The 62,421-nt window shown below is 43.0% G+C and overlaps 1 protein-coding gene across 1 annotated transcript; it reads left to right on the forward strand.

Moving 5' to 3' along the window:
* Window positions 1-18,895: 18,895 nt before the first annotated feature.
* LOC124595882 (dehydrogenase/reductase SDR family member 11-like) lies at window positions 18,896-57,637 on the forward strand. The gene is made up of 6 exons (XM_047134789.1): window positions 18,896-19,062; window positions 38,130-38,292; window positions 44,495-44,624; window positions 50,063-50,192; window positions 54,588-54,734; window positions 57,394-57,637. Exons 1-6 carry the CDS (start codon window positions 18,925-18,927, stop codon window positions 57,430-57,432), a joined length of 747 nt encoding a protein of 248 aa, XP_046990745.1. The 5' UTR covers window positions 18,896-18,924; the 3' UTR covers window positions 57,433-57,637.
* Window positions 57,638-62,421: the final 4,784 nt, after the last annotated feature.

The following is a 62,421-nucleotide window of genomic DNA, read 5'->3' on the forward strand; positions in this document are numbered from 1 at the left end:
TGCCACCCAACGTGCTCTAGAAGGTGTAAGTCAACGACCCTGGCCAGCAAGATCTCCGGATCTGTCCCCCATTGAGCATGTTTGGGACTGGATGAAGCGTCGTCTCACGCGGTCTGCACGTCCAGCACGAACGCTGGTCCAACTGAGGCGCCAGGTGGAAATGGCATGGCAAGCCGTTCCACAGGACTACATCCAGCATCTCTACGATCGTCTCCATGGGAGAATAGCAGCCTGCATTGCTACGAAAGGTGGATATACACTGTACTAGTGCCAACATTGTGCATTCTCTGTTGCCTGTGTCTATGTGCCTGTGGTTCTGTCAGTGTGATCATGTGATGTATCTGACCCCAGGAATGTGTCAATAAAGTTTCCCCTTCCTGGGACAATGAATTCACGGTGTTCTTATTTCAATTTCCAGGAGTGTACATGGGAGCCGAACTGGAGGCAACTGTTTTGTCCTTCATCGGTGTTTCAACTCCGCACGCGGGTCGACGTATAAGATTTCTTTTCTTACACGAATTACAAGGCTGTAAAATGTAAAAAACGGGGCAATTATTTTGGTTTTGATATTTAACGTAGACGATATTTTGATGAGATGATGATGTTGGCTTGCTGTGATGTAAAAGTGGTAATGACGTCAAATTAAAAAAAAAAGAAAGAGTGAGACAGAGAGAGAGAACGAACTTATCATGGATACAAATAGATTTTACAGTCATGAGGCTACGAAAAATATCACGAAACGATAATACTGAATGGGGGAAAAAGGGGGGGAGGGGAAAGGTCATTGGAACAAGGGAGATGCGATGAGATACGTTAGGATATAGTAGTGCAAAGTGTTGTAGGTCACGTGTATGTCAGGACGGATTTCACAACTGGAGATTGGAAATAGGTTCAAACTGTGGCTAGAGTTGATGCAAAAGGCGTAAAGATGTAGGGAAGTCGGAACATGCGTGTAGTGGTACCGCAGAGTACATTGACTCTAGGTAACAGTGTAGGTCATGGGGTGCTGAGATTTTCTAGGTAACGTACTGAGTTCGAAGGTGCTCTACAAAAAGGAGGCGTGGAAATAGGATTAACTGGTAAACGATGCGAGCTGGGGGAGGCAGAGAGAGTATGAGAGGCAGAACGCATGTTTCCAGAAGATTCCAAGGTTTTTTTAAAATTTTGGAGGAATGGATATCCAGATGTCATTTGCGTATGTTTGGGTGAAACGGATAAGGGATTAATAACTGACGATGATGGTAGAATGATGTAGACAATTTTCTATCAAAAATTAGTCGTAATAGGATTGTTGAAGATGGAGGAATGGAAATAAGACAGACGATGTCTTCGAGTGATGTCGCCAAAGATGGAGGCTTGAGTTTTCTACGGGTTTATGTAGAGTTTCCACTTGTCACACTTCTGAAGCAGGAGTTCCACATGGCGTTGGTTGGAGGCATTTGAAAGTTTGACAGTGCGATAGCAATTGCTTCACCCATACCCTGCACTCCGATTTAAAATTAACCGAATTAAAGTGTGTGCACTATACTGAGGCACACGGTTTGTAAATCACTTGGTTGCTTGACTCCTTTCTTCTGAACTGACAGAAACTGCAAGACTTCAGGCTGCCAGTTCTTTGTATCTGACCGCTGCCACTAATAATACCAATAATAATACGGTGTAGGTCGTGTAATAGTGTAGTAGCCATTACGTACTTGTGTTCTGCTGTCAATTAGTTCGTTTATTTTACGTACATAGACTAAAGCGACAAGGGAAAGTTTGCACCCAGGTTGGGAGTCGGACGAGGGTCTACTGCTTACTATGGAGGTGCGTTAGGCACTAAGCCAGCTTGGCACAGCGGTTCACAGACTGCATGGATTACACTAGCACTCCTCCCTCATCGATCCAAATTCTCACTGCCGCTCCAGACTACTTTAAATTCCCCTTACACACGAACTGAATTGCCGAGGCTCTCCGTGTTCTGTAATAGCACCTCAGCATCTCACGTAAATGGGGGACACAGCCAGAAGCCTAGGTGCAGTACTTATACAAATGAAATGACACAATCTCAGAGACTTTAATGGTCTCATACAGGCATGATAACTACATAGATTGAAGCTGCGAGTGAAAATTTGTGCCAAGGCCAGGAAACGAACCCAGGTCTCCTGCTTACAGGTAGATGCGCTAGCGGTACCGTTGTGCCCAGGTGGCTTAGTGGCTTAGCGGCTAGCGCACCTGCTTCTTGTTGTTGTTGTGGTCTTCAGTCCTGAGACTGGTTTGATGCAGCTCTCCACGCTACTCTATCCTGTGCAAGCTCCTTCATCTCCCAGTACCTACTGCAGCCTACATCCTTCTGAATCTGCTTAGTGTATCCATCTCTTGGTCTCCCTCTACTATTTTTACCCCCCACGCTGCCCTCCAATGCTAAATTTGTGATCCCTTGATGCCTCAAAACATGTCCTACCAACCGATTCCTTCTTCTAGTCAAGTTGTGCCACAAACTTCTCTTCTCCCCAATCCTATTCAATACCTCCTCATTAGTTATGTGATCTACCCACCTAATCTTCAACATTCTTCTGTAGCACCACATTTCGAAAACTTCTATTCTCTTCTTGTCCAAACTATTTATCGTCCATGTTTCATTTCCATACATGGCTACACTCCATACAAACACTTTCAGAAACGACTTCCTGGCACTTAAATCTCTATTCGATGTTAACAAATTTCTCTTCTTCAAAAACGCTTTCCTTGCCATTGCCAGTCTCCATTTTATATCCTCTCTAGTTCGACCATCATCAGTTATTTTGCTCCCCAAAAAGCAAAACTCCTTTACTACTTTAAGTGTCTCATTTCCTAATCCAATTCCCTCAGCATCACCCGACTTAATTTGACTACATTCCATTATCCTCGTTTTGCTTTTGTTGATGTTCATCTTATATCCTCCTTTCAAGACACTGTCCATTCCGTTCAACTGCTCTTGCAAGTCCTTTGCCGTCTGTGACAGAATTACAATGTCATCGGCGGACCTCAAAGTTTTTATTTCTTCTCCCTGGATTTTAATACCTACTCCAAATTTTTCTTTTGTTTCCTTTACCGCTTGCTCAATATACAGATTGAATATCATCGGGGAGAGACTACAACCCTGTCTTACTCCCTTCCCAACCACTGCTTCCCTTTCATGTCCCTCGACTCTTATAACTGCCATGAGGTTTCTGTACAAATTGTAAATAGCCTTTCGCTCCCTGTATTTTACCCCTGCCACCTTTAGAATTTGAAAGAGAGTATTCCAGTCAACATTGTCAAAAGCTTTCTCTAAGTCTACAAATGCTAGAAACGTAGGTTTGCCTTTCCTTAATCTTTCTTCTAAGATAAGTCGTAAGGTCAGTATTGCCTCACGTGTTCCAACATTTCTACGGAATCCAAACTGATCTTCCCCGAGGTCGGCTTCTACAAGTTTTTCCATTCGTCTGTAAGGAATTTGCGTTAGTATTTTGCAGCTGTGACTTATTAAACTGATAGTTCGGTAATTTTCACATTTGTCAACACCTGCATTCTTTGGGATTGGAATTACTATATTCTTCTTGAAGTCTGAGGGTATTTCGCCTGTCTCATACATCTTGCTCACCAGATGGTAGAGTTTTGTCAGGACTGGCTCTCCCAAGGCCGTCAATAGTTCTAATGGAATGTTGTCTACTCCCGGGGCCTTGTTTCGACTCAGGTCTTTCAGTGCTCTGTCAAACTCTTCACGCAGTATCGTATCTCCCATTTCATCTTCATCTACATCCTCTTCCATTTAGCCCGCATCTCGTGGTCGTGCGGTAGCGTTCTCGCTTCCCACGCCCGGGTTCCCGGGTTCGATTCCCGGCGGGGTCAGGGATTTTCTCTGCCTTGTGATGGCTGGGTGTTGTGTGATGTCCTTAGGTTAGTTAGGTTTAAGTAGTTCTAAGTTCTAGGGGACTGATGACCATAGATGTTAAGTCCCATAGTGCTCAGAGCCATTTGAACCATTTGAACCTCTTCCATTTCCATAATATTGTCCTCAAGTACATCGCCCTTGTATAGACCCTCTATATACTCCTTCCACCTTTCTGCTTTCCCTTAGTAAGCAGGACCCCTGGGTTCGATTCCTGGGCTTGGTACAAATTTTCACTTGCCGTTTGAGTCTGTATACATAAAGTTATATCTGTATGACACAAGTAAAGTCTCTGAAATTGCATGCTTCCGTTTGTAGTTCGTTTTTTTTCTTGCGAAATGAATAATGAGACAATTTCTGGTCTACTGCGAGGAACACGGTGATCTTCTCTATCGGTAGTGCCATGTGGCCGTCCGAAGTCTAGTCGTCTACATTCCTGCGGCAACCGTTGCCAGCAATCACGTACAGTGGCTACGTTCCTGGCAGGCCTTTCTGCAGTATCGCGGAAGGAATATAAAGTTTGTCGTAGCCCAATTGCATGACCACGTTCAAACTCAGTGAGGTGTTGTTAACGACGTCTTTGTCGCCTTGGAGGTATTCTCGACTAACATCAACAATACCGAGCGAGGTGGCGCTGTGGTTAGCACACTGGACTCGCATTCGGGAGGACGACGGTTCAGTCCCGTCGCTAGCCATCCTGATTTAGGTTTTCCGTGATTTCCCTAAATCGTTCCAGGCAAATGCCGGTATGGTTCCTTTGAAAGGGCACGGCCGATTTCCTTCCCTAACCCGAGCTTGTGCTCCGTCTCTAATGACCTCGTTGTCGACGGGACGTTAAACACTAACCTCCTCCTCCCTAACATCAACACACCGCGTTCAATCTCAAAGGAAAGTAACGATCACGATCGTTTCAGCGTGTATTTAAAGCGAACATGATTTGCATCATGATGATTTGCATCATCATAGGAACTAGCGCCACTCGTATGTGACTGACGCGAAATTTGAATATACATCGTCTTTGAGATGTAGAAACACGACAACTCCATCTTGGTATTGCGATTTTTTTTCGCGGCAGTGTAAATACATTGTCCGTAGAATGGTAGGAACAAAAAAATCTCTCAGTAATGTGAGGAGTCAACGGCATATCACACTTGCTGACAAATCGAACAGTGCTGCTCCGTAGGATTCCCGCAGTGATTCGAACCACTACTGGCCGTGTGCGTGACTTGACTCGATGTCAGGCATCAGCTGCCGTTACGCAAGCGGGATCTGCCGAGTCACGCCGAGTTGCCCTTACGCTGTGTGTGATGTGGCTCTGACACACGCCTGCTTCCTGTCATGATAAGCAAACTTATCACCACGTAAATATTTCTGTCTTGCTTCAGAAAGCTGCAACAAGTATTTTTGCGCGTTCTTAATCTTTCTTCTTTGTTTCTTCCGAAAAACCCATCCATTAGCCACAGGATAAACGAAAACTACTTCTCATCGTGATGTGGTGAATATTTCTCTTCCGCTTGCTGATACACGAAAATATTGCGTCATCGTTGTGAAATATTACGTTAGGTTACGAAGTTTTTCTTGATTGATATTTGAAGGATCAGAATCGCAAGCTCTTCGATGAAGCGAACCGTTATTAGACTTTTAATTGAATAAAAAGAATGAGATTTTTCTGTGATTCTAAGTGAAGTAGTTGCCTCAACTATCACTCAGTGCTGAATTACGAAAAGATGCGAGTTATTTTAGGTTTATTTTACGTAAATCACTTTCTGCGACTATTATCCGTGGTCGAGATCTGATATCAGGCAATATCTCCGGCCAAGTTTGACACCTTTCTATTGAAATAAAACATTTACACCCATTTTTTTTTAAACTTACGAGTTATAAATAATACCTAGCACGCAAACAAAGCCTATGTATTTTAGAGTTAATTACCAAACCGATAGATACTTAGTCAATGAGACGGCTCGGTCTGATTTTATCTCTCACCCCTTTTTACTATGTTTTAACCTTGTGTTGGCAAATGCACGTTGCTTCAATTTGGCTAAGAACAGCCGACCAGTTGCAAAGGATAAAGTAATCTTTACCTAGGTTTCAATAGATATAAATCTATCTTCTTCAGAAGACGGCCTGGGGACAATGAACATCGTAATATATATTAAGGTATGAAACTTGAGTCAAGAATAAAGTTTAACATATGTTAGGAAAATATTGTATTACAAGATGTGAGAAAGATTCTTGGTACTTACAGTATTATAACATGAAGTGATATGTCCTTATCGTTTAGGCAAACATCCGCATAGTTGCATTAATCATATAAAATATAGCCCTGAAAACAGGGTTTGTCAAACAAATAAAATAGGTACATAGAAGTTGCAGAGCGCCTAAGCGACTGAGTAAAATCGGCCAGCGTAGTAGCACAGCGGCCACGGCAGGTGGCGCTCATGTCGCGAACTATGTGCCGATAGGCGTACTGAAGTAACATTTGAAACATCAATATTAAATGCGTTCTTAAATAGAGTGATAATAAATAAATTGGCAAGCATTTAACATTCCCGTTATGACATTGTGGGAGGTATAGGAACAATAACGTAGATACATACATCAAAAAGACAGGTGGCGCTTCCGCCGTGAGTTACATGCAGTGGTCTATATAGCCAAATATAAAGTTATATTACCATATTAGTGAAGCCCATAGAACGTATATAAGTCAAAACATCAAGAACAATCAGTAATGGCTTTTAAGAAAATTACGAGACCTGGTCTACAATCCAGTTACTACGTAATATAGAATAAGAGAAAATTACATGAGGGCCGCTGTAGTAGCAGCCGTACATCGTGAAAAGAACACATTATATAAACGGTAGTAAACTGGAAGATTTGAAAGTGCATTATAGCTTCCTGAGGAAATAGACTACTGAGGTTACTAGCATTAATGTTATATATTACACAGTACGGGTTTAAAGCCTTCGAAAAATTGTTTACAGGCAAGGTTCAACTGATCATTCAGAATATTGCCGTCTTTGAGCTCTAGATGTTTAAAAATAAATAGCTCTTCCCACAGATCTAGTCTCCGTCCTTTGACCTGTCTATGTAGGATAACCGTGTCTTCTAACTGTTTAGGCGTATGGCCGGTTATCAAGAGGTGTTCAGCAAAGGTAGAGTTGCGAATATTCGTTCCTTTTTTACCCAACAGATGTTCTTTATATCGTGTTTTCACAGCTCTGCCGGTTTGACCAATATAATAAGAGGGGCAGTTATTACAGGTTAGCTTGTAAATACCTGAATTAGAAAACCAGTCCCTGGCAATCTCTACTGACTGTACAAGATTTCTTTTTAAACTGTTATCTGTAGAAAAGGAGACGTTACAGTTATATTTTTTATTTAGAAGACGTTTAATCCTATACGATAAGTTACCCAGGAAAGGGATGGAAATAAATTTTTTAGTTTCTGTGGTATCCGTGGGGAGAATATTTCTCAAAGTCGAACATTTTTGGGAGATTTTCTTATTGAGCAGGTAATCGATCATATTCTGGTTATACCCATTATTAACCGCAATCGCTTTGATGACATTCAATTCCTTTTTTTGATCCGCAGGTGATAAAGGAGTGGTTACCATTCGGTGGATGGCGGAATGAAAAAATGCCAATTTATGAGCTTTTGGATGGGTTGAGTCAGCAGGAATGACATTATCAGAATATGTTTCCTTGCGGAAGATATTAAAATGGAAGGAATTATCTTCTATAGAAATTGTTAAATCGAGAAAATTAAGTTCACGTTTATCATTTTGAAGTTCTTTTGTGAAGGAAATTTTTTCATGTAAACCGTTGAAAGTGTTAAAGAGATGCTCTAACTCATGATCAGTGCCATCAAAAGCAATGAAAATGTCATCAACATACCGTGCATAATAGCGGATTTTGTGGCGTAATTCTGAACTTGAATTGAAGAACGTTGTTTCCAGGGCGTTAATGAAAACCTCTGCTAGAATACCGGCGAGGGGGCTACCCATTGCTAGACCATCTGGTTGTACATACATTTTCCCGTTAAATGTGAAGTAATTGTATTTTAAAACGACCTTAAGCAAACCAATGAGTTCGGCAATCTGAGTTTCACTTAATTTTTTATGTTTAAGAAGATTCTCTTTTACAAGGTCTATGGTTTCATCAACCGGAACATTTGTGTAAAGGCTGACGATGTCAAAGGACACCAGTCTAGTGTCAGGTGTACAACTTATAGATTGAATATTGTTAATTAATTCCTTGCTGTTTTTTACAGAAAAATTATTTTCAAAAGTGAAAGCATCTTTAATTTTAAAATGGAGGCGCCTAGCAAGTGTGTGATGTGGACTGCCTATACCATTCACTATAGGGCGGATCGGGTGATTTTGTTTATGCAGTTTAAACTGACTTCTGAGCACTGGTGGTTTAGGGTTCATATTTATAAGCCCTTTCTTTTGGAACTTATTGAACAAGCTGACGGAATTCGTTAAAGTACGCCGGATTTCATTTTGCAGTTCAGTAGTAGGATCTACAGTAACCTCAGTGATGTCGTTTTCCTCAAAAAACTTTACAGTCTTCTCTATATATTCATTTTTATAAGCCACGACCACGGTGTTCCCTTTGTCACTCTTAGTGATTAATGCGTCGTGCTCTCTAAGTTTATGATTAATGCTTTTTATTATACTATATTCGCCCGATTGCTTATTAGGCGATAATTTAATTTCTTTTTCTATTATGTTGTTACATTCGTAGGCACATTTGACTTGCTCCGTTTTCTCTAATTTCAGAGATTCTAAACCGATTTTTAGATCTACAATGAGATTACAAATAACTGGATATTTATCGAGTTTAGCAGGCAAGTTATATTTAAGGCCTTTACACAACAAGTCATTTTCGGCCTGCGTAAAAGAAATATTGGTTTTATTTAGTACTCTGTCGTAAAATAGGTGCTTAACACTATTGTCTGCTGTATTATCACTTTTACTTGTGGTCCTATTACTAAACTTTAAAAGCTTTCTTTCATGTCTGGCCTTGATTATTTCTTTACGATTAGAGAGCCATTCATTAATACTATTCCACAGGTGGTCAATTTGAAAATTACAAAGATCTTTAAAGGCTTTAGTTAAAAATAGGTGTATACAGTAGGCTTCACTATTAAGGACATCTTTTTTCTTGTACAAATTTACTGTGCTCTCGGAAATGACTAAATGCACTAGCTTCTTTTTAATAGAAGGCACTCTGTTACACTGTTTAAAATTTACGTACGCCTTCACATAATCAGGGATAATGTCTTTCTCTAGGCACTGGTGATTAAAGTCAATAGCCATACCTGCTTTCACAATTTTTAATTTGATGTCCATATACCTGGATGCAGCTTTTGATACCTCGGCAGGCACGAATTTCAGTACTTTAAACATAGCTGCGCTACAGCAACGGTTCCACGTAAATCAGACTAAGAACAGCCGACCAGTTGCAAAGGATAAAGTAATCTTTACCTAGGTTTCAATAGATATAAATCTATCTTCTTCAGAAGACGGCCTGGGGACAATGAACATCGTAATATATATTAAGGTATGAAACTTGAGTCAAGAATAAAGTTTAACATATGTTAGGAAAATATTGTATTACAAGATGTGAGAAAGATTCTTGGTACTTACAGTATTATAACATGAAGTATTACCGAATGGTAACCACTCCTTTATCACCTGCGGATCAAAAAAAGGAATTGAATGTCATCAAAGCGATTGCGGTTAATAATGGGTATAACCAGAATATGATCGATTACCTGCTCAATAAGAAAATCTCCCAAAAATGTTCGACTTTGAGAAATATTCTCCCCACGGATACCACAGAAACTAAAAAATTTATTTCCATCCCTTTCCTGGGTAACTTATCGTATAGGATTAAACGTCTTCTAAATAAAAAATATAACTGTAACGTCTCCTTTTCTACAGATAACAGTTTAAAAAGAAATCTTGTACAGTCAGTAGAGATTGCCAGGGACTGGTTTTCTAATTCAGGTATTTACAAGCTAACCTGTAATAACTGCCCCTCTTATTATATTGGTCAAACCGGCAGAGCTGTGAAAACACGATATAAAGAACATCTGTTGGGTAAAAAAGGAACGAATATTCGCAACTCTACCTTTGCTGAACACCTCTTGATAACCGGCCATACGCCTAAACAGTTAGAAGACACGGTTATCCTACATAGACAGGTCAAAGGACGGAGACTAGATCTGTGGGAAGAGCTATTTATTTTTAAACATCTAGAGCTCAAAGACGGCAATATTCTGAATGATCAGTTGAACCTTGCCTGTAAACAATTTTTCGAAGGCTTTAAACCCGAACTGTGTAATATATAACATTAATGCTAGTAACCTCAGTAGTCTATTTCCTCAGGAAGCTATAATGCACTTTCAAATCTTCCAGTTTACTACCGTTTATATAATGTGTTCTTTTCACGATGTACGGCTGCTACTACAGCGGCCCTCATGTAATTTTCTCTTATTCTATATTACGTAGTAACTGGATTGTAGACCAGGTCTCGTAATTTTCTTAAAAGCCATTACTGATTGTTCTTGATGTTTTGACTTATATACGTTCTATGGGCTTCACTAATATGGTAATATAACTTTATATTTGGCTATATAGACCACTGCATGTAACTCACGGCGGAAGCGCCACCTGTCTTTTTGATGTATGTATCTACGTTATTGTTCCTATACCTCCCACAATGTCATAACGGGAATGTTAAATGCTTGCCAATTTATTTATTATCACTCTATTTAAGAACGCATTTAATATTGATGTTTCAAATGTTACTTCAGTACGCCTATCGGCACATAGTTCGCGACATGAGCGCCACCTGCCGTGGCCGCTGTGCTACTACGCTGGCCGATTTTACTCAGTCGCTTAGGCGCTCTGCAACTTCTATGTACCTATTTTATTTGTTTGACAAACCCTGTTTTCAGGGCTATATTTTATATGATTAATGCAACTATGCGGATGTTTGCCTAAACGATAAGGACATATCACTTCATGTTATAATACTGTAAGTACCAAGAATCTTTCTCACATCTTGTAATACAATATTTTCCTAACATATGTTAAACTTTATTCTTGACTCAAGTTTCATACCTTAATATATATTACGATGTTCATTGTCCCCAGGCCGTCTTCTGAAGAAGATAGATTTATATCTATTGAAACCTAGGTACCTTAATATATATTACGATGTTCATTGTCCCCAGGCCGTCTTCTGAAGAAGATAGATTTATATCTATTGAAACCTAGGTAAAGATTACTTTATCCTTTGCAACTGGTCGGCTGTTCTTAGTCTGATTTACGTGGAACCGTTGCTGTAGCGCAGCTATGTTTAAAGTACTTGCTTCAATTTCATTGTGGTTAACACTTTTCATTTCTACCGTATCTGAAAGTGTAATAAAATAATATGTCTATTAATTAATGAACACTAATCAATCAAGACTTTATAAAATGTTTTAGTGTGTTTTTTTAGAAGTTCAGGAAATTATATTTTAGTTCAAGTTTCATCATCTGATAATACTCGTTCAGTCATTGGATATGGTAATCGAATCGAGCCGCTTACTTATCGATTTTCTATAACATGAAACATGTCGTTATTAACATTTATTACGGATGGCAAGTGAAGTCCACCGCCTCTCTACGATCAGCAAAAGAAATTAAAAATGGCGTGAAGTGCTGATGGTAACTCAGGGAATACGGAGTGGCAGACGTGATTATGACATCAAGGAAAATGAAATAGACGCAGGGGCACATGTAACCAGGCGAATAGATGATAAGTGGCCAAAGTGTGTTCCCAGGAAATAGTAATATAACGATACGACGACCTAATGGAAGGTGAGTGGATCGCGTTAGGGAAATTTTAGCAGCAGCATAACTGGATATCACGGAAGACTGCAATACATGGCAAATGTAAAGGAAGCCATTACACAGCTGTGAACATACTAAGATGTAACGAATGGTGCTCTACAGATAGTACGATGCGATTCTTAAGTGAGACCAAGGTCCTATGTTGGCGATGCTGCTTGACACAATACTAGGGCGCTAGCCGTCAAGCAGCGGCGTTACAGCAACTGGCTGAACGAGTAGTCAGGTATGTGCTGCGTTCGAGTAGCATCTTTTTTCCTGATCTTCCATCAGAAACTTTTATCGCTACAACAAGGCATATTTCTTCGGAAAGGAACAATAATGACAGTAATAATAAAAACAACCATGATCATAACGGGATATTTGTAGCGAGGTATCATCGAGGTATAATGAGGAACAGAGATGCAATGAACATTTATTTATCGATACATTCACGTGTGTATCGCAAATCCAGTGCGCGTTATTCAAAGCTGGTATAGTCTGGCATGATTTGACTGCGATACACACATGAATGGATCGATAAATAACTGATCATATTATCACAATTCCTATTATAAACTATCTGATCAAGAGTATTTGGACACTTATTAGTGGACATTAATATAAACTGTTTCACACTTCGCCATTACGACGGCTTTAACTCTGCTTGGGACACTTTCGATGAGGTGTCTGAATGTCTGTGTATGAATGGCAGCCCATGGCCGCTCAAGAGCCGAAACCAGACAAAGTAGTGATGCTGGACCGTCTGGTCTGGAGTGAAATCGATGTTGGAACTCAACCCAAAGGTGTTCTATTCGGTTCAGTTCGGGACTCTGGGCAGGCCAGTCCATTTCAGGAATGTTATTATCCACAGATCATTGTCAAGCAGTTGCTGCTTTCTGACGGGGTGCATGTATGGTGTAGGTTCACGCATCCTGTAGCGCAGTTGCCATTTGGAGCATCTAGCGACGTTGGAGAGAGCGCAGTCAGGAGCCAGCTGCCACTTGTGACACACCAGGAGAGTAGATTTCTATGTGTTTTTACAGTTTATACTCAAATTAGTAGTAGTAGTAATAGGATGAACAGGGTGTGTGTATCTTGCGTGCGGACACAAGCGGAGCTAGTTGTAGTTCGCGAACAGCTGAAGACGTGTCGGCAGCGATCAGTCGTCTGCAGGATACTGACTCGGTGTCGAGCAGCGGCGGAGGATCTGGTGCGTCCGCACGGAACACAGTTAGGTGTAGCTTGTTTTGTCCAAGGGCCCTGCTATCGGGGCACCATGTAATGGAGCCGATGCGGGTAATTCACCCTCAGCGCAAATTAATGGGCAAGTTGTAACGCGTCCGCGTAGCTCGCGGCGGAGAGTGAATGTGGGGATTGGTCATCTAGCCTCACTCGTTCACCATGTGAGTGGACAGATGGCCGCTAACCCAACCAGGCACACGGGGAGAGTGTTTTACTAGTTATCGGGAGCTCCAATGTTAGGCACTTTATGGAACCCCTTAGTAAAATAGGGCCCAGAGTCGGAAAAGTGCACTCGATCGATATGTCTACTTCATTCGAGGTGCGAAGGAGGCCCTGCCTGCCACTGTCGAGGTTGCAAGGTGCACTCAGATATAGGTTGTGGTTCATCACGACACCAATGGCGTCTGCCGTTTGGGTTCTTGAGGCTATCGTCAGTTCATACAGGTAGCTGGCGGAAGTGGTGATGGTTGCTAGCCTTGCTTGCGGGTTGCAAGCGAAGTTCACGTTATACAGTATCCTACCCAGAACTGATAAGGATTCTTTGGTTTCGAGCCGAATGGTGGGACTCTACCAGACGCTCTGTCGATTCTGTGACGGTCTTCGCTGCAGACATGTGTTATGGGCTGCACAATTGTAGGATTCTTCTTGACAGATCAGGGCTACACTACACACAAGAAGCAGCTACCAGGTAACGGTGTACTTGTGGAGTGTGCATGGTTCTTTTATTTTATTTTATTTTACTTTTTTTAGGCCAAGCGGTAGTTTGACGTGCTCTGATGAACTCTCAGCAGTTGAGCGGGAGAGAGAAATCAGACTGTGTTCCGCTGTATCACTCTGCACTGCCCCTTGACGCTATTGATCTTACTCCTGAAGGAAAGCGGCGCGGTGGGTCCCGGCTTCAGCTCGGCCATCTGGAGTCCTGGGATCGACCAGCGACACCCCGCAACATAGTAATGCTACCCACGCGCATTCACGTTCCGGTTCGGGCCGGTTTTTGTGCACCGCTCTGTAGAATGGTTCCAGCAAAACTGAAATCCAGCCCATTTTCGTATTTCGAAATTCAGTCCAACTAACTGTTGGGTTTGGAAACTACTGGGAGGTTCAAGAAGAAATTTGCATGGTTTATAAAAAGCTGGACTTTTTCCATTATCCGTTAGGTAAGTGTGTGCGATGCATTTCTTCAATCGCTGAGCTGATTCTCACAAATTTTTGGCATGTGATGCGACATGAAATAGGACGCTGCTTCGTTGGACAGAATTGAAAGGTCATTGCAGAGAAGTTTCAAATCGTCGAACTGTTTCAAACAAGTTTTTGCCAAGTGGTATGACATGAAGTAGGGTGCTGCTATACAGGGAGAAATTGTATGGTATTGGCGGGAAGTGCCAGAACCTATTTTAAATGTATTCGAGCATGTATCTCATAAAATTTAATTCAATAACGTTGTAGTAATATATGATCAGAAGTTTCGGCTATGCATCTAAAAACAGTTTATGTAGAATTTTAAGAAACTCACGAATGTTTCATGCACATAACATATAAGCGAAAGTTTAAAGGAGTAAGATCATTAACAAAAAATGGCCCTTCATGAGGAGACTTCCACTAACAGTAAATGTGAAATCAGCTTGAAGAACTAAATACGGCAGAAACGTGTAAAGGTAAGTGAAAGAGTGTACAGTGTGGAGGTGCATCATCTAATGCTCTACCACTGTGTAATCTTGCCACATCTGCACTGTACGGTGAAGTACATTGCGCAGTCCATTTTCGTGCATATTAATGAATTTCGTGTCGTTAATTGTTATTTAAAATAGCTACAAATGTTTACTGATCGGATCACACTGTAACTAGGAGAACATCCTGAAGCTTTATCAAGAAACCTACTGTTTGCTGTTAATTTTAAAAGAGATGAAATATTCGTGTCAACTTTATATCAGCTACGCTTAGCCACGATTTCTTTCACATACATTCCCACCAACTTAATGTTTAGTTATGTGGTACTTACTTGTACATTGCCACATATACGCTCCTGGAAATGGAAAAAAGAACACATTGACACCGGTGTGTCAGACCCACCATACTTGCTCCGACACTGCGAGAGGGCTGTACAAGCAATGATCACACGCACGGCACAGCGGACACACCAGGAACCGCGGTGTTGGCCGTCGAATGGCGCTAGCTGCGCAGCATTTGTGCACCGCCGCCGTCAGTGTCAGCCAGTTTGCCGTGGCACACGGAGCTCCATCGCAGTCTTTAACACTGGTAGCATGCCGCGACAGCGTAGACGTGAACCGTATGTGCAGTTGACGGACTTTGAGCGAGGGCGTATAGTGGGCATGCGGGAGGCCGGGTGGACGTACCGCCGAATTGCTCAACACGTGGGGCGTGAGGTCTCCACAGTACATCGATGTTGTCGCCAGTGGTCGGCGGAAGGTGCACGTGCCCGTCGACCTGGGACCGGACCGCAGCGACGCACGGATGCACTCCAAGACCGTAGGATCCTACGCAGTGCCGTAGGGGACCGCACCGCCACTTCCCAGCAAATTAGGGACACTGTTGCTCCTGGGGTATCGGCGAGGACCATTCGCAACCGTCTCCATGAAGCTGGGCTACGGTCCCGCACACCGTTAGGCCGTCTTCCGCTCACGCCCCAACATCGTGCAGCCCGCCTCCAGTGGTGTCGCGACAGGCGTGAATGGAGGGACGAATGGAGACGTGTCGTCTTCAGCGATGAGAGTCGCTTCTGCCTTGGTGCCAATGATGGTCGTATGCGTGTTTGGCGCCGTGCAGGTGAGCGCCACAATCAGGACTGCATACGACCGAGGCACACAGGGCCAACACCCGACATCATGGTGTGGGGAGCGATCTCCTACACTGGCCGTACACCACTGGTGATCGTCGAGGGGACACTGAATAGTGCACGGTACATCCAAACCGTCATCGAACCCATCGTTCTACCATTCCTAGACCGGCAAGGGAACTTGCTGTTCCAACAGGACAATGCACGTCCGCATGTATCCCGTGCCACCCAACATGCTCTAGAAGGTGTAAGTCAACTACCCTGGCCAGCAAGATCTCCGGATCTGTCCCCCATTGAGCATGTTTGGGACTGGATGAAGCGTCGTCTCACGCGGTCTGCACGTCCAGCACGAACGCTGGTCCAACTGAGGCGTCAGGTGGAAATGGCATGGCAAGCCGTTCCACAGGACTACATCCAGCATCTCTACGATCGTCTCCACGGGAGAATAGCAGCCTGCGTTGCTGCGAAAGGTGGATATACACTGTACTAGTGCCGACATTGTGCATGCTCTGTTGCCTGTGTCTATGTGCCTGTGGTTCTGTCAGTGTGATCATGTGATGTATCTGACGCCAGGAATGTGTCAATAAAGTTTCCTCTTCCTGGGACAATGAATTCACGGTGTTCTTATTTCAATTTCCAGGAGTGTATATCTATATAAATAAAAATGTAAATATTCGTTTGTACAAACCCGTCAGTCTCCGAAAGTTCTTCATTAATTGCTTTGAAATTTTGACACAACGTCGCATTCGAATACGCTGCCTCTGTATCCATAAGTTAGTGCAAGTTGCTGTGCAATTATATTGCCTTATCTCTGGCCGCTATACTTACTTACTTGTTTAGTAGGTTGACCACACAAGCCGCAATCACTGTTTGTCCTCACCAGTCAGCCTCCCCTATCTTCTTCGGTCCACATATTCTTCTGGAAGTGGTCCCATCATAACCTCTGACCCCGTTAATCCACCTCACAAGGGGACCGTACTAACACTCCCTCACTCTTTCCATTCATACTGACAGGGTGTGTAGAACACACCAGGACTTCACCTTATGTAAACAGGAAGACGCAACTCTCAACTGTTTTCAAGAAAATCGAGTTTAAAAATTTTAGGAGTGCTTATACACTTTTTGTGGTCGCAAATATGTAAGCAGCCCGCAGCCAAGCGAGTAAGAGCTCAGTTTCATAAGAGAGAGGTCTGTGGATCGAATCTCGCTGCCGGTACTACTTTTTTGTGAGTTACCTGCACCAGTATTCGTTGATACGCTGCGTGCTACGCCGCAAACCTGTGTGACGACCGAAAACCGTTTATAAATGTAAAAGAAGTTTGATTTGCAACGGACACCCTGTAAACAAAAATGCACAGGCAGCAATTCGGCGTTCATTACATGTGATGTCTCTCGAATTAATTATTGTTATTCGTTGTTTCTAGAATCAATTTCATCCAGATTCTTGCACTGCTCCGTGGATTGCACATTATACTTGTCACAGAAGTAGACAAGATGACTATACTGATTTGATTGGAAGATCTAGTTTTCAATCTCCTTTTACTCGTTTTTTGAGGATACAGATTAGGAAAATAATAAATGAATGATTAAATATTGACAATTTGCATGGTCATAATAAAATTATGTGGGAATGAAAAAAAGAACTGCCTACAGCAAAATTCGATTCACAGACCCCACACTTAGGAAACTTAAGTACTTACTGGCTTGGCTGCGGACTCTAACGACAGTGGTCCAACTACACTTATAAGCACGTCTACAATTTTCAAACTCGATTTGATCGAAAACGGTTGAGAGTTGCGTCTTGCTGTTTACGTATGTTAAAGTATGTCTTGTTCTACCACCTGCCTGATGATATAGTCTTCTTGACTCATTACATGCTCATACTACTTCAGTCTTCTCTCCTTACTCAGTGCCACAATGTTCAGCGATTTGTACAACTCCTACAGTTCACGGCTTTTCCTTTTTCTTCAGGCATCTCTATCCTTCACTGGGCCAAAAATCTGTTTCAGATTAGCATTCTAAAATGCCAGGAGCTTTCTTATTATCTTTTGGGTCAGAGTCCAGATGTCTGCGCCATATTGCTTCTTACAGCAGCAGATGATAAACTGCACAGAAAGTACGAAAATATTTTCACCAACTGCGACATAATCGCGTGTACAAACAGTGATCCAATACTGTAAAATGCTTTTTTATTCCAGTCTCTGATCACAAATGAATTCTTTAGACGATTACCGGTTTCAGTCTGTAATGACCATCTTCAGATCTTTTTTTACATAGGACATGGTGTAAAAAAGATCTGAAGATAGTCATTAGAGACTGAAACCGGTAATCGTCTAAAGAATTCATTTGTGATCAGAGACTGGAATAAAAAAGCATTTTACGAAAATATTTGATTGAATATTTTTACTAGATGAAGATAAAAACATTTGAGCAACTTTTCCATGTAAGAAGAAGTTTAGATGTACGTGCAACAGCAATGCTTCAGAAACAGTGTGTTCATTTTTGAGAAAATAATTCTGAGTATTGGGCCACTTCATTGTAACTACTGAAACAGCTAAATTGTCGACGTTTCAACCGACTTGCTGCGATCCTCTTCAGGGCGGTTCACAACTGCGGTGTTCGTTGATGCGCAAGTAGCACGGCTAGGTATTTTGAATGTGAAATGCTAAATCAGAGTGGGGCGTACAACTACGTTTACGCTGCTTACATGGGGTCGTAGCACTTCAGGTGGAGACCATCTAGACGTGAACCTGAACATCACGGTATTTGTTTTCAGAAATTTCATACAACGGAAATACAGAAAGACTGCAGTACGGATACTATCTAATCGCTGCGACTCAAAACTACAATGTCGCCACGAAGGGGCGCGATAAGGAGGGTTAATCACCGTTGGGCGATTCGGTTGCCTATCTGCAGACGGTAGCGGTTCCGCCTGTTGCCATGGCGCATCTGCCATGTATCACGCGTAGGAAACGAAAGTGGAGGGGGGACTGTTGTGACGACGCACATTTACGAGGCAGCTGGAGGCCAAGACTATAAAAAGCGAGTTGCACTTCTCCGCAGCAGTCAGAGAGGACACGGCAGGAGGCGACGCATTAAGTGGCAACGATGGGTATAGAGACGTACGCCGGTCGCGTTGCCCTGGTAACGGGCGCCAGCTCCGGCATAGGAGCCGCTGTCGTGCAAGCGCTGCTCAGGAAGGGGCTCAAGGTGGTCGGACTCGCAAGGAGGGTCGACAGGGTCAAGGTAGGCTTCTTGTAGGAAGTTTATCCGTAATTCTACAAGTATACAAGGGGGCTATACTTCCTGACACATTATAGCCGTGTTCCAGACTTGTACTCGAACCTTACCTTTCCCAGGCTAAGCTATCCAGGCAAGACCCACAACACACCCTCCCAGATCCACCTCCGCCAGTACCGCTCTGCTGCTTTCCAGACATCACAGTGTTCTACATACTCTGCTGGAGTAACACTCATGGGAGGCATTTCTATGAAGAACGCTGCAGAACTTCGATGTATTTAAAGAAAGGCATCTTCTAACAACCAAAAGTTGCAATATACACTACTGACCATTAAAATTGCTACACCAAGAAGACATGCAGATGATAAACGGGCATTCCTTGAACAAATATATTATACTAGAACTGACATATGATTACATTTTCACGCAATTTGGGTGCATAGATCCTGAGAAATCAGTACACAGAACAACCACCTCTGGCCGTAATAACGAACATGATACGCCTGGGCATTGAATCAAACAGAGCTTGGATGGCGTGTACAGGTACAGCTGCCCATGCAGCTTCAACACGATACCACAGTCACAGTGCATCAAGAGCAGTGACTGGCGTATTGTGACGAGCCAGTTGCTCGGCCACCATTGACCAGACGTTTTCAATTGGTGAGAGATCTGGAGAATGTGCTGGCCAGGGCAGCAGTCGAAAATTTTCTGTATCCAGAAAGGCCCGTACAGGACCTGCAACATGAGGTCGTGCATTATCCTGCTGAAATGTAGGGTTTCACAGGGATCGAATGAAGGGTAGAGCCATGTGTCGTAACATATCTGAAATGTAACGTCCACTGTTCAAAGTGCTGGCTATGCGAACAAGAGGTGACCAAGACGTGTAACCAATGGCACCCCATACCATCATGCCGGGTGATACGCCAGTATGGCGATGACGAATACACGCTTCTAATGTGCGTTCACCGCGATGTCGCCAAACACGAATGCGACCATCATGATGCTGTAAACAGAACCTGGATTCATCCGAAAAAATGACGTTATACCATTCGTGCACCCAGGTTCGTCGTTGAGTACACCATCGCAGGTGCTCCTGTCTGTGATGCAGCGTCAAGGGTAAAATGGTTCAAATGGCTCTGAGCACTATGGGACTTAACTTCTGAGGTCATCAGTCCCCTAGTACTTAGAACTACTTAAACCTAACTAACCTAAGGACATCACACACATCCATGCCCGAGGCAGGATTCGAACCTGCGACCGTAGCGGCCGAGCGGTTCCAGACTGTAGCGCCTAGAACCACTCGGCCATTCTGGCCGACGTCAATGGTAACCACAACCATGGTCTCCGAGGTGATAGTCCATGCTGCTGCAAACGTCGTCGAACTGTTCGTGCAGATGGTTGTTGTCTTGCAAACGTCCCCCTCTGTTGACTCAGGGATCGAAACGTGGCTGCACGATCCGTTATAGCCATGCCGATAAGATGCCTGTCATCTCGACTGTTAGTGATACGAGGCCTTTGGGATCCAGCACGGCGTTCCGTATTACCCTCCTGAGCCCACCGATTCCATATTCTGCTAACAGTCATTGGATCTCGACCAACGTGAGCAGCAATGTCGCGATACGATAAACAGCAATCGCGATAGGCTACAATCCGACCTTTATCAAAGTCGGAAACTTGAAGCTACGCATTTCTCCTCCTTACACGAGGCATCACGACAACGTTTCACCAGGCAACGCCGGTCAACTGCTGTTTGTGTATGAGAAATCTGTTGGAAACTTTCCTCATGTCAGCACGTTGTATGTGTCGCCACCGGCGCCAACCTTGTGTGAATACTCTGAAAAGCTAATCATTTGCATATCACAGCATCTTCTTGCTGTCGGATAAATTTAGCGTCTGTAGCACGTCATCTTTGTGGTGTAGCAATTTTAATGGCCAGTAGAGTATATTTATTCACAGCCAACAGCCTTTCACACTGCAGCGGAGTGTTCACTAATTTGAAATGTCCTGTCACATTAAAAGTACGTGTCCAACCTGGACTCTAATCCGAAGCTGTGCCTTTTGGAGACTTTTGCCAACTGGGCTATCCAGCATAGAGTTTTAATGTGTGAAGTAGTTTCAAAACAGAGAACATTCCTCTGCAGAGTGGAGTATTCATTTTTAATGTAGTTCTGTAAATACTGCAGAAGAGATTTTCGTGGAACCTCGTCTTCACCACTGCTACATTGTGTGAGGTATCACGTGGGGTTGAAGTCTTCAAATGACTGATTAAAACAGAATTTACAAAAAAACAAAAAACATTTGAGGAGTAAATATGGCACTTCAGAGACATCATGGACGCACTCTACTGATCCATAACGCATTTCACATTGCTGTATCCAACAGAACTTGGATTATCTGTTTCACAGATGAAGACCGCACTGCAGTTCCTTCTCTAAATCCTCGCACGAACGAATAAATGGCTGACATCGAAATAAGTGCCCAAGGAATAGAAAAGCAACTGAAATCACTCAACAAAGGAAAGTCCACTGGACCTGACGGGATACCAGTTCGATTCTACACAGAGTACGCGAAAGAACTTGCCCCCCTTCTAACAGCCGTGTACCGCAAGTCACTAGAGGAACGGAAGGTTCCAGATGAGTGGAAAAGAGCGCAGGCAGTCCCAGTTTTCAATAAGGGTCGCCGAGCAGATGCGCAAAACTATAGGCCTATATCTATGACATCGATCTGTTGTAGAATTTTAGAACATCTTCTTTGCTCGCGTATCATGTCATTACTGTAAACCCAGAATCTACTCTGTAGGAATCAACATGGATACCGGAAACACCGATCGTGTGAGACCCAACTCGCTTTATTTGTTCATGAGACCCTGAAAATACTACACTCCTGGAAATTGAAATAAGAGCACCGTGAATTCATTGTCCCAGGAAGGGGAAACTTTATTGACACATTCCTGGGGTCAGATACACCACATGATCACACTGACAGAACCACGAACCACAGGCACATAGACACAGGCAACAGAGCATGCACAATGTCGGCACTAGTACAGTGTATATCCACCTTTCGCAGCAATGCAGGCTGCTATTCTCCCATGGAGACGATCGTAGAGATGCTGGATGTAGTCCTGTGGAACGGCTTGCCATGCCATTTCCACCTGGCGCCTCAGTTGGACCAGCGTTCGTGCTGGACGTGCAGACCGCGTGAGACGACGCTTCATCCAGTCCCAAACATGCTCAATGGGGGACAGATCCGGAGATCTTGCTGGCCAGGGTCGTTGACTTACACCTTCTAGAGCACGTTGGGTGGCACGGGATACATGCGGACGTGCATTGTCCTGTTGGAACAGCAAGTTCCCTTGCCGGTCTAGGAATGGTAGAACGATGGGTTCGATGACGGTTTGGATGTACCGTGCACTATTCAGTGTCCCCTCGACGATCACCAGTGGTGTACGGCCAGTGTAGGAGATCGCTCCCCACACCATGATGTCGGGTGTTGGCCCTGTGTACCTCGGTCGTATGCAGTCCAGATTGTGGCGCTCACCTGCACGGCGCCAAACACGCATACGACCATCATTGGCACCAAGGCAGAAGCGACTCTCATCGCTGAAGACGACACGTCTCCATTCGTCCCTCCATTCACGCCTGTCGCGACACCACTGGAGGCGGGCTGCACGATGTTGGGGCGTGAGCGGAAGACGGCCTAACGGTGTGCGGGATCGTAGCCCAGCTTCATGGAGACGGTTGCGAATGGTCCTCGCCGATACCCCAGGAGCAACAGTGTCCCTAATTTGCTGGGAAGTGGCGGTGCGGTCCCCTACGGCACTGCGTAGGATCCTACGGTCTTGGCGTGCATCCGTGCGTCGCTGCGGTCCGGTCCCAGGTCGATGGCCACGTGCACCTTCCGCCGACCACTGGCGACAACATCGATGTACTGTGGAGACCTCACGCCTCACGTGTTGAGCAATTCGGCGGTACGTCCACCCGGCCTCCCGCATGCCCACTATACGCCCTCGCTCAAAGTCTGTCAACTGCACATACAGTTCACGTCCACGCTGTCGCGGCATGCTACCAGTGTTAAAGACTGCGATTGAGCTCCGTATGCCACGGCAAACTGGCTGACACTGACGGCGGCGGTGCACAAATGCTGCGCAGCTAGCGCCATTCGACGGCCAACACCGCGGTTTCTGGTGTGTCCGCTGTGCCGTGCGTGTGATTATTGCTTGTACAGCCCTCTCGCAGTGTCCGGAGCAAGTATGGTGGGTCTGACACACCGGTGTCAATGTGTTCTTTTTTCCATTTCCAGGAGTGTAGATACAGGCTCCCAGGTAGATGCCATTTTCCTTGACTTCCGGAGGGCGTTCGATACAGTTCCGCACTGTCGCCTGATAAACAAGGTATGAGCCTACGGAATATCAGACCAGCTGTGTGGCTGGGTTGAAGAGTTTTTAGCAAACAGAACACAGCATGATGTTCTCAATGGAGAGACGTCTATAGACGTTAAAGTAACCTCTGGCGTACCACAGGGGAGTTATATGGGACCATTGCTTTTCACAATATATATAAATGGCCTAGTAGATAGTGTCGGAAGTTCCACGCGGCTTCTCGCGGATGATGCTGTAGCATACAGAGAAGTTGCAGCATTAGAAAATTGCAGTGAAATGCAGGAAGATCTGCAGCGGATAGGCACTTGGTGCAGGTAGTGGCAACTGACCCTTATCATAGACAAATGTAATGTATTGCGAATACATAGAAAGAAGGGTCCTTTCTTGTATGACTATATGATAGCGAAACAAACATTGGTAGCAGTTACTTCTGTAAAATATCTGGGAGTATGCGTACGGAACGACTTGAAGTCGAATGATCATATAAAATTAATTGTTGGTAAGGCGGGTTCCAGGTTGAGATTCATTGGGTGAGTCCTTAGAAAATGTAGTCCATCGACAAAGGAGGTGGCTTACAAAACACTCGTTCGACCTATACTTGAGTATTGCTCATCAGTGTGGGATCCGTACCAGGTCGGGTTGACAGAGGAGATAAAGAAGATCCAAAGAAGAGCGGCGCGTTTCGTCACAGGGTTATTTGGTAAGCGTGATAGCGTTACGGTGATGTTTAGTAAACTCAAGTGGCAGACTCTGCAAGAGAGGCGCTCTGCATTGCGGTGTAATTGCTGTCCAGGTTTCGAGAGGGTGCGTTTCTGGATGAGGTATCGAATATATTGCTTCCCCCTACTTATACCTCCCGAGGAGATCACGAATGTAAAATTAGAGAGATTCGAGCGCGTGCGGAGGCTTTCCGGCAGTCGTTCTTCCCGCGAACCATACGCGACTGGAACAGGAAAGGGAGGTAATGACAGTGGCACGTAAAGTGCCCTGCGCCACACACCGTTGGGTGGCTTGTGGAGTATAAATGTAGATGTAGATGTAGACAAAGGCTGTCAATTTGCTACCACCATACCCACTGATTTGAAGGAAAGAGAGCTCTGTACAGTCTGGTGTACACAGTAAATGTATAGTGAACTGCTCAGGTACACCACTTACAGGTAACAGAATGAAAGTATAAATGGAAAGCAAAGGATGGGAGTGGTCATGGGCATCAGCAGAAATTTTTCAGTTGTGGGGGCAAGGGGTGAGGGGGAGAAGCAAAGCTCTAAAATAGCCATTTTTGGTATAAATGAATTTGTCAGATTCGAGACATGTCACGCCATAAGAACTAAATTATATATATAATACAAAAAAATTATTGTATTGAAGAGAATTGGTGGTTATCCACTCAGCATATGAAAAAAACTGTTATACAGACTGGGATGGGGGCAGAGTGAGGGGCAGGTACTCTTACCGCCGCCCTTCCCCCCCCCCCCCCCCCCCCCGCCCCCTCCACTGGGTGGGCACTTTCTCATTCGTCACACCAAGAGTTTTTCCGATCTTGTTGGGCTTTCCTGCTGGACCCACTGTCTTGTCTTGCATTTTCTGTCCAAAAATGTATTTAGAAAAATTATCAGTTGTATTATTCCAGCTTCCTTCGAGTCTTCCTTTACTGCTCCAATCCGTTTTATTATTTAAATTTTAGCTTAACAGCGAATTTCTTGACGTTCCACAACCAGTGTGCTACCATTCTTTTAATATGCCCGTAGAACTGAAGCCACCGTTTTTATCTGATATTTGAATAAATGTACCTCCCAATTTCTTTATTTGCTCTTAGACTACATGTTCCTTCTTCATTGGACCAAAAATTTTCCTAATTACGTTTGTTCTCTCTTTTGGTCTCCTTATGTACCTCATTCTGTTTAAAATAAGTGTTTCAGCCACATAAAGACACTCTGATTCGATGACTGTGTTGTCGTGTCACAGTTTATTTATTTATCTTTCCTTAGCTAGCTGGCGCAGAAAACTTCTCAAATAACTGGCAGATACTACTTCACCATTCTACACTACTTCCGCAAACGAATACAAAAAAAATCTCGCCTAACTGCCAGTTTTGGCGATCACTGAGATTCGTGTTTCGTTTGCAGAGTGAAATGGCAGAATCAGTCGTTCATCATAACAAACAGCCTCATAAAAATCGGTTATTTCTCTCTGAAATGATGTAAAATTCTTTTTCGCATTTTACTCTGGTCAATATTCTAACAATGTCTGTCCCATCTTGCACTATGCTTTCTCACAGTTAACTCTTCCTATAAGCTATTCTGTACGTTTTGTTCTTATGTTTCAAACATAATTTGTTCACTAGCAGATCTAACACATTCCCGATGACTTCGTGTATGGTGCCTATCATGATAAGCTCTTCACGTGAATAATCCTCGAAAGATTTACGGTCGTATTTTAAGTTAACCACCCATTTCTTAATTTCAGAATGACGCTGTGAAAATTCACGAGAAATCGTTGCACTTTCATTGGTGATAAACATTTGTGAACTGCACTGTATTTCAGTTTATGCAGTTGAATGAAATACACATGGCAAGACTATTTTATACAGCCGTATAAAACTACCACATAGATAAGCTTTGTATTTTATGTATATTGTTACACAGCATATTCCATTACGATAATAATCGAACATTACAGTGATGTTAATGTTCTCTCGGAAGCTTAGAGTATTGCATCACGCCCAGGTATGTTGAACGTGCAACTAGGCAGGGATATTGAAAGACAATTACTCCTTATGGAAGAGTAATATTGTAATCTGCACTGAAGTTAGGGTTATTATTTGATATCAGATTCGTTATTTTTTTCTTGATGAGGTCGCGAACCAACACACGACAGTCGTCATAGAACTTTGTGGGATAAACAAGCAAGAGCCTGCAAACTAAGTGGTAAGATAATTTGTGCAGGAGACGGTATCTGACAGTGATACGCACTTCAATATTTTCACTATTCACATATAGTATAACCTATTTTTTAAATTTTTTTTAGTACCACCTTCCAACATTATATTTCCACAATACAGCAGAAGATCGTACGTGAGTGTTATCTGGGAACGTAAGCTATTTAACTTATCCTCATTATTTAAATAACTGATTTCCCCAGTGCTGCATGTTTGCTACGAAAAAAATTTAAACATGACAGTCGTATCTCTCTTTCATATGCTATGTTGCATTGGCTGAGGGTAACTGAAAATTGCAGCACTTGTGGTTAGGTGAGAATTTTACAGTATTAGGTGAAGAATTATTCCACCACTGAGAAGGCCTGTTTTCTGGAAATTACTACGAATGTGGATAATTTTGATATGATTTGGTGACAGCTGCTCTGGTTAGGTATTTCACTAATTACAGCTTGTCCACGTCCTTCAACTCTAACATTATTTTTGGCACTTTGGAAAACCATCAGTTCTATATTCAGTAAACTACTTAAATTTTTAAGTCTCATGGAATCCATCTAAAAGTGGGCATCGACACATACCGAATCAGTTGGTTTCCACAAGCATTGGTCTAAAAACACTAGGGACTTCCGAATAACTGTGTGATACTATTATCAGTTTGTTGCTAAAGAGTTCCCTTTGGCTCACGTGTTTCATTGTATCTGTAGATTCTTGATGTAAGAGTGCATTAGACTAACAAGAATGAAATTAAATTTAGCTTCCCCGTCCCTTACATTGCATGAGGCTGAATTGATCATAGCCTGGCAGACATCAGCTTTCCTTTTTCTACTGAATTATTTTATCAACAGCCACTTGAACGCGAAGTATACAGGTAAGCGTAAGTTGATTGTTCAGTGTGGTCACTATTGCTTTTCTCGATATCGTGGGAAATAAATTTCGTGTTTCTCATAATAGGGATCCATGACACCTGCTTCAGAGACGTACAGGCAACAACACGGCTGTAAAGGCAATCGTTATTTCTATTTTTGTTCCCAAAAGAGAAGATATTACAGCTGAGGTTGCTCTGAATGGCAGGTAATACTTTCTGTTGGCAAGCTGTTGGTCACGTAGTGGTGTGAGTATCTGTGACATTGTTGGTACTTTAAAATTACACCCGGACTACAGGGCAAAGCTGTCAGTGCTCCTACAACTGAGCCACCCGTGCATTCGCAACGTACCTATTCGAAACGTGTTACTGCGATTGCCTTTCTAACTCGACTGAGACTGCGCTCATGCTACGCATTCAGAATCTTCTGAAGAAAGAGCATAAAGAAAATTTACACTCGACCATAGCTTCAGAGCTTCAGAGATGAAATATTTCACTCTTTAGCGGAGCATCCGCTACGTTGAACAAATTTGGCAATAACAGTGCATGCTCGCCACTTGCACTTGAATCTGGTTATCTCCGTTTCACAGACATTTTAAGGGCTGTAATATTGGCTTTGCAAACAAACTTTGCAAAGATCCTAATTCATTAACTACTCTGGGGGGAGAGAACAAAAGAGTGCTTGACTGGGGAAAAGCAATTCCTGCGAATGAATACGCGTTCTTCCCTCACAAAGCACTCAGAAGTGTTCGTTTAGAGATTACCACATATTTACGCTATCATGAAGTTTGATGGTTGCAACGTTGGACAATCAGATAGTTTGTATGTTAAATCATTAAATATTCTCCGTACTGACCAGATCAATTTCTTCTGATTCCCATTTGTTTCGCGATATGAAGTGTCGGTTGCGCGGCAAATAGGCGCCTATGCAGTGTTAACAATATCCGGAAAACACAAAACCTCGAAACATGCTTTTTTTCAGATTACCAGAACGCAGATAAGTCGCACCAAAATAAACTGATATTACTTCGAAAACCATCAAAGGTGATTTTTAAATTTATGTGTGAGGATTAATACACACATTTGTTTTAATTCTTGGCATTTCCCTATGTTATAAAAACGTCCAAGGCTTCAGTCGTTCCACTACAACAAATCCCCTCGACAAAACTTACACTTAAATTAAGCACATCAAGTGTCTGCTTTAATAAATGATTTGCACGTAACTCAAATTAAATTTACCATAGCCATTACACATACGAGGTAAAGGAGTAAGAAAGGGAAAGTAATAATGTCAACAGCTACTTATGCGCTGCTTAGTCGTGGTTCATTGTTATAAACTATATTTAAAGAGCGAATTCATAGAACAGTGGGCATCCATGCAAAATTGATTACAATTTACGAATGATACAAGGGACACATAGTCAGGTATCTCACGACTTTCGATACTCCATTTGCAGTTACCACTTAATTCAGCGTCTTCACTTCCCACAGCGGTATATCATAGACACTGACTACTGTCTTGACAGCTGTGTAGAATTCAGACCTAAAATGTGAAACTCGTCCATTACTCGTTCCAAACACAGGTATTTTACTTCTTCAACTGTACTTGTGTTTCCCACAAGTCCAACCCCTCGTCCAAGTCATGGGAGATGGGCAACGGCATGAAGTAGGGGATTGCCTGTAGGAGCGAGGTACAGCGGGGACTGTGTGTGCCCCGGGACCGCTACAGTATCTGTGAAGGTCCTACAGAAACCCTGAAAAGTGACGGCTAATGGGGCTCTGGTGAAGCTACGATAGGCCCAGTAAGCCAGTAGTGGATTATGATTTCTGCTTTCAAAAATAGAACGGGCCTCGGAAAGGACAGATTTAATCGACGACGAACTGGCTACAAACAAGGACTAAGATTAGGAACATTAAATATACAAACATTGACTGGAAAGGTGGAGAAGATGGTAGACATGATGGAAAGAAGGAAGTTAGACCTATTGGGGTTAGCTGAAACGAGATGGAAAGGAGAAGGAAGGAGAGAACTGAGGAAAGGCTACCGACTGCACTGGAGTGGAAATGAGGAGAGAAGGAGAAATGGAGTCGGAAAAGTAGTAAGAGATGGATCAAAAGAGGAAGTGAAGAGAATAAGTGATAGGATGATGAAGACAAAAATATCACTCAAGGGGACGACCATAGAGGTAATACAAGTGTATGTACTGTACTGCAGATGGGTTGCACTTCTGAGGAGAAGCAAGAGTTTGAGGAGGAAATATAGAAGCAGATGGGAAGGAAGAATATGATAGTAATGGGGGATTTAAACGCACACGTTGGAAGAGAAAGACAAGGCTGCGAAAGTGTGCTTGGACCAGAGGGTTGGAGCTGCCGAAATGAGGAACTCTGTCAAAGGAATGGCTTGCTGGTTGGGAACTCTTGGTTCAGGGAAAGGAAGAGCCACAAGATTACCTGGTGCAGTCAAGGCTTCAAGAGAAAGTCGATAGTTGACTACTTCTGTATGATAATGAGATGAATAGGAACGTCATTGACATTAAAGTATTACCATCAGAGGCCTTGGATAGCGACCACCGTTTGCTGGTAATGAATCTGAGAGGGACTAAGGATAATAAATGGACAGAAAACCAGAAAAGATGTATAAGGGTATGGAAGTTGAAGGAGGAAGAAAGCAGGCTACAGTACCTACAAGTAGCAAAGGAAAGCATCCCAAAAGATGAACCGAAAACGGTAGAAGAGGAATGGGGAAGACTCAAGGGAACATTAGTAAGTGCGGCGGAAGCAATATGTGGGAGAACAAGTAACAAAAAGGGATGGAAAGAAACGCCCTGGTGGAATGATAAAACAAAGGGTATAGTACAAAAGAAGAACACGGCCTTTAGGGTATGGTTCCAGAAGAGAACAGTAGAGACAAAGGAAGAGTATCAGGCAAGAAAGAAAGAAGCAAAAAGAATGGTGGCGGAGGAAAGAAGAAAGTGGATGGAACAGTGGACCGGAATGATAGAGGAGGATAGTGAAGGTTCAAAAAAGGTGTTATATGGTATGACTAAGAGGAAGAACAGTACGACAGATTATGCTCAAATGGTGAACTAAAGTGGACAAGATGTAGAGAATAAGGAGGAACTCAAGAATATGCGGAAGGAGTATTTTGAAGAACTCCTGCACCAGAATGGGGACCTGGATGAGGAGGAACAAGCTGAGGAGAAAAAGGAGGAGGAACAGCAAATAGAAAAAAGAACTTACATGAGGAGAAGTGGAAGGGGCATTGGGCAAGATGAAGTGAGGGAAGTCACCAGGTATGGATGAGCTAAGTGTAGAGATGGTGAAAGCAGCAGGAGAGGTGGGGATACAATGGCTATATCGAGTAATGAAAATTGTGTGGAGACAGAAGATGATCCCAGAAGACTGGAAGAAGGGAATAATTGTCCCAATCTTTAATAATGGAAATAGAAAAGAGAGCAAGAACTATCAGGGGATAACATTGATAAATCATTGTGCAAAGATTTTTGAGAAAATTTTGGAAGCATGAATTCAGGCAAAATTAGAAGGATGAATGAGAGAAGAGCAACATGGCTTCAGAACAGTAGGTTCCATGGTGGATCTAATTTTTGCTGTAAGACAACTGCAGGAACAGCACTATGAATATGGAATAGATCTACTAATTACCTTCCTGGACATTGAAAAAGCGTATGATTGTGTACTGTACGTAGAAGCAAAGTGTGGAAAGCCCTGTAGAACACAGGAGTAGCAAAACAGATTATTTGGAGGACAAGGGAAATGTACGATGGAAGTGTGACCTGTGTGAAAGTGGGAGGAGAGAGATCAGCTTGGATTGAACAGAAGAATGGCTTGAAGCGGGGAAGTGTACTTTCACCATTACTCTTCATTGTAGTGATGGATGATATAATGAGTACAGTAGCACAAGTAATTGGTGAAAGGAAGATGAAAGCTATGGTGTTTGCAGATGATCTGATGATTTGGGGGGAATAAGGAGGAGGAAGTGCAAGAGCAGTTGGACGAATGGGAACGAACAGTACAAGAATGTGGGATGAAATTTAGTATAAGTAAGAGTGATTCAAAATGGTTCTGAGCACTATGGGACTTAACTTCTGAGGTCATCAGTCCCCTAGAACTTAGAACTACTTAAACCTAACTAACCTAAGGACATCACACACATGCATGCCCGAGGCAGTATTTGAACATGCGACCGTAGCGGTCGCGCGGTTCCAGACTGTAGTGCATAGAACCGCTCGGCCACTCGGGCTGGTAGTAAGAGTGAGAGGATTATCACAACAAGGAAGAGGGAGAGAGAGAGAGGAACAACTGGAATAACAGTTGGTGAGAAACGATTGAGGAGAGTGGAGAGTTTCAAGTACCTAGGAAGCCTGATACAGGAAGATGGAAAAAACGACAGAGAAATAAACGAGCGGGAGAGAAAAGCAGAAGCATTTTGGAAGAGTGTTACAAGCTTGATATGGAGCAGGGATGTACCCCAAATCAGTAAAAAGGTTATAAACCGGTCATAGTATGTCCCAATCCTGACATATGCATAAGAAACCTGGGTTACGAAAGGGAGAAAGAATAGCAAAGTACAAGCTAGTGAGATGAAATTCTTGAGAAACAGTGCTGGAGTGACAAAGATAGACAGGTTAAGAAATGAGAGGATCAGAGAGTTAATGAAGGTGGAACCATTATTTATTTATTTATTTATTTATTTATTGTTCCGTGGGACCACATTTAGGAGAAGTCTCCATGGTCATGGAACGAGTCAATACATGAAATTATAACACGATTGTAGAAACAGATAAAATGAAATATAAGAAACATATTCAGGCGACAAGACGTTAGTTTAAATAAAGAAAATCAAGAATGTAACACTGGAATTTGCTTAATTTTTTAGCTCTTCCAGGAGCTCCTCGACAGAATAGAAGGAGTGAGCCATGAGGAAACTCTTCAGTTTAGACTTAAAAGCGTTTGGGCTACTGCTAAGATTTTTGAGTTCTTGTGTAGCTTATTGAAAATGGATGCAGCAGAATACTGCACTCCTTTCTGCACAAGAGTCAAGGAAGTGCATTCCACATGCAGATTTGATTTCTGCCTAGTATTAACTGAATGAAAGCTGCTAACTCTTGGGAATAAGCTAATATTGCTAACAACAAACGACATTAAAGAAAATACATACTGTGAGGGCAATGTCAAAATTCCCAGACTATTGAATAGGGGTCGACAAGAGGTTTTCGAACTTACACCATACATAGCTCGAACAGCCCGTTTTTGAGCCAAAAATACCCTTTTTGAATCAGAAGAATTACCCCAAAAAATAATACCGTATGACATAAGCGTATGAAAATATGCGAAGTATACTACTTTTCGTGTTGAAATGTCACTTATTTCAGATACTGTTCTAATGGTAAATAAAGCGGCATTTAGTTTCTGAACAAGATCCTGAACATGGGCTTTCCACAACAGCTTACTATCTATCCGTACGCCTAGGAACTTGAACTGTTCCGTCTCGCTTATAACATGCCCATTCTGTCTGATTAAAATGTCAGTTCTTGTTGAATTGTGGGTTAGAAACTGTAAAAACTGAGTCTTACTGTGATTTAGCATCAAATTATTTTCCACAAGCCACGAACTTATATCATGAACTACATTGTTTGATAATGTTTCAATATTACACACAAGATCCTTCACTACCAAGGTGGTGTCATCAGCAAACAGATATATTTTTGAATCACCTGCAATACTAGAAGGCATATCATTTACATAAATAAGAAACAGCAGTGGCCCCAGCACCGACCCTTGGGGAACGCCCCATTTAACAGTGCCCCATTGGGACTGAACATCATTACCACTCTCAATATTGCGGAGGATTACCTTCTGCTTTCTGTTCTTAAAGTAGGAGGCGAACCAATTGTAAGCTACTCCCCTTACTCCATAATGTTCCAACTTCTGCAGTAATATTTTGTGGTCAACACAGTCAAAAGCCTTCGTTAAATCAAAGAAAACATCTAACGTTCGCAACCTTTTATTTAATCCGTCCAAAACCTCACAGAGAAAAGAGACTATAGCATTTTCAGTTGTTAAGCCATTTCTAAAACCAAACTGTACATTTGACAGCAACTTATGTGAATTTAAATGCTGCAGTAACCTTGTATATACAACCCTCTCGATAACTTTAGCAAACACCGATGGCATAGAAATAGGTCTATAATTGTCAACATTATCCCTGTCTCCCTTTTTATAAAGTGGCTTCACTACCGAGTACTTTAATCGGTCAGGAAACCGACCACTCCTAAAGGAAAAGTTACAGATATGGCTAAGTACTGAGCTAACATACGTGGAACAATACTTCAGTATTCTGCTAGATACCCCGTCATATCCATGAGAGTTCTTGGTCTTTAGTGATTTAATTATTAACTCAATCTCCCTCTTGTCAGTATCATGGAGGAGCATTTCAGATAACAGTCTCGGAACACTTTTTTCTAAGAGCGCTATATGATTCCCTGTTGGGACTAGGTTTCTATTTAGTTCACCTGCTATATTCAGAAAGTGATTATTAAGTACTGTACATATATGCGACTTATCAGTAACACGGACATCCCCACTAAGCACTGATTCTACACTCCTGGAAATGGAAAAAAGAACACATTGACACTGGTGTGTCAGACCCACCATACTTGCTCCGGACACTGCGAGAGGGCTGTACAAGCAATGATCACACACACGGCACAGCGGACACACCAGAAACCGCAGTGTTGGCCGTCGAATGGCGCTAGCTGCGCAGCATTTGTGCACCGCCGCCGTCAGTGTCAGCCAGTTTGCCGTGGCATACGGAGCTCCATCGCAGTCTTTAACACTGGTAGCATGCCGCGACAGCGTGGACGTGAACCGTATGTGCAGTTGACGGACTTTGAGCGAGGGCGTATAGTGGGCATGCGGGAGGCCGGGTGGACGTACCGCCGAATTGCTCAACACGTGAGGCGTGAGGTCTCCACAGTACATCGATGTCGTCGCCAGTGGTCGGCGGAAGGTGCACGTGCCCGTCGACCTGGGACCGGACCGCAGCGACGCACGGATGCACGCCAATACCGTAGGATCCTACGCAGTGCCGTAGGGGACCGCACCGCCACTTCCCAGCGAATTAGGGACACTGTTGCTCCTGGGGTATCGGCGAGGACCATTCGCAACCGTCTCCATGAAGCTGGGCTACGGTCCCGCACACCGTTAGGCCGTCTTCCGCTCACGCCCCAACATCGTGCAGCCCGCCTCCAGTGGTGTCGCGACAGGCGTGAATGGAGGGACGAATGGAGACGTGTCGTCTTCAGCGATGAGAGTCGCTTCTGCCTTGGTGCCAATGATGGTCGTATGCGTGTTTGGCGCCGTGCAGGTGAGCGCCACAATCAGGACTGCATACGACCGAGGCACACAGGGCCAACACCCGGCATCATGGTGTGGGGAGCGATCTCCTACACTGGCCGTACACCACTGGTGATCGTCGAGGGGACACTGAATAGTGCACGGTACATCCAAACCGTCATCGAACCCATCGTTCTACCATTCCTAGACCGGCAAGGGAGCTTGCTGTTCCAACAGGACAATGCACGTCCGCATGTATCCCGTGCCACCCAACGTGCTCTAGAAGGTGTAAGTCAACTACCCTGGCCAGCAAGATCTCCGGATCTGTCCCCCATTGAGCATGTTTGGGACTGGATGAAGCGTCGTCTCACGCGGCCTGCACGTCCAGCACGAACGCTGGTCCAACTGAGGCGCCAGGTGGAAATGGCATGGCAAGCCGTTCCACAGGACTACATCCAGCATCTCTACGATCGTCTCCACGGGAGAATAGCAGCCTGCATTGCTGCGAAAGGTGGATATACACTGTACTAGTGCCGACATTGTGCATGCTCTGTTGCCTGTGTCTATGTGCCTGTGGTTCTGTCAGTGTGATCATGTGATGTATCTGACCCCAGGAATGTGTCAATAAAGTTGCCCCTTCCTGGGACAATGAATTCACGGTGTTCTTATTTCAATTTCCAGGAGTGTATATTCTCGACCTGTCTCTGCAGACCAGCCACTTCCTTTACGACTGACCATATGGTTTTAATTTTATCCTGAGGCTTAGCTATTCTATCTGCATACCACATACTTTTTGCCTTCCTAATAACTTTTTTAAGCACCTTACAATACCGCTTGTAATGGGCTGCTGCATTTAGATTTTGACTGTTCCTAACGTTTTGATATAATTGCCACTTTGTTCTACAAGATATTCTTATCCCTTTAGTCAGCCACCCAGGCTGCCTGTTTGTGCTAGTACCCTGTTTTGAACGTTCTAACGGAAAGCAACTTTCAAAGAGCACGAGAAAAGTCTTGAGGAAAGCATTATATTTATCGTCTACTGTATCAGCACTATAAACATCTTGCCACTCTTGTTCCTTGATAAGGTTTACAAAAGTCTGTACAGCAACTGGATCAGCTTTCCTAAAAAGTTGGTAACTATATTTAACATGTGTTGCAGCACAAAAATCTTTTAGACTTAAAATTTGTGCATCATGATCCGAAAGGCCATTCACCTTTTTGCTAACAGAATGCCCTTCTAATAATGACGAATGAACAAAAATATTGTCTATGGTTGTTCTACTGTTCCCTTGCACTCTCGTTGGAAAGAATACGGTTTGCATAAGATTATATGAATTGAGGAGGTCTACCAACATCCTTTTCCTTGCACAATCACTTATACAATTTGTATTGAAGTCACCACATATAACTAACTTTTTGTATTTCCTATAAAGTGAACCAAGAACCTCCTCTAGCTTTAGCAAAAATGTTGTGAAATCGGAGTCTGGGGATCTATAAATAACAACAGTAAGAAGTTTAGCTCCACTAAATTTAACCACACCTGCACAACATTCAAACACCTTTTCAGTGCAGTACTTTGAAACATCAATTGACTCAAATGGGATACCGTTTTTCACATACATGGCTACTCCCCCACACCGCAAAGAGCTCCTAGAAAAGCTGCCAGCCAACCTGTATCCTGGTAAAGGAAGCCTCTGAATTATCTCCTTATTTAAGAAGTGTTCAGATATACCAATAATTTCAGAGTCAACATCTATAAGCAGTTCACTAACTTTATCTCTAATACCTTGTATATTTTGATGAAATATACTAATTCCCTCATTAATCGGATACCCAAGCTTTGTAGAAAGTGGTTTCTTTGTTAGAGAGACTTCCCTTAAGCAGGAATACCTATCAGCTGACTTCAATCTAAAAAAGGTACAGCTCTAACACCCACAACTACCGGAATTTTCCCATGAGCGATCCCACCACCCCCACCTATGCTGTCACCTATAAGTTTTGCCAACCTCCCCTTCCCATACCTGTTGAGGTGCAGGCCATGTCTAGTGAAACCCGTCCTACTGATAGACTCCACCGACACCACTGAAATGTGACTCATGCCTTCTGTCATCAGCGCACCCCCAAGTCTCATGTTATTACGCCTGACGGCTGTATTAAGATGAGGCCGATCGTGACGCTGAAACAGTTCCACGAAATGCACATTCGTGTTGCCAGTCTGAGTGGCTATCTTTTCCAGGTCACTATCTATGACATACTCCCCATCCCTATCAATACTATTACCAGCCCCACCCACAATCACTACCTGATCCTCTTTAGTAAAATCCCTACATAACCCCTCTATGTTAAAAGTCACCTGAGCCAATCCTGCATTAGGCTTCACAATGCTGGTGACCTGGTACTCACTCCCCAAAACTTCCTGCAACTGCTGGCCTACACCTCTACCATGAGAACTACCTAACAGCAGAACCTTCTTCTTTCTCTTAGACTTTGCAACTGTCCTAGCCACCGTAACTGCTGAGGTGTGCTGCATACTTCCTACATCTACAGCTACTAGAGAGCTACAGGAGGAGATAGAGAAATCAAGGCTGAGGCGGTATGGGAACGTTAAGAGAATGCAGGAGAAGAGGATACCCAGGACGATACACGAGATGAAACTGGGAGGAAAGAGACCAAGAGACAGATAGCTGAAAGGAGTAGAGGAATGCGTCCAGAAGAAAGGAGAAAACTGGACCAAGGTGAAGACGGAGAGATGGTGGCAAGACAGAAGACGGTGGAGAGGCCTGTGTTCCATACAGACCCAGCCACAGGCTAGAAATTGTCCAAGATGATGATGATGATCTGCACTGGTAAACAGCTGTTCGTTTCTATTGAGAATACGACGCCTTCTTTTGATGTATTTATCCTTGACGAAGAGACGATAACTTTCCATGACATTTCTCGCATCCACCGCTTTACATCTTACTTATTGACCTTAATTCTAATTATACTAACGTCTTTCCTCAATGAAGGACCTTCATTAATTTGTCTACTCACGCTCCCTCTAATAATTTCTCACATTTTTGCATCTGGACACAATTATCCAAAAGTAATGCATGATCAATGTATACATAGTGCACAGGTACCGCTTTTCAGTACATCACTTGGCTGCAGAACCGATTACCAAACCGGACACAACCGACATTTTTACCAAAATGCAGCTTCGTCTTCTAAAGACCACATACGGTTTCTGATAATGGATCATAGACCTTCTCCTCTAACATTTTCCTGTAGAAATTAGATCGTTTCCGCGTATTACATAAATTACTGTTTCCATAGATATTTCCTTGACTTGAGATTATAATCTTGTGTTGTAGTGTGGCCTTGGGAAATGAGTGGTGCCACTGAGTTATTACTGTAGGAAAGCAGTCTTAGGGAAGAGAATGAGTTGTAGCAATGTATGTTTTTATTTCAGGCTCGAGATCTTTCTTCCGAGAAGCTGGAGTAGCTGACACAAGTCCCAGGCAAGATAAGTAATTTCTGGATTTACGCTTTCTTTTCAGGCTCTCGAGCTAAAGGACGCGCCCGGTAAACTTTACGCTATTGAGGGTGACGTCAGCAATGAGGAAAGCGTCCTGTCAGCATTCAAGTGGATCAGAGAAAACTTGTCTGGCGTCGACATTTTGATTAATAACGCCGGTTTGGGCAACGACTGCAACTTGACGAGTAAGTAGTCGAGTGTTTTTCTCCAAATTTACAACATTAAACGTGAAATTTGTGTAACTATCAAGCAACACAATTCTCCAGTTTTTCTGATAAATACTCACATCTTCTAAAATCTGATGGCGACATGTTAGCAGATGAAATTGATTTTGAAAGTCGAGAATGACAATGTTTTATGTCGCTTTGACAGCTGCCTGGATGGAGAATGAAATTGTTAAAAGAACAATTTTGGTATATGACCAAATAACATAGGCTCAACATGGAGACCGGGTGGTGGTTTGGGCTCATCTCCTATTACGAGACCAGCGTCTTACCATGCGCTGGAGAACCTTTTAATTTGGATTAAAAAAACAGTCGTGGCTTAGTGTGGATGTACATTCTGTTAGGACTACTTTCAGAGCTCCTTCCAGTAACCCGTGTTCAGGTTCTCCATGGTTCCGCGAACTTACTTACGAAAAATGCTGAGATGGTTTCTTTGCTAACCACACGCCGACTTTTTTCGTCATTCTTGTCGAGTCCAAGCTTACATTACATCTCCAACGTAGTCTTCGTCAACTACGTGAAAAACTTCAGGCTTTCACCCTCTCTGTTTCAATTAAACTTCTCTTTAGTTTCATTTCTGAAAAATCATTCAATTCGTTATTCAATTTAAAAAAAATCGTTTCTTTATTTGGTTCTTCCACAAACAAAGAATGAGTCGTGTGGCATGTATCGATGGTTTATTCAACATCCCATTTGCAACAAGTTTTCTTTCCCTGCGCACGATGCGTCATTTCCTTCTCTTAAGGGTATCTGTTGACTGTACATCTACATACATACTCTGCAGTCCACCATACGGTGCGTGGCGGAGGGTACCTCGTACCACAACTAGCATCTTCTCTCCCTGTTCCACTCCCAAGCAGAACGAGGGAAAAATGACTGCCTATATGCCTCTGTACGAGCCCAAATCTCTCTTATCTTATCTTTGTGGTCTTTCCGCAAAATGTAAGTTGGCGGCAGTAAAATTGTACTGCAGTTAGCCTCAAATGCTGGTTCTCTAAATTTCCTCAGTAGCGATTTACGAAAAGAACGCCTCCTTTCCTCTAGAGACTCCCACTCGAGTTCCTGAAGCATTTCCGTAACACTCGCGTGATGATCAAACCTACCAGTAACAAATCTAGCAGCCCGCCTCTGAATTGCTTCTATGTTCTCCCTCTATCCGACCTGATAGGGATCCCAAACGCTCGAGCAGTACTCAAGAATAGGTCGTATTAGTGTTTTATAAGCGGTCTTCTTTACATATGAACTACATCTTCCCAAAATTCTACCAATGAACCGAAGACGACTATCCGCCTCCCCCACAACTGGCATTACATGCTTGTCCCACTTCATATCCCTCTGCAATGTTACGCCCAAATATTTAATCGACGTGACTGTGTCAAGCACTAAACTACTAATGGAGTATTCAAACATTACAGGATTCTTTTTCCTATTCATCTGCATCTGTAGGTGACTGTAATGAGTCTGTGTGTAGTGTGGCGGTATCTTTGTGTTGTATGATAGTGATAGAAGGGAATGGGTGAACAGGCGACTCCTCTTGAACAGTATGAAGCGGATGACTGAGCTTAATGCCCCCTGCGACAGATGGATCACCGTCAATGGTGTCACAGGTCCTCACTTTAAGAGACATTGTGGAGAGGTTTGGAATTAAATCCACGAGATTGTTGCAAAATGTGGTGATCAGCAACCAGTACCTTTTCCTCCTTGCCGGCCAAACACTGGCGGTGAAAATTTCCTCCACCACAAGGACTCGAACCAGCTAGCTCAGGGTAGAGCGCCACGGCACAGGCGTGCGTTAGTGGCCCCAGCTACAGAGGCCGATAAATTTCCACGAAATTGGCGTCTGTTTCTGCTTGTAATAAGTCAGGAACAATGGCCAGAACATTACGCGGATCTATGGTGTAATCCAGAGACAAGCAGTCATTACGAAAAAATATGTTAACACATATTTTATTGCCTTACAGGAAATAAACGATGAAATTAAAAATATATATATGTAAAAATGTGCAGGGCCTGATGTGATTAATATAGAGGTGGTCAAGCATGGTGGATTATTGCTTAAGTTTAGAATTTTTAGTTTGATCAATAACTGTTCACTGAACACTTTTCAGACTTTCCAACACTTAACAGCAAAAGTTACGGAAGGACATCACAGAAAAACTTCAAATTGTGGAAGTACCAGTGTGTTAATCTCCTCCTAAAAATATATCCAGATTTCTTAGATTTTGAAAAAGCATTAGAAATGTTGCGCAGAGAGAGGCTTTGAGTATTTATGGGAAAACGCCGATTCCTAAACCACTTAATAAACTGCATCAACAGTCTGTATAGTGGAGCTTATATTTGACGTCACCAATTACGTGTAGGGAAATATTTTAATAAACCAGTGTTTGAGTTAACGGTGTACTTTGTCACTAATCATCATTACTGGGTGCTTTTTCTTTACCAACTTCCAAAACTTGATCAGTGGTAGTTCACCATATTGTAGTTGAAATGTTTGTCTGTCTGAAGTTCTGCTAGCTGCTATTCTTCCTCCAGAGAAGGGTTGGGGGTGGATACTGGAGACATTGCATAAGGATTAGAACCCAGTCGTATTTATCTAGAGCAAGGGAGGAAACATATTGTACAATGTTATTCTCAAGAACCAAGAGGTGGTTTGAAATGACTTCATAGATTATGTCACCGTGTGGATCAACCTCGAAAATAAGAGGAAACAACTTAAGATTTTCTTTACCACTTGTGATTGCCGTATTCCGATTTTTTTTAAGAACCCGGTGAGTTTATTACTTGACCTCAGAACGTTTTCTCCTTTTCCTTACATACCGTCCTGCAGGTTATTTAAATGGCGTAAAATATCAGCCAAGTAGGCTACTTTTGCCCACCACGCCTCGTCATTTAACAAAGCTGCAAATTCTGGCTTTTCGATGCTAAACATAACTAAAAGCTCTTTTGTCAAATCGCAAAATTTTTCCAGGACTCTGCTTTTTGACAACCAGCGGACCTCAGTGTGCAGAACCAAAGTGTGATGTCGATATCTCGCCTCGTGGAGCAACTGCTTGAGGAACCTTGTCTGAAGATCTCTAGGCTTAACTAAATTTATCAATTTAATGACTGAATCTAAAACACTTTTAAGTTGTGTTGGGACACTCTTCACCACCAGAGCCTCACGCTGCATGAAGCACGGTGTTGAAGCTTCGGACGGGAAATATTATTACAATTTTGCAACAAACCCATTGAATCTTCCCAGTCAGAGCTGGTGCAGCGTCTGTGCAAACAGAAAGACAGCTTGTCTAGGATAGCCAGTTTTGTTCCAATTCGCTGGATATAGAATTATACACATGTGAGGACAGTTCTGTATACGAAGAGAATCGATCAGTAATCGAATCCTCATCAACAAATCATATGTAACTCAGTGACATTTTTCACTTATATAAGTTAACTCGTCAAGCTGTAGTGAGAATGCACGACCGTCGCTTAGGTTTTCATGGACATTGCACTGGATATCTGAAGACACATCATCAATCCGCTGGAAACAGTATCGTTTGACAATGAAATCAAAGAATTTTCCTTCTCGGCGCCATCATCTAACATCGAGTTCACTGTTTTCTTACATGAAGGAAATATTACATTTTCTGTAATAGTATGGGGCTGCATTTTTTCGCTACTATTTCGGCACGTCTGTAACAGGCCACTTGCGCTTTTTCGGAAATATTTGCTCTCCGCTTTGGCTTGCTTTTCTGCTGATGAAATCACTCGGCTAAAATAGTTCTTGTCTTTTCAGATAAGTGACTGTTTGCTATTCAAATGCCTTTCATTTTACTAGAGACCACGGATTCATTGCATTGGTTTTTCTCCACACACGACACATCCTGGTAATAACGAACTGTTTTCAGGTTCAGTGAACTTCAATCCAAAGTATAAATAATTCTCTTGGTATTAACGATATATTCCAGTAGTTTGCACTCCTTCCACGAGATTTAAACTTGCAATCGGATCTTTCTCACTTTTGTTACTGTTACTTGTTTCTGTTACTGAGTCATCTTCAACATTATTCGTTTAAGCAAAAACTTATCCATGCTGAAAAATCGACACATTATTGGACAATGCATACGCCTTTGCAACTAAAAATGAACCTCAAAATATGCCAAAACAAGGTCTGTGCCGCGCGGGGTAGCCGCGTGGTCTCAGGCGCCTTGCCACGGTTCGCGCGGCTCCCCCCGTCGGAGGTTCGAGTTCTCCCTTGGGCATGGGTGTGTGTGTGTGTTGTCCTTAGTGTAAGCTAGTTTAAGTGAGATTAAGTAGTGTGTAAGCCTAGGGACCGATGACCTCAGCAGTTTGGTCGTATAGGAACTTACCACCACCACCAAGGTCTGAGTGGGGACTGCGCGTCTAAAAACAACTTATTGGTGAAGTCAAACTGTGCGCGTGCTAGGCGGAGGCTCTCCTATTATTACTTACTCGTACATTAACCTCTCCTCACTGTTGCCAATCCGTATGTCAGTGTGGCGCAGGAACTTGCTACACTGGAACCATAGAAAGTTGAGAAACACAGTGTGTAGACATAGTTAACTGGGAATTTGTGTTCTGCGCTGTTCAGTAAAGAATCTTCCTCCTGACTGTGGTAGTCAGGTGCCCTGTAAGACCTGTTGGAAGACCACAGGAAACTGCAATTCTCGAGAACCAACTTTGTAGGTAGGCTGTACATAGGCTGTTTAAGTTTTTATGTTGGTAACGCCACGTAGCGCTCTGTGTGAAAATCACTGACTGTGCTGTGTGCAGTCTGTGGCTGGTTGGACTCACTGTTGGAATATTCGCTTGTGTAGTGTTGGGCAGTTGAATGGGAACAGCCCGTAGCGTTGCGCAGTTGGAGGTAAGCCCCCGGCAGTGGTGGATGTGGAGAGAGAAATGGCAGAGTTTTGAGAGGTAACTGTAAGCGGACGATCTGTACGTGTGTCCGCCAGAAAAAGGAAATTTATAAAGATGGTTATCTTGAATTGATAGATACATATGATGACTTTTGAACGTTATTAAGGTAAATACATTGTTTGTTCTCTATCAAAATCTTTCATTTGCGAACTATGCCTATCAGTAGTTAGTGCCTTCAGTAGTTAGAATCTTTTATTTAGCTGGCAGTATTGCCGCTCGCTGTATTGCAGTAGTTCGAGTAACGAAGATTTTTGTGAGGTAAGTGATTCATGAAAGGTATAGGCCATTCTTTTGTAGGGATTATTGAAAGTCAGATTGCGTTGCGCTAAAAATATTGTGTGTCAGTTTAGTGAACAGAATAAGTAAAGAGAAAACCGTTTGAGTACGTTCAGTTTTACTCAGCTGTCTCTGTATCAAATAACGTAGAAATTTACCAGCACAGTCATTCATAATTTTCCAAAGGGGACGTTTCATAACTTCTGGATCACCTGAAATCATGGTGTTGGGAGCTATTGAATCCGCCAGTAGGACGGAACTGCTAATTGTTGAAGGCGGCCTGTACGGTCGCTAGTATGTTGCCATACCATTCATGATCACCAAGGTAAGCAAGACGCAATACAGCAGTTCACACCACATTTGGACTGGGTTGCCTGGCCCCCTGATTCATCATCCGTAGAGCATGTCTGGTATCAGTGTCCACCGAGCAGTCTTCAAGAACTGACACAGCAGTAGGTTCAGGCACGACAGGAAACATCTAATCATCTAGTACGTTTATTCTCTATGTTTCCGTTACTTCTTTTACGGATATACTTTATGTACTTTTCCTATTACTTTTACATTCTGGATCTGGCGTACTCATCAGTTCTTCCATATTTCCTGTACCACTCTTATGCTGTTTTTTTCTTTCCGTATTGTGTTTTCAAAGACGCACTGCCAGTGTATTCTGGTGCCGAGTGAGATGTCGCAGTGATTCCCACTCGGAAGAGGTATGGATAGTGTCCCCATCCGGCCATCCAGATTTAAGCTTTATGCACTGTTTTTATTTTTATTTTTTATCTATTAATGGGAAAGCAAAACGGCACTTTTGAGGGGACTGGGGGACTTGGAATACAATTTTAGAAATTTACTGAAAGGACGGAAACTAGAAGAATTCCTAATGCTAGTGAACGAAACGTAAGTTACGATATTGCTTCTTTCATGTGAACATTCAGCCTATGAAAACCGCTATTCTTTGTGTTTGCAGCCGGTAAGACACAAGACTGGAAGCGCATCCTGGATGTGAACGTGTTGGGTCTGAGCATCTGCACCAGGGAGGCGGTGCAGGACATGCTGAGGAGAGGCGTCGACGACGGCTTCATCATCCACATCAGCAGGTAGGGCTCAGTACAACAAGTACGTAACGTCTTAGCCGACTTCCCTTCTGTTACGTGGTATAAGTGCGACTTATTGATTTTACTATCTTTATCAAAGAATTCAATTTTCAAGTTTCCATCCAGCTGATGTCCCTCCAAAATGTCGCCATTTATGAGTTCATGTTTCTAAACATCTTACTTTCTGAACCTTTTAGAAACGCCACGCATCTTAAATCTTGGCGTTTAGGTGGCAAGCTACATGTGCTTTGCTTTGCTTAAGGAGACGCGCTGCATCCTTGTCTTGGGCCTTTCTTAATCCGAGCACTTCCCTCCTGGTCTTCCATAGTTATTGTTCTCTGATAAGCCCTGCTGAACCCGCAGGACAGAACAGATGGTATAAATTGTAGAAAGGGGCCAAAATAAGGGGTTGTCAGTTACACTCGAACATAAAACTGTATTATTTGATCAAACATTACAGGGGCCCAAAAAGATTTTTTTTAAACATACAGATATAATCTTTGGGACTTAATTACCAGCTGAAAGGCACTTTAATTTTAAAAAAAGCTGAAGGCCAATAACTTAAAACGCAAGCATAATCAGAAATTTAAAAGGCATGCCTTACCTTTACAACAATTCTTTATTTAGGCTGAAGGCCCAAAGAATCTGAGATTTTCAGATCAAACAATTTGAATTCAAAATCGGCTGGAAAACCAACACTTAAGGCTAAACAACATTAATTTTAAAAAAATACAAAGGCCTTATGTAAAACAGTTCTTAATTAGGCAAAACTCAACCAAAACAGAATTTTAAAAGGCAAAGCCTTTTCTTAAGACAGTTCTTTAAGTAGGCTGAAGGCCCAAAGAATCAGACACTTCAAGAGTAAACAAGTTAAATTCAAATCGGCTGAAGGCCTAACACTTAAAACTTCATAATATTAATTTTTTTAATACCAAAGGCGTTACGTGAAACAGTTCTTTGAAATAGGCTGAAGGTCTTAAGAGCAAAACAACTCAAACTCAAAATCGGCTGAAGGCCCAACACTTAAAATTCAACAACATTAAAACCTTTAAAATGCCAAAGGTCTTACGTCAAACAGCTCTTTAAATTAGGCTGAGGGCCTAAAGAATCTTACGCCCTAAGGGCAAAAAACTCTTAATTTAAAAAGAATCGGCTAGAAGCCATACAAGTACAAACAACAAGAACAAATAAAAAAAGGTAGTACACCCAATGGCACTCAGATGTTCGAGGGTCGGCCTGGAATTCAAACACTAGCGCTCGCTTAGGTGAGACAGGCAGTCGGGCCAATCATTCACGATCCGACGACAACCCAACCGACCGACAGTCAACGGACCCTCCGACAAGATAACTTCCACCTCACCCGACCAGGGCACAACAGGGAGTTCAACAGAACAACATAGAAGATATTGGCGCCCACAACCAATCATATATGGAGCTGTCAAACTACGCATCGTGCTGGACAGCAACAACACGATGAGAAAACTACACTGCCTGAAATTTACGTCAACGGTCAGGGCAGGTAACCGCAACGTTAACGGCCACAAGGCAGAAGATTCCGCTGGTGCACTTCAATTCAAATAACCAAAAGCACTGAAACTCCACCAGAGGGGGGCTAGAATTTTCCAACCTGAAAACCACGTTGTTGCTTGCGGGAATATCCCAACAGCCGACAACGAACTCCAAACGACACAATGTGAACAGTCTTGACTTGCTGGTAGATTAAATCAAAACTCTACTTTCGTGTTCAGGGTCGGTAAGCCACGGACCTTGTAGCAATGGGAACAGCCCCACACACTCCGTCACAGCATAGAGACCGCCAGTGGCTCCGGTCAAACTACGTCTGGCGGAGAATTCCTTGCTGCTCCACGCTACCAGACCGACTGGTCGCACACCGCCCAGCCGGAAACTATAAACGCCAGTCAAAGATAGTGCAAGATGGGAATATCGATACACACCGCTGCTGCCACTCGCGGAAGGAGAGGATAACAGCATAATCGCGAGAACCGCGGGAGACTAAACACAGAATCGCAACGAAGGTTTAATCCAGCGCATAGCATGAGCCAACCACGGCTCATTCTCTCTTGATCCTTGTACGACAGCGCTTCAAAAAGTGACTTACACATTATTATGGCAAGCAAAATAACTTTCATTGAATTCTTAATTTTTCTTCAAGTGACACAGACAAATGACGCTATTTTTCAACGTAGTCACCAAGTTCTTTTAAACAACGGTCGGAACGTTCTCTCAGTCGTTAACTTCCTCGACGATAGAGATCTGCTCCTTGGTCACGGAGAAGTTCGAGAACCTGTGTGTGAAAGTGTTCACCACCGGAAGATTTAAGATTCCCGTGAATCACTTCCTCGGCTGCCTGGGCACAGACGTCTTTCGTCGTTGTCGATGGCCTTCTCTTCCGATCAGCATCAGCCACATCTGTGCGGCCTTGTCAAATAGCACAATTTCATTACGGCTGCACACGAATTGCGTATGGTTCATACACAGCCAGAATTTCAAGGGTTATCTCTGTGCAAGATACCGTTTTCACTCAAGAATCGCACTGTTCCACGTACTTCATTGTTGTAGTACGTATCTAGTAAGTGCGACATTTCACTCCCCAATTGTGGTTCACCTGTTATCCGTATCGTACCAGAACTGTGTCTGGAGGAAAGCCAGAATACGTACTCTCTTTTGACAGTGCGTCACTCTTGATTTTGATCTTAGCGTGTGACGACATGTGTGTACATTGTTGAATGACATTCTGTAGTTCCAGAAATTCTATGAAAGTGCTTTTTCTTAGGCCTAGTCTCCATTATGGAGCCTAGATCACAACCATCTCTGCTGCCTTCACATTTACAGAAGCAACCTGATTGACTTCATGCAAATCCTCAGTTTCCTTCTATCTTTCTTTATTCTTCTTTCATTCCCCATTGGAAAAGGGGGGACGGGGGACTGCCTTAAAGCAATTCTCTTCACCCGTATGAATTCAAAGTTACAGTGTGGAGACTGAACATACAGAAAAATATTGACAGTAGACAACGAAATCTGGATGTGGTGATGAAGATTTCAGTGGCGATTAATGCGGCGTTGTTGTTTTGCTGCTAACGATGCGGACAGATGCTGTTGAATTTTATGGGAGAGATTTTCAGAACCAGTATTACCAGCTCCGGGTAAAGCAGGAGTATAGAAAGGGGTTGCCAGGTGAGTGGAGCTGAGAGGAGCAAGTGACTGGTTTTCAAAGCCATTTCTTTTTTTAAAGAAGGAAGCATTTATCGGTGAACATGCAAGGGTTGAATAGAAGGGGTAGAATCTGGTGTGCATTGGAGGAGATTGGCTGCAATAGGATGAAATGTACAGCACATTGTTAAGTGTGAGAGGAATTTTACGAGGGTATCTACTTTGGTGAAAATGAAGTGAGAGTGGTTTTGGGAACTCTAGCTGTGGCATTGACACAGAATGTAGAGCGGACATCCAGTTGAATTTTTAGGATAAGTTTGGGGTGCTCAAAATGGTGGATATTTCATAGGAGTGATGAAAAAGTATTTGATGTCTACAGAAGTCGGTTAGGGACGTAGGTAGTTGGCTGGGTGCAGCGACGTGTCAGTGGGGCAGGTAGGGACTTGGGGACAGGAAGTTTGGATATGGTGACAAGGGTTGTAGTCTTAAATTGTAGAAAGAGATTCTTGGAAGATTCTAGTCGTGTCAAATGTGATTCTGTAACTCGCGTGTGCAACACAACTCCATTCTTCTCTCTCTTCGACATTGAAGGTGAGATGTTATGCGCTCTCTGCCGTGGACCACTGCACGCAGGGATTATAGCACATTGTGTGATGAAACTATCCGGACACTCCTATGTAATGTGGAATTGACCACTAGATGCCATGAGAGGTGGATCCGTCAATATAAAAGAAGATGAGCAGTACGTGTTGTCATTAAGGAAGGAGTAACAACAGGATGGGTCTGTCAGGCGAGCTCAGTCATTTCGAACAAGGACTGGTCATTGGATGTCACCTGAGTAACAGATCCATCAGGGACATATCAACCCTTCTAAAGTTGCCCAAGTGCACTGCTGATGTTGTGACTGTGAAGCATTAATGAAAAGAAACAACCACGAATAGACAGACCTAGCTTAGTGCGGACAGGCAACGTCGAGCATTGCGGAAGGTAGTTGTAAACAAAAAGGCATGAAATTGGAGGAAGTGAGTTCCAAAGTACTACCAGCAGCTCATCTAGTACAAGACTGTGCGTAGGGAGTTAAAAAGAATGGGATAGAATGGTCGAGCAGGACCTCAAAAGTCACACATTTCTTTAGTCATTGCTAAGCGACGCTTGAGGAGATGTATAGGGCGACGCCTCCGGAGAGTGGATGACTAGAAACGAGTGATTTGGAGCGATGGATCACACCATGACCTCTGGCATTCCGACGGAAGGTTTCGTGTTAGGTGTTGTAGTGCTGTAGTTACAATAGTGAAATACTGAGGAGGTGGTGTTACGGTATGGGAGAGTTTGTCGTGCTTAGGTTGTAGTCCTGCTACTATGCTCAAAGAAACGGTAAATGGGATATGAACACATTTTATAGTACTGTGTACTGCCTACAGTAGACGAAATATGCGGAGAGGATGATTACATCAGCACGGCAATGGACCCTTTCATAATGCAGCACCTGTGAGGCAATTTTTTGTGGACAATAACATTTCCGAAACGGACTGCCCTGCCTAGAGTGCCGACCTGAACCCAATGGAACACCTCTGGTGTGAGTTAGAACATCGACTTCGCTCCACACCCCGGGTTCCAATATCGCGACCTTCCCTGGTTTCGGCTGTTGAGAGAGAATGGGCTGTTATTCCTCCACCGATATTCAGACTTCTCATTGAAAGTGTCCCCAGCAGTTGAAGACGTCATTGAGGCGCAGGGTGGACACACGATATATAAATGTCTAGTAACAGTGATCCAGGTACTTTTGATCATATAGAATATATCTCATCTCCTTTCTGTCCTGTCAATCAAAATAAGTTACTAAAATTTCATCAATAAGTCTTTACTTTTCGGTGTACCTATGCTAATCTTTAATCGTAGAGACAAAATTACTGGCTAACACCACAGTCATCTCTTGTCTTCACGTCACTGTTCTTTGTCGCCGCGCGGAGTGGCCGCGCGGTTAGAGGCACCATGTATGAATCGCATGGCCCCTTCCGCCGGAGGTTCGAGTCCTCCCTCGGGCATGGCTGTGTGTGTTGTCCTTAGCGTAAGTTAGTTTAAGTAGTGTGTAAGTCTAGGGACCGATAACCTCAGCAGTTTGGTCACTTAGGGATTCACACACACTTGAACATACTTGTTCTTTGTCCTGACCGTTCTACCTGCAATCTCTTACTGAATTTATGCGTCGTAGGCTATTATAGCAAACACAAAGACTCGCCACTTACATGCGACGCCCTCTGTGTTCGCAGTATTGTGGCGCACAATCCTCCAATAGCCGCCTACCTGTCGATGTACACAGCGAGCAAGCACGCCGTGAAGACGCTGCTGGATGGACTCCGGAAGGACCTGGTTGCCAGGAAGAGCAAGATTCGCGTTGGGGTGAGTTCTTAATCACAAACTAGTCATCGCAGTCGACCGTTATATTTCCACATTAGGTACCACCGTTCCATCATCATCCCTGCTAAAGGCTCCTTACATATCTGGTATATTCCACTCATCAAACAATAAGCCTAAAACAAGGTCTTCATTTTAAATATCATTCATATTAACGGTTATCTAGCGAGTGCAATTAATGGGACAGGATTTTCTAGTCTGGTGTGTAGTGTTTTGTTACTTTTACAGACTCTTTTTCTATCCCATCCCCTTCTATAAGTTCTCCATAAAACTCATTTTTGACGAAAGAAGACTTCATCTCTTCAGTAAACCGAGGAACGAGGAAAGGTCACCGTGTTCTAAAAAATGGTTAAAATGGGTCTGAGCACTATGGGACTTAACAGCTGTGGTCATCAGTCCCCTAGAACTTAGAACTACTTAAACCTAACTAACCTAAGGATATCAAACACATCCATGCCCGAGGCAGGATTCGAGCCTGCGACCGTAGCAGTCGCGCGGTTCCGGACTGCGCGCCTAGAACCACGAGACCACCACGGCCGGCTTACCGTGTTCTATTCCAATGAACTGACTCTCCCGACTTACGACTAATCGGGGTAACAGGATGTATGCAGTAGGCTGCCAACGTAAGTGGAGACCAAATGACTGCCGTTATAAACGGTTCCCTTCTTTATGATCACTATGAGGAAGTTAGGGCAATCTCTTATCCTGGGGTTGTGAAATGTACCCAAAAGGTGGATGAATCTCACTGAAAATCAACGTCATGAGAAGGCGGAAACCAAAGAGAAACCACCGCATTAAAGATATTAGGGATATCACAAGTTCTGTAGCCAAATGGATACAAAGAAGGAAATAAATCAGACCACCGACCATGGTAATCGCAGTCCATGAGAAGCAGCCACAACAAGGTTTCTCAGGTCCACATTAAGCGAAATCCTTGAAAAACGGAAAGTAGTAGAAAATTTAAAATTGCAACATGGAATGCAATAATTCCACTTTAGCTGCAAAAACAGAAGAATTAAATTCTGGAAAACTAGAAAAATTAAGATGCTGAACTAGATGTGTTAGATGTATCAGAAACTGCAAAGGTATTTGTACTGGAAAGAAAAATCTGTATCAAGTGATGTAGCAATTCCCTACCTGTTTATGGAAAATGGAAGAACAGAGTGATTAATACCTACCATGTTAAAGATCGACTAAAGGTTTCTCCAGTACACCTATGCACAATACAACATATAGTGAACAATAGGGAGTAGAAGATAAGCACGATCAAATAGGAGAACTTCTAGGAATAACAAATAAAAACATCAGTGTTATGGTAATAGGTGTCTCCAATGTTTGGACAGCTGCCTCAGTCCAGAATGGGTTGGCAAATTTTTGTTGGGGTTGCTTGGGGGAGGAGAACAAACAGCGAGGTCATTGGTCTCATCGCATCAGGGGAGGATGGGGAAGGAAGTCGGCCGTGCCCTTTCAAAGGAACCATCCCGGCATTTGCCTGGAGTGATTTGGGAAATCACGGAAAACCTAAGTCAGGATGATCGGACGCGGGATTGAACCGTCGTCCTTTCGAATGCGAGTCCAGTGTGCTAACCACTGCGCCACCTCGCTCGGTAGGCAAATTCGGGATGGAAAACATGAATAGTAGAGGCGAAAGGCTATAAGAGTTCTGTGAAGACTGTGAAACGATCCTGACGAACACATTCAAAATTCCTAACAGAAGACGGTATCTACAGACAGCACCAGGAGATAGTGCTAGATACCAAATAGATTATATTCTAGACAACCGCAGATATAAAAGCCAAATACAATCTAGGCATTCATTGCCTGGTTTTGACATGACTAGTAGTTATAGCCATGTGCAATTTATATTTAAATAGGAACAAAATATAACTGGGACTCAAAGGTATAGAGAAAGACTAAAGATTAAAGATATAGTTCATAGTGGAGGCGGATGAGGCATTTCAGGAAAATGTAAGCTGGTAGGAAATAAAATGTTTAAGGAGAAATCAAAAATTTTCCTTCAGTGGTCACACAGTCCAGAATCGGTGTGGCATTTAGGCAGAATTCGCCGTGGGCAATGAGGCAATCATCCCACCAACGCGCCAAGTTGAAGATACCAGTTTGGTAAAACATAGGGCCATTTTTCTTATTTTTTGCCGTTTCTACATCTTGAGTGCCTTTTACGTTTGGGTGTTAAACCAAAAAAAAAAAAAAAAAAAAAAAATCTGTGCACTTGCAAAATGTCGAACCCATCCTTAATTATCGTCTTTTAATGTTTATGTGTGTGAGAAACGTAGGGACGAAGTGGTGCCCAAATGAAATGGAACAATTTTTTAAACTTACTTATTCACATTTTAAGCACAAACCTTCAAACCACTTCAAAGTACTATCCACTTGCATTAATACACTTGCCTGATCTGTTATTCCATTTTTCAAAACATTGTTTAAATTCAATCTTTTGTGATGCCTGACAGCGTCTCCATCGTGTTTTTCTTCACTTCAGCAACATCAGCAAAATGCTTTCATTTCATGTCTCTTTTCATTCTAGGAAACAAAAAATGTCGTACGGGGAAGGTTGGGTGAGTATGAGGGGTAAAACACGGATCAGACCTTTTTGGCCAAGAATTGTAGCACAGATAGGGCTGTATGAGTAGTGGCATTGTCATGATGGAAAAATCAGTCACCTGACTGCCACAAAATAGGCAATCAGACAGCTTCCACCTCACACAGTTGGGCAATCTTTTCAAAACTTCCAAGTAGAAAGCCTGAATGGGCGATTCCTCTCTCATCGAAAAAACAAATCAGCATTGTCTTAATGTTTGATTTCACCTGGCGAGCTTTCTTGGGGCAAGGCGAACTTGAAGTTTTCCAGTGGTTTGACTGTTGCTTTGATTCAAAATCGTAAGCAAAGCACCAAGTTTCTTCACCTGTGATAATTTTCGAAAAAAAGGTTTGGATCATTTCGGGATCCGTCTTTCGAAGCACAGCATGCTTCCACGCGATCTTGTTATTGTTCAGCAGGCAGCAGTCGTGGCACGAATTTGGCAACCACCCTTTTCATTCCCAGATCTTCCATCACAGTTTGGTGCATTGACCTCCACTTCTGACAGCTCCACAGTATCTTCAATGGCCCGTCGTCGATCATCTTTGACGACTGCACGAATGTTTTCAACATTTTCATGTGTTCGGGCTGTGGAAGGATGACCAGAGTGACTTTTGTCATCAGTCGACATTTCACAATTTTTGAAATGGGAAAACCACTCATAAACTTGAGTTTCCCACACAGCAGCGTCCTTGGACACTGATTTTAAAGTTTCGAGAGTTTCCATCGACTCTTTACGAGCAAGGAGTAGAATTTCACCTCCGCACGCTGTTCATGAAAATCAGCGGTTGCTAAAACGATAACCATACAAAATATTAGTTACTATAAACTCTGCCGAAACTAGTCCAGACCTCCTTGAGCCACGGCGCTCGGCTTAATGACTCTGGAATATTCGCTCCATGCGCTCTTAGCGGCAAAACGCAGTACTACAAAAGCTCAGCCTAGAAAAAAAGTTAGTTCCGTTTCTTTTGGGTACTCCATCGTGTGTCTTCCTGACAATTTCTGATAGCTGATGTAATGTTTTTACTAATCCGTCACTCAATTTAATCCGCTAATATTTGTCATGAAATACCGGGCGATCAAAAAGTCAGTATAAATTTGAAAACTGGTTAAATCACGGAATAATGTAGATAGAGAGGTACAAATTGACACACATGCTTGGAATGACATGGGGTTTTATTAGAACCAAACAAATACAAACGTTCAAAAAATGTGCGACAGATGGCGCTTCATCTGATCAGAATAGCAATAATTAGCATAACAAAGTAAGACAAAGCAAAGATGATGTTCTTTACAGGAAATGCTCAATATGTCCACCATCATTCCTCAATAATAACTGTAGTCGAGGAATAATGTTGTGAACAGCACTGTAAAGCATGTCCGGTGTTATGGTGAAGCATTGGCGTCGGATGTTGCCTTTCAGCATCCCTAGAGATGTCGGTCGATCACGATACACTTGCGACTTCAAGTAACCCCAAAGCCAATAATCGCACGGACTGAGGTCTGGGGACCTGGGTGGCGGCTGAGCACACGATCATCACCAAACGACGCGCGCAAGAGATCTTTCACGCGTCTAGCAATACTTTATTGTTGTTTTTTTTTTGTTCTAATAAAACCCCATGTCATTCCAAGCATGTGTGTCAATTTCTACCTCTCTCTCTACATTATTCCGTGGTTTATTAAGTTTTCAAATTTATACTGACTTTTTGATCACCCGGTATAATTGCACATATGAAGAGTCAGAGACAAGCCCCAAATTAATGCACCATCTTTCAAAACAGGAAGTTTCTCCAGGAGCCGTGAGGACAGAGTTTCTCACGAACTTCGATGGTCTTCCTCCGAACCTTTACGACACGATTCCGTGCCTGGAGTCTGAAGACGTCGCGGAGGCCGTTGTCTACATGCTGTCGCAGCCCCCACGAGTCCAGGTAAGCATTCGGCATGATGCGCAGGACATGAACCATGAGCTTATAGACGGAAACTTGTAGATCAACTCTTTTGACTGTTAGCGCTGCTCATAACTTCCTTCATACGTATAGACCACACAAGCAACACAAATTTCCGAAACGCATGGAAAATGGGTTCAGTAATTTACAGACTGCGACCATTCGCTCCCTTAGTAAAGGTCTGTACGAACGCATCTGAATATTGTCCGTTCAAACAGAATGCTTTTTTATTTTGCTCATCTCCATGGTGGGTTCTTATTTTCTTTATAGAAAATTTAATTTCAGTTATCTGAGAACATAACCCCTTTTAGAAAGGATTACAGTACAGTAGGAAAAAAAAATTGCTTTCTTGATTCCATATCCACAAAACAAAACGGTTGCACGCGCTTGTATGTCGTATTTCGGCTCTCGAGCTGGAATTCATCCAGGGCAAAAATTTCTGTTTCTTGAAGAGCTATAAAGTGTTTACTGTTACCATTTCTCTTATCTGGTTCTGAATTAATCACAACAGAAAATTTTCATGTTTTTCTTAAATGTAACAAATTATGCAATGTTCGCGCCCCTGTGTGACTTACTTCTAATCATAATCAACATTATATACCGAAGTGACAAACATCACGGGATAGTGATATTCACATATTCAGATGGTCTAGTAACCCGTACACAAGGTTTAAGAAAGGCGATGCGTTGGTGGAGCTGTTATTTTTACTCAAGTGTTTCATGTGAAATGGTTTTCGACGTGATTCTGCCAGCACGACGCGAATTAACAGACATTGAACGCGGAATGGTAGTTGGAACCAGACGCATGGGACATTCCATTTTGGAAATCGTTAGGGAATTTAGTATTCCGAGATCCACAGTGTCAAGAGTGTGCCGAGAATACCAAATTTCAGGCAGTACCTCTCACCGCTTACAACGCAGTGGCCGACGGCCTTCGCTTAACGACTGAGAGCAGCGGCGAAATTTTAAGTTAATACGCTATGGCAGCAGTCGACCGACGCGAGTGCCCTTGCTAACCGTACGGCATGTCTGTACCGCCTCTCCCGGGCCTGCGACCGTAACTTTGGACCCTAGACGACTGGAAAACCGTGGCTTGTCAGATGAAACCGGATTTCAGCTGGTAGGAGCTGATGGTACGGTTCGAATGTGGCTTATACTCCACGAAGCCATGAACACAAGTTGTCAACACGGTATTGTGCAAGCTGGTGGTGGTTCCATAACGGTGTGGACTGTATTTACAAGGAATGGACTCGGTCCTCTGGTCCACCTGAACCGATCATTGACTGCAAATGGTTGTAACCGGTTACTTGGAGACCATTTGCGGCCATTCATGGTTTCCATGTTCCCAAACAACGACGGAATTTTTATTGATGACAGTGCGTCATGTCACAGGCTAGAGTTGTTCATGATTGGTTTGTAGCGCATTATGGACAGTTCAAGCGAATGATTTGGCCACCCAGATCGCCCAACATGAATCCCATCGAACATTTGTGGGGCATAAATGAGAGGACAGTTCGTGCATAAAATCCTGCGCCGGCAACACTTTCGTAATTGTGGACGTCTATAGTGGTAGCATGGCTCAGTATATCTGCAGGGGACGTCTATCGAGTCCATGTCCCGTCGAGTCGCTCTACTGCGCCTGGCAAATGGAGGTCCGACACGGTATTAGGTGGTATCCCACGACTTCTGTCGCCTCAGTGTAAAACAACTTCCGTAGACTGAGCAAACGGACATCAGATCTCTGTTTTCTTCTTCATTTCTAGACCAATCTCTCATTCACTTGCCTTTGACAATGATTTTTGTGTATAGCTCATTCTCCATGGTCCACATATCGACTATTATCGATTCCCCAGTTACTGTTCTATTGACTTAGCTTATCGTAGGTTATTGATTGATCTTTGTTTACCGTAGGGATGCTCGGCCACGACGCCATGAACGTCTCACTGAACTCATCACATTTGGAAAACAATTGTAAATGAGGCTTAAAATTCTCGCAAATGTGACTGACATTGAGTTTAATTTGATTCTGTTAATTCGCCCGACCTCAGACAAAAATTTTGCAGTCAATAAGAACGTAATTGATTCTATTTTTAGACGTCGTATTGTAGGAACATTGGTGGAATGAAAAGTTGTGAGACTTAAACAACCCTGGAGGATTAAAGATGTAGTTGGATAGGCATAATTAATTAATCAGTCAAAATCCCGCTATGATTAAAATCCTTTCCGTCAGTAGCACGATCAGCAACGTCTGAAAGTTCGATTCCTATCTACTTTCAACGAAGATGTCGGTTGCCCTTTACGGTACATAGTGTATCAGCTCCGCGCTATTATGTGCTTGTATTTCTGTGCTGAAGTCATAGTGACTGTTAGACCCTTCCAAACTACATTGCACTCTCCTTAAAGTGATACATAGTTATGGTGACTGATAGAAAAAGTACTTCAGAAAAATATCTGACCTGAGAACAGAAGTTTTGAAGGAAATAGGAACAGGCCGTAGAGAGAGTGACAGGCAAGCCGTGTAACAGAAATATCTATTGCTAGATATTCTTAGAATTCGGTTGTGTTTCCTACGTTTCTTTGCTTATTCACTACTTTTACTCGCTCTTAAACTGGCAATGACTAAATTGTATTTTTGTTTCAGGTTCACGACGTCATTATCTATCCTACTGGCAGCTCATGAGCTCGTCTCTGCTCTTCTGACTTCACCGTTTTCATAAATTTCTTCTGAATAAACGTTTTATATTGTGGATAACTTCTCTCACGTTAAAAAAAATGTATCTCTACATTTCCTTTTTTTCTACGATTTTGCATACTTTTTGGTATTTCATACTGCATGTCCAGAACAAAATCCATGAGACCACTAATAAAGATATTGAAAAGTTTAACCTTTTCCTGTTTACAGACAAAAGCGACGCAGAATACCCTATTCTCTTTTGATACTCATGAAATACTTCATTTTTTTATTTATCACACACAACTAATGAAATAAATACTTAGCAAATAAAGACGACTGTAAATATTTCAGCAATGTTCACTGCGAAGTCATCGAAATTGCTACGGTTCCATATTTTAGTCTTATTAATCAGTGCTATTCCGAAAGAACAGATACCGTCTTCATGTAGTTAAGGCTAACCGGCCATTGACCTTCTTCTTCTGTGCTGGCTGCACACGCGTTGCCCGAACTCTTACGGGACTCTGTAAGATTGTCTGCCGCGAGTAATGAGTGTAATGGGCAGGGCCATTACAAATGTAGTGTGTGGACATTATGTTGGGAATGTGGGTCTCACAGGGAGCGTGCAAGGGATAAGTCCCTCCACTCGAACTATCCTCTGTGCCCTCGGTGGCTCAGATGGATAGAGCGTCTGCCATGTAAGCAGGAGATCCCGGGTTTGAGTCCCAGTCGGGGCACACATTTTCATCTGTCGCCGTTGATGTATATCAACGCCTGTCGACAGCGTAGAGTCTTGATTTAATTAACATTTCACCCAGTGTCAGGTCATCGGTTTCTAGAAGCGTTTTCCGTCGAAAACGACATAACATCGCGACAATAATATACGTATCGTGAAGCCGCAGTTGACTAGGGTGGTGAACGAATTGAGCAAAGTTCAAACACAGTTCAAAGCCAACAGGAACAAGGTCACTCAAAAACATCACACTGAGATTAGCACTAAATAAGTGAAATTAAATGGTATCTTAACCCTAGCCAAGCCCGTCACTTTCAACCAACACCGGCTTCAGCTAACTGATGGCTCCCAGATTCTGCACTAAGGCCTCTTTCGACTGCGGAAGTCTAGTCTCATTAATCGACAAATCACGCTGAGGAAAAACAGGAGAGTCGGTTATCGCAATTCAACACCCGGGCACGAAAATTCACTTTCGAATGATTTGTAATCGTTCTGTAATCTCGATGATCATAGAGCACCACTGCGTCCAAAACTCGGGAACGATAAGCACTTTAAAACACATAACTCCATCATAGAAGGCCCGCAGCTTCCTGCTTCATTGCGCGTGGGCTGCCCTTTAAATTCTCCATTTCGCAAGCTCCGAAACGCTCCACGAAGTTATTTAACATGTAGGCTATTCATCCAGTCAGAATCAGGAGCAGAATGTAGGCATTCTCATGGGCCGTGTCCTACGCCTGCTTACCGCGCTTCTGTAAAGCGCTGCCTCCTGACAGATCTTTAAGAACTTTTTTTACAGCGGCCATCACAGAGAAACTACTCTCCGGTGTCAGCTCGACCAGTCGGCACATAACGGCATCAGTTTGGCGGATTACAGAAAATCCAGCCCAGTTCCCAGTTTCTTCGTGCCGAACCATATCCTCCTTCACTCTGTATCTAGAAACTGACTGTGGCGGCGAACGTGGCTGTGGAATATCGCCTCAGTTGTGCGACTGGATTCGTGATTTCCTGTCAGAAAGGACGCAGTTAGTAGTAACAAACGGAAAGGCATCGAGTAAAACTCTTTCCCAGCGTCTTCTGTTCTCGAAATGCCCTGAATTTTATACTTGATTCGAAGGAAGCATTTTGACAGTTAAATTTCAAACTAATCTAATTTCTCATGCCCAAAATAGCTATGCCTTCGAGAAATGAACTTTTTGAGACCTCATTTATATAGCTCGCAGCAGCTGTTAGTGAAATATTTCATTTTTCTCTCACGTAAATAATTGAGTTCCCTTAATTACCATGATTACTTTCATGTAATTAAGTTTTTTTTTTTTTTTTTTTTTTTTTTTTTTTTTTTTTTTTTTTTTTTTTTTTTTTTTTTTTGCAAAACTAAACACGCAGGGTAATTTGATAGCGCATTTGTACATTTTTGACTGTTCGCTTGCATATAAAAATTCGGACAAAATTCATTGTGTAATTTTCCCTGGACTCGTTAACTAAGTTTTCCTTTTTCACCTGCATTATTTATAGCAATTAAATATTGTTTTGGAAAATTAGACCTCACGTTGGACAAGTTGATACCCCATTTGTCCATTACACACTCTTCGTTTGGCTTTGGAAATTCGGACAAAAATTTTCCTTCAAATCATTTTTTTTTTCTTAATCATCCTGATTATTTTCAAGCAAATAAATAATTGTTTTGCAATAATAGACTTCAAGCTGGTCAATTTGATTGTAGGTATTCCACTCTTCATTTGGCTATGAGAAGCATGACAAAAACCCATGGCATAATTTCTAGAGAGTCTTGTTTTCGCTCCACTCAAGCAACCGACCAAAAGTGCACAAAATTCCTTTGAGCGTGGAAATTCTTGATTGATTACCTCTTTAAATCTCAGCAGTACAACTCACAATTGGTTAAAAATGAAGACACAAAGGACAAAATTCACACGGTCCGTAAACACTCAGTTCATCCCGTGCGGCGGTGTTCGTGAAGTCCCCATATCACTCTTGACCTTGTATGCTGGGGCGCTCCTGTCTGTGATGCAGCATCAAGGGTAACCGCAGCCGTGGTCTCAGAGCTGATAGTCCAAGCTGCTGCAAACGTCGTCGAACTGTTCGTGCAGATGGTTGTTGTCTTGCAGGCGTTCCCAGCTGTTGACTCAGGGATCGAGACGTGGCTGCACGATCCGTTACAGCCATGCGGATAAGATGCCTGTCATTTCGACTGCTAGTGATACTAGGCCGTTGGGATCCATCACGGCGTAACGTATTAACCTCCTGAACCCACCGATTCCATATTCTGCTAACAGTCATTGGCCCTCGACCAACGCGAGCAGCAATGTCGCGATACGATAAACCGCAATCGCGATAGGCTACAATCCGACCTTTATCAAAGTCGGAAACGTGATGGTACGCATTTCTCCTCCTTACACGAGGCATCACAACAACGTTTCACTAGGCAACGCCGGTCAACTGCTGTTTGTGTATGAGAAATCGGTTGTAAACTTTCCTCATGTCAGCACGTTGTGGGTGTCGCCATATCACAGCATCTTCTTCCTGTCGATTAAATTTCGCATCTGTCGCAAGTCATCTTCGTGGTGTAGCAATTTTAATGGCCAGTAGTGTAGGTGATGATGTAACTCTTGTTCCTGCAACGCACGCTTCTACCCTGTATGTTTCGACATAAAAAAACAATGAAGGGCAAAGAGACTCGTTGATTGGCTTCCCCGTCGGTTATTGACAGAATATATAATGTTGATAAAAACACATGACATTGATTTAAAATTCTATATATTTATCTCTGTACAGTGGGTTGGCATCCACTTCCGTCAACCAAAATATTTCAAAATTTTTAGCAAAATGAAGTTTGTAAGTGTCCCGGAATAGTTTTCGCAGCGGCGCAACAGAGGACGTGGATCGATTAATACTGCTCTGTATTGTGTGACTGACTAAAAACTAGGAATTCTTCTCTGAATGACTGTAGACTCTGGTCATACAATTATTGAACGAACATGGCAAACTAGTAATAAAATTGCGCCAATGGCATACCAACGCCACATCGAAGTGTTACGTCTTTCCTGCGGTAAATGCTCAAAAATAGAAATTCACAAAGAAGCAAAAATTACCAAGATTCGGAAAAGATTAGAATGCATATACACGCAGTCGCAGGCACACAAACATTCATACTCAACCGAGATGCAACACCTTTGTGCTACGTTCTTCTTGCGGATCAAAGTCAAGTCTGCATTAGGAATCAAACTAAAAGGCTGCAGGAGCCTTGCAATCCTTGCTGCGACCCAGCAAATCAATCTTTGTAAGATGAAACGCGAGACCAAAAGTTAAAAGCTCCCCTCTTGCTATGAGACAACGCGCCACGCGCTTGGAAGTCAACTCACCCTTCTTCGAAGAGACTTCGGCTACAGACCCTACCGAGCTGGAACCAGACTGACCGTCTCATACACTCCAACGTTTCCCATGCGACCCCGTGGCCAGGAAAACCCAGAGATGAGGCTTCTGCCACCAACCTAACACTTGTAACTTTCACACAAGCGGAGCAAACCTCTTTGCCTACCTGAAAACTACAAGAGTTGGCCATTCTGTACGACTACCGCTGATTCTCTGTAGCAGACTAAACCACTGTATAGCAAAATGAAACACACCCAAATTCATTCATTGACGCATGCCAGAGAGTTCTGTATCATTGGAAAGCAAATAAAATGATAATGAAAGGGGACTACAGGACCCTGTCACCGTTTGAACTAGGGTTACAGGAATTTATTGGACATAATGTGCGTACACCTAATTTCACTGCTAGCAACGATTCCTTAAAATCAAAGACATCAAAGAGGACAGTTCTTCAGAACCCACGTTAAAATTAGACGCCCCTCTATAATTGGCTGCTTGTCAGTAAAAAAGTTGGAAAAAAGATATGGGTATACCAACTGGAACAGGACCATGACTACCAAAGTACTGTGGTGTTCAAACAAACCTTGCGGTTGAGAGCAGCTTTGCTTCTACTATCCCATCTTAAAGTGTTGTTATAACGGACAGGGAAGAACGTTGACTTGAGTCTAGTCGAGCATTACAGTCAGTAAACGGTTTGAGTGTCAGTAGGCACGCTGTAAAAATCACGGCATATACGTGTATAGATTTAGGGAACGTATGGAGAGAAGAGGGCAGAATACCGGAAAGGCAACAAAATCTTCCTCTGTTCACACCCATTGTCTTAGTCATGGATTCACGTCGGGCGGTAAAATTAGAATGAAGTGACACAATTGACATCT

This window comes from Schistocerca americana, chromosome 2, assembly GCF_021461395.2.
Source record: "Schistocerca americana isolate TAMUIC-IGC-003095 chromosome 2, iqSchAmer2.1, whole genome shotgun sequence".
NCBI lineage: Eukaryota > Metazoa > Arthropoda > Insecta > Orthoptera > Acrididae > Schistocerca > Schistocerca americana.

What these genes read in the sequence shown, in the direction of transcription:
- LOC124595882 (XM_047134789.1), top strand. Translation starts at nt 18,925, where the DNA reads ATGGGTATAGAGACGTACGCCGGTCGCGTTGCCCTGGTAACGGGCGCC. An exon ending in GGAGGGTCGACAGGGTCAAG is followed by an intron (nt 19,063 to 38,129) that starts GTAGGCTTCTTG and finishes CTTTCTTTTCAG; the next exon opens with GCTCTCGAGCTAAAGGACGC. An exon ending in CGCAGCCCCCACGAGTCCAG is followed by an intron (nt 54,735 to 57,393) that starts GTAAGCATTCGG and finishes TTTTTGTTTCAG; the next exon opens with GTTCACGACGTCATTATCTA.